Source organism: Rhinolophus sinicus, chromosome 1, assembly GCF_057876585.1.
Source record: "Rhinolophus sinicus isolate RSI-liver-muscle chromosome 1, RSI-T2T, whole genome shotgun sequence".
NCBI classification, from domain to species: Eukaryota; Metazoa; Chordata; class Mammalia; order Chiroptera; family Rhinolophidae; genus Rhinolophus; species Rhinolophus sinicus.
In genome coordinates this window covers 209893665-209964220 of record NC_142501.1, presented here as the reverse complement: position 1 = coordinate 209964220, position 70556 = coordinate 209893665, and the positions used below count along the sequence as shown (strand labels likewise).

The 70556-nt window shown below is 54.1% G+C and overlaps 2 protein-coding genes across 3 annotated transcripts in view; both read right to left on the bottom strand.

The window, feature by feature from the left end:
• The window catches only part of SLC2A9 (solute carrier family 2 member 9), a 150622-nt gene extending 143391 nt beyond the window's left edge, over positions 1-7231 (bottom strand). Inside the window, exon 1 of one of the 2 annotated variants that reach the window (XM_088792890.1) lies at positions 7002-7231. The gene's annotated coding sequence lies outside the window, so the exon portion shown is untranslated. The remainder of the gene's footprint in view (positions 1-7001) is intronic. The other variant, XM_019716591.3, reaches the window with a different exon arrangement.
• Positions 7232-16102: 8871 nt separating this feature from the next.
• Positions 16103-52241, bottom strand: WDR1 (WD repeat domain 1). The gene is made up of 15 exons (XM_088792884.1): positions 51983-52241; positions 51418-51539; positions 41587-41677; positions 38189-38336; positions 36902-37082; positions 29506-29583; positions 29050-29130; positions 28518-28751; positions 25646-25733; positions 23884-24040; positions 22436-22523; positions 20656-20766; positions 19697-19870; positions 18012-18156; positions 16103-17194 (listed from the first exon to the last, which is right to left on the bottom strand). Exons 1-15 carry the CDS (start codon positions 51996-51998, stop codon positions 17088-17090), a joined length of 1821 nt encoding a protein of 606 aa, XP_088649010.1. The 5' UTR covers positions 51999-52241; the 3' UTR covers positions 16103-17087.
• Between the last annotated feature and the right edge of the window lie 18315 nt (positions 52242-70556).

Genomic DNA, 70556 nt, shown 5'->3' with positions numbered 1-70556 from the left:
GGAGAGTGACATGTGATCTTTCCAGAGAGGTAAGTGGGACAAGAAGACGGGCCCAGCCTTGTCCCATAAGCTGGGACAAGAAGATGATTGGACTGGATCCTGTTGAGTGGTCGGATGGTGAAATGATGGAGAGGTTAAGATGCTGACACTAGCCTCCTAGGTTCAAACCCCAGCTCCCCTGCTGGCTCTGTAACCTTGAACAACTCACTTAACCTTTCTGGATCTCAGTTTCCTCCCTCTCTGTAAAGAGGGAAAAATCCCGGAACCCACCTCACAGGATCAAGTGACTTAAGACTGCATCTGCGTTTTATATCCTCCGAAAGAGCGTGGAGGGTGGAGGTGAACTGGAGTGGGGGGCTGAGCCAGACTGGCAGCAGGGAGGTGCATTTGAGAGCTCGAGATTGAGACCTTGCAAGTACCCTGGTCACATATCTCAGCGCAGGATGTTTATATGTAAAGACGATGTATTGCTTTGTTCGATGCCTGATTCCGAAGCACTGGCCATCTTCCAAGCAACGTGCCAGAGATACAGACACGGTTCTGTCCTCTTGGGTTTGGAATCTGGATGTGGGGCACAGATACGAACACCCACAAAGCAGGGTAGGCTTGCATACAGCGTGTGGGGTGATGGGGCGAAACTTGATCCTGGAGAAACCTAGACCGTCAGAGCTGCTGGTCATTGCCACCACCTGGAGAGTTTCCTAAGAAGATTTCTGGACCCCACCCAGACCCAGCGATTCTGAAAATCCGGAGGAAAGGTTTAATAAGCTATAATTTGAAGGTATTCCAGGTGATTCTGCTTATCAGCAAAATTGGCAAATGCTGCCTGATCCAACACAATGCCCTCTCTTTGCAGACAGGAAACGTGAGGTCCAGAAGAGTGCCCAAGGAGGCCCAGGCAGCGTGTAGTCAAAGCAGGGCTGGAACCCGCAGCCTGCGTTTCCCCAGATGCGTTCATTTCCCCCTCGGGCTGCATAACGAAGCACCACAAACTGGGGGGCTTAACACGACAGAAGTGTATTTTCTCACAGTTCTAGAGGCTGGAAGTCTGAGCCCAAGGTATTAATTGGCAGGGCCATGCTCTCTCAAAGGCCCCCCAGGAGAGAATCTGTTCCAGGCCTTTCTCTTAGCTTCTCGTGATTTGCTGGCAATCCTTGGTACTCCTCAGCTTGCAGCTGCATACCTCCCATCTCCGTTCCGGTTCTCACATGACCTTCTGCCAATGTGTCTGCTTCTTCTGAAGGCACCAGTCACATTGGATTAGGGCACACCCCATCCAGTGTGACTTTATCTTAACTAATTACATTTGCAACGACCCTATTTCCAAATAAAGTCACGTTCTGAGATCGTGAGGGTTAGGGTTTCAACATATCTTTTGGGGAGACACAACTCACCCTACAACACCATCCCAGGCTTGTCTGTGACTCCCGCTGACACATTAATTGTTAGGGTCCACTTACTTCCGGCAAGACTTGAAGGCACTGACCCTAACATAAAACAGATAAAACAAGACTAATAGGAGAAGAAATACTGAATAAATCATGAGTAGGAACCACAAAATGGAGGAGGGGGTGTAAGTGTAACAGACGCTTTGGTTAGAGGCATATTGCAGCCACTGAGGACTTGGTTTCACTCCGTGTCTGGGCTCCCTACCCCCACGGCACCTTCTCACACTTGGAGTTTTCTTTACAGGAATGTGGCTGTGGGGCCCGGAAAGGACCCCTGCAAGCAAAGCAAGAGTTAGTGATGTGGTGGGGGGAGTGTGTCTTCTGGGCCTCCGGGGCCTGGAGATGTTAGTCCTGAACACGCTTTCACAGGTTGGTGTGGAAAACCCATGTGTGATGCAAATTCAATAATAACTGGAACAAGTAACATTCTTGCGGACTTTGCAAGTTACAAAGCGCCTTCACATTCAGTATCAAAGAAAATCCTCCCAAGAATTTTGGGAGGTGGACTGAGTTCTACTTCATTCTGGCAATAAGACTGAAGGGCAGAGAGACAGCCCAAGGTCACACAGGGAACTGTAAATGATTCAGTCACAGCTAAGCCAGGGTTCCTGGTTCTAGTCCAGGACTCTTTCCAGCACTTCTCCCTCCACAGTGAGGTTCTTCCCATCCCAGTTTTCAGTCATCACTGTCAGACAATCCATCCATCCATCCATCCATCCATCCATCCATCCATCCATCCATCCATCAGTATTTAAGTAAGTAAATGGCTATATTTAATTAAAAATATCATTCATCCTTGTTACTACTTAATTTACATTATCTCATCTTTTTCCAACAACAACCTTGGTAAGTATCACCTCCAAGGCTGGAAGGCTGGAAACAGTCAAGAACCACCACCATCCCAGCCAAGTGGGGTTCTCCTGGATGGGACCCCGAGAAGGGATGCCAGAAGGAGCAGAGGTCCCACCTTGACCCCCCATCACAGACTTCAACCTCCCCTCTCACATGGCTTCCTTCCAGCTAAGAAAGACCACCACTTCCTGGAGAATTCTCAAGCCAGAACACATTGGATGAATTGAATCAAAAGGATCATTTTAAAGGCACTGAAGAGAGCCACCGAAATGAATTAGCTGGGTTCTGTAGCTACGCGGCAGTCTGGTACAGAAGCAAAGAAGGAAGTTAATACGTTAGGTATTGCGGTTTAAAAGGTTAAAAATAATTGCAAAAACCACAATTACTTTTGCATGAACCTAGTATATCAAGTGTGTCCTCTAATAAGCAACTGTTATTATTACGAGCCTGTCCTGTGCTAGACCCTCAAATAAACCTTGCATTTCATCCACCTAATCACCCTGCAGGAATCCGTTTGTGAGGGGAATATACTGAGACTCAGACTCAGAGAGGGTAAGTGGTCTGCCTGCTGCCACATCATTCTTCTGCATTTATGTGTAGACTTTTGCCAGGGCTGTCCCTGGGGGTGCAGATGGTCCCTTCACCCTTCAAATTCTCTGCAGTCACTAAACACGTACCTCAACCAGGCTGTGGGCACAACGGGGGCTAAGTAGGTATGGGATTCTCCAGATGTTCACAGCTGTGCCTTCTGGACAGCAAATAGAGGAGTTACTGTCTCGCAATCTGTCCTGCAAGTTACTGCCCAGGAACTACTCCTGCCGAATGCACTCTTGAACCGTGTTCCTGTACTGGGCATTTGCCTTGCCTTCCTGTCTCCTTCCTGTCCTAGAGAACCAGGCTGGATACGTTCAGAGAAGACTTACCTTCTGCACTGAACAGAGGGCTTCCCCCCAAACCCCCAGATCCCCCAGAACTGCAGCCTCTGGGCCCCTCGCTGCCCTGGGTGAACGCTGGCTCCCAGTGCAACTGACTGACATGGGCTGGCCAGCACCCTGCCTGTCTCCACCGGTCGGGCGGCGTGTCTGCCTTCCTCTTGATCATGGCCTTGACCTTCATAAAACGAGTGGCTTGTCAGTGTCCTCCAGAAGACCAGGGCCAGGTAGGCTGATGAGAACAGGAATTTGCCAGGCCCACACCTTGGGATTCTGATGTAATGAGCTGGGATGGGGCAGGACATCTGAAATGTAACACTCACCAACCCCACCACACCCTTGATCCTGAGCGCAGCCTGCAAGCAAAGCTTGAGGCTTATCAGTGTTTCTCAAACTTCAGCCTTAGCTCGCCACCTGGATGATACGGTACTTTAAGTAGAGTTTTTATATTTTTTACCCCGCTTTGCCCTAAGCCATTGGGTCTCAGCCTGGCTGTTAGTTAATGCCCCTTAGAGAGTGTTGTATAAAACCCCAAAGCCAGGCCCCTCTCTGGCCTGGAGCATATTAATAAGCTCCCTGGACAATTGGAAGGTGTGGCCCTGGGTGAGAACCACAGGCTTAAGCAATGATGTACGTGAAGTCGAATAGACATTAAAATATATGCACAAAAACTGAAGTAAGCACGTTCTTCCACAAACAACCGAAAAACATCCTGGGTTCCATGCTTTGACACACTCTGTGCCAGATGGGAAGACCCTCCCAGTCTTTTGGGTCCACATCCAGGAGATAGAATTCCTCTCATTGACTCTGTCATATGTACTAGACACGACCAGGCCACTGCACATGCGACCTCATGACCCCCCTCCCCACCCCATAACAACCCGAGGCAGGAGGTCATCGTCAGGCCTGGTTTACAGATTTGGAAACTGAGGCTTAGAGCCTCCCAAAAGCTGACTGTTCTAGAATTAGGAAGCTACTTGCAGAGAATTCAACTCTAGCTCCTCAGTTCTGCCCCACGTCAGGGGCAGAGAAGTGAGCGGCCCTCCTTCCAGTGGGGTTGGGTGGAGGGGTTACCAGTTTGTAACATCCTCTAAGGAGAGGCTTTGCAAAGGCCTGGGGTAGGGGACAAGGGTAGTCGGCCCACCCTGATTTTACCATGCTCACCCGTCATTAACTCCCTCTGGTTTCTTCTAAGATTAGAAAAAAGGAATCATGTTCCACTACTATCAGAGAAGCTAAGCTTTAATCAGCATCATAGCCATCAGATTTGTCATTATTTAGTCATTTGTGTGGCTAATAGACTGGCCCATGACCTTGAGCTCCCGGCCAAGCCTAATTTCATGAAAGCCATGTGCGGTTTGGAAACTGGCAGCATTGTTTACCGATCCCATCTAATTAGTTTCAAATTTCTCGACCCAGTAAAGAGCAACGCGCGGCACTGTGTGTTCTCTGAAGCGAGACAGAAGGCCCCTCCACTCCCAGGAAGCCCAAGACAGCTCAGAATCTACAGGCTCGCTCTCCGGGGGGGTTACAAAGCATCGTCTTAATGGGCTCAGTAGAATGCTCCAGGGCAAACCAGATGTTCAACACCCATGCACTTGAATGGATGTTTAGGTGCAATTATGGAAAGCTCTAGAAAGTGGTGTAAGGCAGAACGAGAGGCAGTATCAAGAGATTCTGACCTACACTGAAGAGTGAGAATTAACCTGATATGTGGCTGTGGGGTGGGAGTGGCATGAGAGTCCAGGCGGAAGGAGTGGGAAGGAGCTTGTGTGTGAGGGTCTGAGAAACCAGTGTGGCTGAAGCCTGCGGCCACGGGTTGAGAACAAGGTTCGGGATGTGGGGTGACTGCTAAGAGCCCTGGGAGGTATTGGAGGTTTCTAAATTTGGCAGGGAGTTGAGGGGGGTGATGTTAGCTCTTTACAAAGGCCTCTTGGGCAGCCAGGTGGAGCTGGGTTGTTAGCACCCGGGGAGACGGGAGGATGGGACAACACAGAAGCAGGAAGACCCATCTGGTCCACACCAGAGGGTGGAGGCTTAGGCCAGGAGGAAGCTGGGAACAGTGGACTTCTCATAAGGTGGTTCTCAGGACCTCAGGTGACAGCAGCACAAAGTCCTGTACACACAGCCTGGCGCTTGGGGAACAGGAGACCTGGCTCAGCTGCTGTCACTATTTAGTCCATCCCACCCTCAGACCATGCTGGAGAAGCAACCATTTTCATCTTCCTTCAACTCCCCAGTAGGTCTCTTCAGGGACGATAGTGCAGTGGAGTGGAAGATGGTATAGATAGTATAGTTCTGGTGACTTAGCTGTGTGACCCTGGGCAAGTTATGTAGCCATGCTGAGCCACGATTTCTTTTTGGAAAGGGAATTTGAATCTCTTTGCAGGTGGAGCGTTCCAATGAAATAAGATGCGTGTAGAGTCAGGCACTGTGGCGGAGTTCAGGAAACGTCCCCCAATCCTTTTTGGTAGCACCTTTGCCTCTCTGCATTTTCTCCAAGTGCCAAAGAGCTTCTGAATGGCTAACTCAATTTCCTCCTTTTGTCCTGTGCTCCATGAAAATCAAATTTCTGCTCTTAGTGGCTTATTATAACTGACTTGAGTCTGTTATGCTGCATGACATTACTGGAAGGAACTAAGGTTGTCTTGGAATAGATGGGATAAGTAAGCTAGACGCTTCGTTCCATCATCCCACCCTGTCCACCAGCCCTGCTGTCAGACACTGTCCTGGCTCTGCCTGCAGCCCGCCCACCTGCCCCGGAGACCGGCCCACCTGCCCCGGAGACCGGCCCACCTGCCCCGGAGTCCTGCCCACCTAGCTAGGGAAGGCACCCCTCCACCTCATACTCTGTGTGTATCCAGAACACCCTCCACTTCTGCTGGTATGGGTCACACTCATCTCTCAAAATCAACCTGAGCGTCACTTTTTCCAAGAAACCTTCAATATCTACCCAGAAATCGTCTGGATACAGTATTCTGTTTTAAAAATGGAGAAACTAAGTTTAAAATTCTTAGTATCCAGGCCAGGCCCTTTTGCCTGCTTTTTATCATCTTGGCACCACTTTTTATCGTCTTATTTTTATCATCTGGGCCTCACCCTCGGTAGAACTCTGCTGGCAGGTGGATTTCTGAGGTCCAAGGGCTGGCAGCACAGATAGGTGACCTGCTGAGCAGCGTCCTGGGCGTCCGGGCTGGGCTCTTTCTGTCGTGCCACCAAGACACCTGGTCTTTGAGCCCTCGGGCCAGGCACCAACTCCCTCCAGTGACTCAACTCCGGCAGACGAAGTCCTCCTTCCCACATCTGCTGCCCCCCTGCCCTGCCTTGGCCCCGTGCCCACTCTTCTTCTGGGGAAGCTGAGCTGTCAGCAGCACAGCCCTGGGTCCGTCTGTCCACAGGTGTCCCAGCCCCTTCATGCCTGGTTGCTGGGTTCTGAGTTGTTATTGCTCCTTTCTGAACCTCAGCATCTTCATCTGTGAAATGGGAATAAAAGCGGTAAACTCCACCTCATGGGCCGCTGGGGGGGAATCCCAGGGTCCCTGGAAAGGCTCAGCTGCATGACTGCCTCGTGCAGTCTACTGAGGCAACTCTGGATGAATGTTAACTGTTGCTCTTAAGCCAGACCTCACCATGAAGCCAATCCTTTCCCTTTTCACAATTTTTGTAATAAAGAAAAGAAAAACAGCATAACATTCATGAGTATGGAGAGAAAAGCTAGCAAATTTGGGGTCCCACTGCTCACAAATTGTGCTGAGGACGTCACACATACTCACTCACTCCCCAGCAGTCCTGTCAGTTACGCGTGGTGTCATCCCCTTCTCACAGGCGAGGAAACGGAGGCACAGAAGGGCAAGTTGCTGGCAAAGGGCAGAGCTGGGATTTGAACCCGGACAGCCTGGTCAGAGCCTGCACTCGTGCGTCAGGCCACCCTGTGTGTCCATCGGCCGTGAGGACTGCAGGGGACAGCAGGGGCGGCTCTGTCCTCACTCTTGTTCACTTCCCAGGCCCCTAGCGGAAGTCCCTCCTCCAAGGCAGGACTTACTTACGGAAGGAAATCTGGACTCCATGGTGTCTCCTGGGACTTAGGTTTTCAAGCCAGACACTTTGTGAGCTGGAGCCTTGCAGCGCTGCCCACGAGCCCTCCCTCTGGGATGACTACTGGTGACCTCCTTACACAGCGGCAAATGTCAACCCCAGTGCTTCCAGCCCCGGAATTTGGGGACACACTGGATGGGGCTTTTTATTAGAACTAAAACTCAAACTAATTTGTTCCAAATACAGGCCTTCTCTTTGCTTGGCTGCCAAGGTAGCCAAAAAGGAGAAAGAGGGGAATGCAAGGAAACTCAGCCAACGTAGGCCGACGGGGGAGGGAGGCCTGTAGAATTTATAGATGTCTGCAGAATTGGAATCAAAACCACTAGCAGCATGCCAGTTTCTTTTAGGCCAAGAACAGAGCCCCCCCTTCCCTTCATAAATATCTGCAGGGAAATGACTGTGTTAAACAGGCACTAGGGTTTGGAATAGGCGTGTCCACGTTTCTCAGAGGATCCAGCTGAAGGGCTTGGCAAATAAACCAATGATGATAAACCAGACAGTAAAATGTCAGAAAGGAAATATGGATAAAAACCTTTCCTGGTCGTTTCCAGGAATGTGTTTTGGTTTTGTTTCCTTCTACATTCCTAACTTTTTTCGTTTTTCTAATCCTGACAATATAATAAAGTGCAAACTAAACGTTACTGTAAAATAAAGTGCTTACAGTGATTTGTAGCTTTCAAAGCGCCTTCCAATTCTCTGTGAAGTAGCTTGTACTCTATTCATCCGACAACTGTTTAGAAACCCCACGGAGAGTTTAATTTGGTGTCACATGTTCAGATATGCTTTGTTAATATACAGTTTTAAATGTTTATGTAAATAATTCAGTTCTAAATAATGAAACATTTTATTTTAAAATGGACACACCTTTTTATGAGACAGTTATATAAAAAGAAACTGCAACTCCGTCTTTGGGCGGGAATGTATCACCAAGTCCGGCGGGGGGGGGGGGGGGTTGAGTGAAGGAAGCTCCTGGCCAGCACTGTGATGGCATCTCAGTAATGATGAAAACCGTCCCGCTGCTGGCTCCCAGACTTGTGTTTCATTTGTGGCTCGGAGGACTCTTGAGTTCATGGCTTCCATAATCATTTGTCTTTGAACTATTTCAAATAGGGAAATGGTGCTATGTCAGCATCTTCCGGCTCAAAGTGGTCCCACCTAGAACCTGCCTTGGGACCTCCATCTGAGGGACCCACCATCCCAAAGCCAGCAAGTCACCCGTCCGGGGTAGGGGACAACAACTGCATGCTTTTTTAATTCGAACAGTGTTTTTTCATACATCATTGTACATAATTTTCATAGCAACATGGTGAGCTACGAAGTTCAGGATTTATGCTGTTACGAGTTGAATTGTGTCCCCCTAGAAAAGTCCTAATCCCAGGTCCTGTGAATGTGGCCTTACTTAGAAAGGTCTTTACAGATGCAATTAAGTTCAGATGAGGTCACTAGTGTGGGCTCTAATCCCATACGACAGGTGTCCCTATAAAGAGACAGACACACACAGGGAGAAGCCACGTGACAATAGAGACAGAGAGTGGCGTGATACAAGCCAATGGATGCTACAGCTCCACAGGCACCGCTAGAAGCCGAAGGAGCAAGGAGCGTTTCTACTCAAAGTCTCTATTGAGAGGGAGCCCGGCCCTGCCAGCACTTTGATCTGACTCCAGCCTCCAGAATGTGAGAGAGTAAATTTCTGTTGTTTGCGGTGTTTTGCAATGGCAACCCTGAGGCATCCTATCAGATCAGGGCTCTTAGGACCTTATTTAACCTTAGTTATTTCCATGAAGGCCCTATGTCCACATGCAGTGACATTGGACGTTAGGGCTTCAATGTGCAAGTATTTGGGGACACAGACGGGGGGGGGGGGAATGCAAGCTGGGCTTGGTTCACGGATGCATCCGCTTGGTGTGGTTTCAGCCCCAAACAGTCTGCTGCTGATGTGCGGCCCACTCAGGCGTGGCCTGAAGCAGAGGGGTTGGAGGAAGCCCTCTGGGTGGTGCGTCTGGTCACCCACTTCTGGCCTGAGATGGAGACTCCTCACAAGCTGGCCCTGGCCTCACTCTAGCGTCGCGTTTCCTGTTACACACTCATTTCTCTGAATATTACGAGTCTTCCCCCAAGTATCCCTCTGCCGAGAAGCTTTCTCTCACTGGAGAACGTTAACCCACCCTTTAAGACTCAATTCAAATGTCCTTTCTTCACATGGCCCACCCCTTACAGAATAGGTGGGTCTCCCTCTGCTCTCCCGGTGTTTCGTACCTGGTATCAACCTTAGCTTTGTCAAGCAACACCACGGTTTATTGCAAACACTGTTCCCTGCCAGGTCACGTGTGCCTTGCACGCCGAGGCATCTGTAGGCTGGCAGCTCCAAAACGTATCGATCGAGCCAGAATCCTCCCCCACATGCGACCATGCACCTGATGTTATCACCTGCTGGCTCACAGACTCTTGCGTTTCTCCCCCACCCCCGTCCCATGACTGCCGCAGTGTCTCAGCCAGTGGCCCCGCCAGCTTCCTCCGTTAGTTAGAAACGTCAACAGCAGCCTGGGCTCCTTCTGCTTCCCTTTCAACCTCATCGATGCACCAGCGGCACTGACTGGGTCTAGATTCAAACTGTGTCTCACCTGCCTCTCTTCTCTCACTGGCTGTCACCTGGGATCTCAGCACCTCTGTGGTAGGACCGATGTCACTGGATGGCTTCCCGCTGCACTCAGAGGATGCTCTGCATTTCCCTTCGTTCCCATCCAGCCCCTGGATTGCATCCTTCTGAGTACTTGTCACTCCTCACAATCAGTCTGTTGACGGGGTGTTTGCTGTCTTCCCCAAGCAGGGACTGTCAGTCTTGTGTACCCCCAGCAGCCCGCATGGTGTTTGGCTCACAGGAAGTGCTCAGGAGAAGCTCGGTGCATTAGTACTGAAGGCGGCACTGCAGGCTGGCTGACCCATCATCCCCGGAGCGGGTTCTGGGGCAGCACTCAGATGTGGACAGCACCAGCCGGGGCCGCGGGAGTGAGGCACTTCCCCCCATGTTTCTGAGACATCATTTGATGAAGTTAAACACACCATAATGATTGCAATGCCAGAGGGCAGAGGAAGGAGTGGCAATCCGTCCCGTGAGGAGCCCTGCTGAGATGACCTTTTTGCAAGGGTCAGCTCGAAGGTGCCAGCTGGAAATCACTGACAGGCGTTTTTGTCCTGGAAATTGGAGCAGTACTGAGAGCAGAGTCCAGGCCCTCAGCCAGGAGATTGTCCTGATTTCCTCGTGCAAACTGTCCACTCTGAACCCCAGGGAGGATGTCAGGGGGCCTCGCCCATCAGCTCATCTGGCTAACGTCCGACAGCCTTTCATTGAAGATGTGGCCCTGTCCCAGGGACCTTTCCTCCCACAGTGCTTCGGATCACCCCTTTTCCTTCTCTCTTCTTCCCTTTTTCTTTTCCCATTTAAACAGTCACGTGTGAAATGGGAAGATTAGCTACCTCTTGGGGAGAACAGGTCGCAAAGGCCCCAGGGAACCACGGTTCTATGTATAAGGTCAGGTAAAAGTTCTCCCTGTCACGATGTTGGTCCTTGCTACATATCGGCGGGAGGTATAAGAAACAGAGAAACAAACAAGTAAAATAGTAGTGTCTTTACCTTGTCATCTGGTGGTAGTTTCTTCTGAATCTGATTTTTAACATTTCATTAAGAAGCCTATTTTGACCTTACGAAAGTCAAGTTCAAAAAGAATATGCTTTATTATTTAAAAAAATAGCTGCATAGACTGAAATCTGAATGGAAGCTTTTGCCAAGCAAACATCACCAGTTTTCCTTTCTGTCTTTGTAAAGAAGAAGTAGGGACACCGTGGCAGGTGAATGGGACCCATTGTCTGTGGTCACAAGGGAAGAGCTGGTTCCCGGCCAGCTGAACTCACACCCATGTGTTCCTGGCCCTAACGTGAGGGAAGGTCGGGGCTTCTGGAGTGACGGCTACATGCTGGCCACCCTGCAAAGTGTGCACCGGAGCTAACCTTGCAGAGTCCCCAGCTGCTGTGCAAGGGAACTGAAAGCCCACGTCTAAGCAAGGAAAGCTTGAGGGGATGTGCGCGTGCAAGGCCGGAGATGAGCTGAGATTTGAACTCGGACCCGTTTGGTGCCAAAGTTTGGGGGCTCTCCCCGTGTCTTTCTTTCTCCCACGCAAGTACCCAGACCCTCACATTTGCTCTGCCTGTGAAGACCCCCTGGCTGGATTTTCCAGGCCCCTTGTCAGTCAGTTCAGCTCACCTTGTCCCCGTGTGGGGGCCCAGGGTCTCAGCTCACCCTCCTCTTTCCTCTTAAAATGCAGTCGCCCCCCACCCCCAGTCCCCGGCCAACATCCACTTCTTGGGGATCCTGGGGCTTCCCAAAAGGCCCAGGCGCAAACCGTGTCCCAGGTTTGTTCTGGGGCATTTAGCACCGATCCCTACAGTGAGCAGATGTATGATTCAGAGATGGTAAAACTTTAATGACAATAACTTACTGATTACTTTGCAGGTGTTATACCTCAGAACAGCCCCAGGTGGGGAACACTATTTTTATCCACACTTTACGAGGAGAAAACTGAGGCCAAGAGCAGGTCAATGGTCCATCCAAAATGTGCTGAGCAGGGCAGGAGTGGAACAAGCGAGCAGCTCTACCTCACTGCACGGGCTGAGAACTAGAACTGTGGAGCCAGATTTAGCCTGGGTTTATAATTCAGCTGTGTGACCTTGGGCAAGTTACTTAACCTCTCTGGTTGTATATTTGTTCATCTTGCATCCGACTTGCTCCACAGGGTTGCCATGAGGATTAACTGACACCGACATGTCAAGTCCTTAGAACAATGCCTGGCACGTGGGCTTAACATGGGTCAGTTGTTACTTTTCTTATCTTTTTTAAAGAATTTTTGTTACACGAAGCATCACGAAGTCAGAATTCTAAGAGGTCAAACTGACACCTTTACCCCCACTCGCACCAGACCTCTTTTTTTCTGTAATGCCTATCTCTTCTCTTGCTTTCATCTAGAAAAGAAGGGAAGAATATAAGATGGAAGGAACATCAATGGTGAGGGGATTTTCTCCAGTCCCCTCTCATTTCTCATTATGAAGCGGGTGGTTTAGTGGATAAATATACTGAGGGAGAGGTCTGGCAGAACTGGTATTTGACTATCAGCCTTGCCATTTATAAGCAGTATGACCTTCACCAACTTATTTACGCTCATGAGCCTCAGTTTATTCATCTGTAAAATGGGGAAACTAGTGCCAGCTGCACTGGACTGATAGGAAATTAAGTCTGACAACCTATATAGAGCATTAGGCAAGGATGGAGACCCAGACAGTTTTCAGCAATCCGCCATCACAGCAGGAAGGTCCTCTGTGTCCTGTCCTGGGCCTGTGTGACAGCGTGTTCAGCTCATGTGCCCAGGAGCAGAATTAGTGGGTCTTAGATAACAAGTGTCCATAATTTGAGAAAGTTCGCACCAGAATGTTCCCCCAGCCACATCCCACCTCCGATGGGGTCAGGCCCCACACCCACATCCCCACCAATAGTATAAAAGATCATCCTTGCCAGAGAGAGAACCAGAACTCTGGCTCATGCTAGTTCTCCCCACCGAGACCCCGGAGAGTTTATCACGCTGCTCCCCATAGTTAAAACACAGCTTCAGACACAAAACACAAGACAGCGACTCATGATCTCTGGTCTCGCTGACTTGGTGCCAGAACTGCCCTTGTGAGGAGCGTAATTCAAGCCACACGTCACACCCGCTAAGTTTCCACCAGTTGGACTCCTGGTCCTAACTCCTGGTCTCTTAAGAACGTCCCTGAAGCTCCCTGACCTTTTCAGTACGAGGTCAGATGATTATGTTCATGAACTCACCCTAGAAAAAGTGCTCCCTACCTCATAGCTGAATGTCACTGTGGTCACCTTCCAAGGACTCCCCTTGGGAACCTATGCACCGATGCCAGCGCCTCGTCCGCCCTTCAAAGCAATTTTGGAACTCTTTTTCTGGAATGGCCATCAGAACTGGCGTAGTTATTACCCTTAATATCCTGAATGTCACCAAAATGTCTTCCTTTCAATATTTCCTTTATCTTCAGTAAAGAAAAGTCACTGGGGGCCAGATCGTGAGTAGGGACGGTGCTCCAATACAGTTATTTGTTTACTGGCTAAAAATTCCCTCACAGACAGTGCTGTGTGAGCTGGTGCATTGTCGTGATGCAAGAGCCATGAATTGTTGGCGAAAAGTTCAGGTCATCTAACTTTTTCACGCAGCGTTTTCAGCAGTTCCACATAGTAAACTTGGTTAACTGTTTGTCCAGTTGGTACAAATTCATGATGAATAATCCCTCTGATATCAAAAAAGATGAGCAACATCGTTGCAACAAGTTCGTAAACTTAATTGTAAGACCTCGTACACACCTCGTTCTCTTGTATGTATGTAGGAGAGGGGTTGACGGGCTGCAGGGCAGACGTGTGCTTAATTCTACGAGACAGAAACACAGTGGAAATCCGTATTTTTACGAGGAGTTTCCGCTGAGGGGGGCCTCAGAACACACTTTCAGAAACACTACTGAGCTAAAAGCCCCATTAGGTGAGGAAACCCATTCCCTTTAGTTGGTCCTTGCTTGGGCTACAAAGAGAGACTTGCTTACATTGATACCAGAGAGGTGATTTGTGGGAGACGAGATGACACATCCAACCAATACTATCCATTAGCACATCTTTGGGACAAATCCTTGCAATTTACTTCCTCTGCCCCAGAGAAGAAGCTGAGAACAGGGAAGCTTGGATGGGGGCGGGAAAGTGAGAAACCAGGTCAGAGTTGCCACCAACCAAGCCTCAGGCCAGAATAATGTCCAGGTAGAATAATGTCAAGTGATATTTGCCACATGCTGGTATAAAGGGATATGCCTGATATCCCCATGGAGAGTGACTGTCCCTTCCACTCATCTTAAACCAGCTAATTGCAAAGCAGTTTGCCCACGCTCTTAATAGAGGGTGGCTTGCAGGAGACAGAAGGGACCATTCCCCTGCTGGGCCCAGCAAGGTTGACAACAAAGGCCAGTTACTGAGGAAACTGTCGTCTTCAGCAGCCAGCTTCTCTGAGGCCAGGCCAGGAAACGGTGTCATCCGCCAGATGGAGGCTGGGAAGGAGGCCTGCCTGGTGTGCTGGCCACACTGGGCTCCTGTGGCCCCTCTGCCAGGAGCCACTGATCCTTCCCGATGCAAGTGCTTCTGGCAGGCGGGCTCGGCCTTGGCTCAGCTGTGATCACAAGCTGCTCTCTGCTGTTCTCAGCTGAGCACTACAACCAGAGCCTTCAGCAACCACTTCACAGGAGAAGGGCTTCCACGGGGGCAGGCAGGAGTGGGAGGCGGGTATCACACCCAGGATCTCATGAACCCTGGAAGGGGGGCTCTAACCCCCCGACCCCCACCCCGCAGGCTGGTCTCACGTCCCCTTCAGGCCCCACAGCTCTGAGTGTCCTCTGCCCTAACGCTATGCTGGAATCACTCGTTTTAATCCTTAGTACTCGACAAACACCGTGAAAGTGCGTCTCATCTTAGAGCTGAGTGTCCCCAAAGCTGACTGTGGCGTCTGGTTCATAGCAGATCATCAGTATTTCACACATGAACGTGTGTGTAAAATGACTGCGTTGAGTCGGAATGAGGAAAGTGAGGAAGCCAAACGACCATTTATATTTATGTTCTTTTTAAGAGAATTATGCTGTAGGATCATGGAGTTGCAAAGCTCTTCTACCTAACAGAAGTCTAGCTCTTTCAAAATGAAAACGGACTCTCTTGTCTGAATTGGCGATGCCTGACTTTTCGTTGCTACAACTGGGGCAGCGGGTGTTACTGGCATGTAATGCGTGGAGGCCACGGGCACTGACAAACGTCCTGCAGAACCTGCCACAACGAAGAACTGTCCTGTCCACACTGCTCACCAGTGCTGAGGCTGGGAGGGGCCAACTCAGAACTACGGGCTTTAATAGGGTTTTTCCATTACAGAATGTGAGTTTACCCTTTCCCCAGAAGGAAGGAGTCGAGGCAAGCACAATGACACCAAATCCTGCCTCGGGGCTTTTCCACATCACATCCTGAGTCCTGTTTGGCTCTGAGCATGCCCTCCCCAACCTTGAGGGACCAACCACCTGCCCCAATTTTCCTCCTGTGCATCTGGCCTCCTACCGGGGCACAGGGCACTGTCTGTTGTCTGTTATCATTAGCTGGGTGGCTGTCCGGCTGACTATGTGTCCATCCCCCACTGCTCGCTAACTGCCTTCTTTCATCATATCGATGGTCCATCTGACACTGCGTCTGCTGTGGGCCAAGCACGGGCTTAGGGTTTACCTGGAGCCTCGCATGCACACACCCGAGGTGCACCTCATCACCCCCGTTTTACACGTGGAAACTGATGCACTCGGGGAGACACTGCTCACAGCCCCAATATGTATCCCATCCTTTCTTTCTGTAAGTCAGCTTAGGACAGACGGGCTCTGCTGTGTTGATAATGAAACCTTAGTGGACTGATGGAATAAGGGTCCAACGCTTTCATTTACAAAGAAATTTAGGCCCAGAGAAGGCAGGTGAGGTGATCCCGGTCGCAGGGATTTGGTGGTGGGGATGGGAATGCATCCAAGAGCCTCTCTCTCACCAACAGGTGACCCAACACTCGGTTCCCCAGCCGTCTCCCTGACGCTGCAGGTGAGACACCCAGAGCCACGAGGGGCCGTGTGCCCCCACCCCACGTGCCCCCACCACACAGAGTCAGCGATCCACAATGAAGAGAAAAGATATTTAATTATCTCTCGGTCTAGTCTCGTAAAGCGCTCAAAGTGTTTTCACAAGTGCAGGGAGGGAGGGATTGCTCTCAGCCAACATTTACCAGTGATTCCGACACACGCAAAGAAACTCCAAATCACCGTGCTTTATACTTACTTTTAATTTCTGCACTGAAAAAGAAACGGCAGGTGAAAAGGATGACAGGTTACAGTGACTTCATTTTTACCTTTAAATTAATCTTTGCTTTTGGGGGCAGGAGGGGGAAAAGAAAGACGGGAAAACATCAAAGCCTGACAGTGAAATGGTGCCAAGACACACCTCAGTCGAGGGCTCTGGAATCCTGGAGACGGCGCCCTCGAACCACGCGCTTGTAAACAATGACAGGCAACAGTTAGGACACGTTTTAAAAAAAGAAACAAAAAAAAACAAAGCCTCACGAGTCCATTCTTAAAATGAAGCACAAAAACTGACAGTGAAATACAAGGTCACGTGTGTGCCTGTCTGCCGAAGGGCTTTCTGGAGGTGACCACGCGGCGTGGCACACACTCCGGGACCAGGTGACACCTGTGCACACAGAACTCCGCTGAACGCACGGCGCGCCCTCCTCCCAGCGCAGCCTCGGTCTGCAGGTGGGGGTGGGACAGTCTCCTGATGGACAGCAGGAGGCACGGGAGCGGGTCTGTGTGCTTTCGAGGCTCTGCCTCTGGAATGTTCCGCGCGCAGGCTGCACTGGGCGGGGGTGTGAGTTATGCTCCACAGTTTAAGTGCTCACCTTGTTTTTATGTGCAAACTGTCACTGTCTAAAGCTTTCAGAAGGACGTGTACAGATACGAATACCCTGCAGAGACGCGGGCTTGGGAGTTGGGGCGCCTCCCTCCTGAGTGGGGCGGGGGCGCGGGGGCATTACAGAGCTATTTAGAGAAATGACGTTCTGCGGCGGTTAGACGCTAGTCCCTGATTCGGTCCATCCGAAGGGGGGGGTCCTCAGTAGGTGATTGTCCACTCTTTGACAGAGGCGTCGTGGGAGGTCGTGACCAGCGTGTGCTCGTCCAGCCAAGCCAGGCTGCTGACATGGTGGAGCCGGTGAGCATCTAAGAAAAAAGAACACTTTGAAGGCAAAGGCCGCGTCTCTGTGCCTCCATACACCTCACACAAGGAAGACATGACCACCCGTGTCAAAATCCAACAGGGCCCCCAAGGAACCGCACTCTCTCAGGACCACAGTCTGGAGTGACAGAGGTCGGAGCAGGCGCCCTCAACGCCACACAACACTGGGGCACTGCCCTCGCCGGCGGTCACACCTGGGGCCGCGAGCCATGAGGGATGGTAGAGCCTGTGACGTGAGCTACTGTCACACGTGGACGTAGTATGTTAGATTATGTTTCTTTTTTAAACGTGGCTGCTAGAAAAACGTACAGTGCATTGAGGCTCCATTATGCTTCTCCTGGGCACTGAGGTGAAAACCTGTTAGTCCCAGGGGACGCGATGGGAAGCTTAGGTCATGACTGGGAGCAGCGCTCAGAGACTAGCGCTCCTCAGCCCTCCCACCATGTGGGGACCCCGCGAGAAGCCGGCCTCCTGATAGGGCCCTCCCCGTAACCCGACCTCGGGTTCCAGCCTCCAGAACTGGAAGCAAGTCAAATCTGCTGCTTTTGAGCCACCAGCCTTGGGATTCCGTTAAAGCAGCCTCGACAGACTGAGACAGAAAGGGATGGCAAGAGTGGCCCTGCAACTGCACGTGTCCGGCATACGGAGCCACCTGCTGTCCCCGGGCTCTGACGGAGAAGAGTGACAGGCACGGCTCTACCTGCCCTTCTGGGTGGCCTCCCCAGAAGCCCAGGACACTGGAGCCCTGGGACCAGCGGCTGGGAATGGCACTGGGGGAGCTCAGGCGGGTGCGGGAGTCACCTTGGATCTTGACCCTGGTCTCGGGGTCACTCAGGGTCCAGACGTAGACCATCATGTCCATGCCACCTGAGGCAAAATGCTCGTTGTCTGGTGACCAGGCGAGGCAGACGATCTTCGCATGGTGTCCATAGAAAACGTTGTTCTCCTAGTTGCAAGTTGAAAATAGAGGTGGTAGGTCAGGGACCAGGCGAGGGCATCATCTCACCTAACCCTCACGGTGACAGTGACGATGCGTCCTAAGTGACGGCCTCCTCGTAAGAACACGAGGTGCCTGCTACTCAGAAGTGAAGCCCAGCATCAAGAGGCAGCCACTGTCCCCGCCCCGAGGCCCCTGCACAGCCCTCAATCACAGCGCGTCTCCCACTCACCCTGGAGCCCCCAGCCCAGGGAGGAGACAGAAATGCCCATGAGGAATGTGGAGATGGAGGTGGCCACTCCGCCCTCTGCCCCGGGGCCAAGGGTGGCCTGGGCGGCCACAGGCTTTGAGCGGGCTACTTCTACAGTGAGTCTCAGCCTTGAAGCCCTGTGTCACTAGGGGTTTCTAACACTTAGGGAATGCGTTTTCTTCAAAGCGTCCCACCTAGTTCTTAGTCCTAAAAACAGTCAACTTAACCATGATTTTCTTTCTCAAGTTTGCCCACTCCAGCCTTTGTGGCTGATTCCACTCTTACGGATTACTCAGTGTCTTAAAGGAGGCCTATTACATGCGATTGAAATCACTTGAAGTGGGATCAATGTGGTGCCAGCAGAACGGCACCTGGGGGGGCACTTTGTGTTGATGGAGGTTGGGGTTACAGGTGAATGCATGCGAATTTGTCCTTTCATTCACCTCTGCCTTCCGTCATATGTACATTTTACAGCAATAGATGAACTCTAGTTAATAATAAGCCGAAGTATTTAGGGAAAAATGTGCAGATGGCCCGTAATGTACATTAAATGCACCAAAAACTAGTTTACTGAATGGGTGATAATGTGACATAGTAAAATGTTAATGGGAGTGTAGCTGGCAAATTATTTCAACTCCCTGTAGATGTGAAACCTGCCGCAGGTGTTGGGGGGTGGGGGTGGGCCCAAGGACAGGACTCCAGGTCCTGTGCTGCCTGCTGTGGTCACACCAGCGGTCTCACACCAAGCAAGGGCCTGAACCCCGCAAAGCAGTCTCGTTTGTGAACCGCCGGGAGCTGTCTAGGGCTCAGCTCTGGTGACGGAACGTGAACTCTCGCCCTCCGTCCCATCTGCATGAAGCAGAACGAGCCCCTCACCAGCCCCTCCCATTGCCCGAGTGCAAGGCAGTGTCGGGATGGTCTGCACTTGACCTCAAATGGCAACGAGAGAAGAAAAACCCCGCACCAGCCCCTCCACACACAGGAAAGAGCGCTGGAGGCCAGTAATGCATGTAAGCAGGCCTCCGGCTGAACCAGCCAGCCCATCTCCACAGCCGGCCCCGATGCCACCTGCCCAAGTCCGACTTTCTGGCCACTGTGATCTATCTCCCCAACAAGACCACAGGCTCCTGGGTGGCAGTGCCTTGTCCCACGTCACTCACGCTCTAAAAGCAATGATGCCGCCTGGTCTTGTGCACCCACCTGATCAGCGATGACAGGAGAGAAAAGCCCCGGCCCCCACTCGCCACCTGCCCTGCCCTGCCCAGTCTGGGGACGGAGACCGACAGACTGCCCACTCACCGAGTAGCCGTCGGCCACGCTGAAGACCGTGACCACCTTGCTGGCGTCGCACACCGCGAGGAAAGCACCGTCATGGGAATACGCCAAGTCCGTCACCGGGCCCTTGGCCTCCAGGAGCTTGTCCTCGTCCTTCAGCGTGGTGCCCAGGATGGAGTACAAGCGGACATTCCCGTCCTGCAGGGACCGGGCAGTGAGCCACTCTCGACACGCTCTCTCACGCGCACCCTCTCTCTCTCGGGGGGCAGTGCAGGGTCCCGGGCGTCCCCCACTCTGACTTGCGTGTCTGGGTGCTCAGAAGTCTGCATATGTTACAAATACTCCAGAAAGTTCCAGTGCAGGTACTGACAGGCCCAATCTCTGGGAAACACCTCCGTGGCACCTGCCCCCTGAACTGTCCCCCGTCCCCAGGACCCAGCAGGCTCCTTCAGACACCTGGCTCCCTCTGGTGAAACCTCCGTCTGGTGAACTCCCCATCTGTGAGCTGGCCCAGGAGCCCCTTCTCAGGGAAGGCACACCTGCTCTTTCTGCAGGCTCATGCAACTCAGCCATGGGCTGTCCCCAAGCCCCAGTTCCTAGAGTCAGGGAGGCCCACGGCCAACGTCTGCCCAGCTCTCCTCAGCCGGGCATCTATGTGGGTGGTTCCTCCTGCGCTCAGGTGGCCTAACCGGGTGGATGCACGTCAGGCACCTCGCTGGAAGGGCAGGGAGCAGCTTGGGCCTGACCCTGAGAACTGTCACACTTGCTGGGGTGGATCAGTGACGGTGGTGACGGGGAGCAATGGGATGGACCGAGAAGGGAAGGGAGTCACCCGGGGCAGGTGGTGCCCCTGCACCTGCCTGTGGCCACCACAGGAGACAAACCCAGGACCAGCCTGCCCGGCAGCCCTGCCCTCACACAGCACGTGTCACCCCCAAACTGCCTTGACATCCCCGGGCAAGGGCGTTGGGGGCGGGCCTTACCGAGCCCCCCACAGCCACCATGTCGCCACCGGGGTGCACTGCCACCACTTCGGGCTCGTAGCCGGGGTTGTCGATGGTGCAGCACTTCTTCTGACCCTTCAGCAAGACGATCTGGGGACACACACACAGGCAGCGTTAGACGGGAGACCTGGGCACGTCACTTAGCCCAGCTCTGGGCTCCATCCTGACCTTGTCGGGGGCGGGTGGGCCGGTGCCCCCGCCTCAGCCCCAGGACCCCGGGTTGTGTTCCTCCCTGTCAGTCAGTGGGGACAGTGACAGTCCCGTCACAGGATGGCAGTCCACACTGCTCTTACTCTCATCACGTCATCACTGTGTGTGCTCACTGCTCTCACCACTACTAGTACTGACTCCTTGGGAAGCCACTTGATGCCTGAACTTCAGCTCCTCCAGCTGCACATTGGGCACCATAACTGCGCTTTGTTGAACAGAGTTCTCGTGGGGTTCAAGAGGACACAAGTGACAAGGCTCTGAACCAGCCCTGATGTCCACGGAGCGCGAGCCACACCCTTTGCTGAGAATGCTGCATGAGCTACATCCCTAGGAGACGGCAGATCACCTCCTCATTGTGCAGAGGAGGTAACGGGGTACAGACAGCGCCTGCCACATGCCCAGAGCCCCGCAGCTCGGAGCAGAGCCAGAGCTCACACCTGGGCCCCGAGCCTGCTCCCATTCTCACCTGCAAAGGCCAGGTGTTCTGACACAGGCCGGGAAGAGCCCCCTCCTCGGAGAAGCACCGCCAGCTGGTCCTCCTAGAGGACGCTTCCGGTCTCTCCCCCAGCTTCACTCAGGCCTCCAAGACACTTATTCCTCTGGACCCCCACTGACCACCCAGGCTGTCTGCAGTAATTGCCTGGCAGACAGTTCGTGTTATCTAGGACACAGGGAATCCATTCTCCCTGAAGCAATTAAGTTCACAGAATGGAGGAGGGGCTATGGGTCCTGAACGGCAGCTTTCTGCAGAATTTGTCACTCGTGCCAATAGGGGCTCGGTCACACCTGCATTCTCTGATTCACGCATTGGGATGCCCAGGTCTGCTGACAGACGGCGTCTGCTACAGAGCCGTCTGTATAAAGTGGGTCAGGCTTGGGTCTCAGTCAAGGGCGCTTCGTTCCAGAAATTCCTGAAGAGAAGGCATGTGGAGACCTCACTGTCTTGAATGAGAACAAGGCTATGGAGTTGGAACAGCCAAGGCCACTGTGGCCGGGTGCCCCTGCCATCGTGTGGCCTTGGGGAAGTCACCAGATCACTCTACGCTTTAGCCTCCGTGTTAATGAAAGCAATTTCCTAAGGTGAAAGGAGCCTGACCGTCCTTTCTTATAATCCTCCCTTGTGAGCTGCTAGGGATGAGAAAACAGAAGCTCAGAGAGGGTGAGAAGTCACACAGCTCCAACGCTGCAGGGCTAGGACACGAACACTAGTGAAGACAGAGCCGCCCCTGCTGTGCCTCCCGCCGGACTCAGGGCCGATGGACACACAGGGTGGCCTGACGCGCGAGTGTAGGCTCTGACCTGGCTGCCCGGGTTCAAATCCCAGCTCTGCCCTTTGCCAACAACTTGCCCCTCTGTGCCTGTTTCCTCGCCTGTGAGAAGGGGATGACGCCGCATGTAACTGACAGGACTGCTAGGAAGTGAGTGAGCACGTGACGTCCTCAGCATAGCACAAACAGTGCTCGATAAAAATGTCTGTCAGCACCGGAGTGGAACGAGGCGGCACAGCGCACAGCTGCCCGCAGCCCGCGAACCGCGGCAGGGCCCGTACCTGGCCGATGCACACCACCACCGCGTATCCTCCAGGGCCCACAGCCACACACTTGGGTTGCACGTCCAGTTTCACGACTCCCTGTCCACTGTCAGCGAAAAGGGAAAACACGTTACTTCTCTCTCTCAGGGGTTCAGTGTAGGTATTACACACAGAGTGCAAACCCCCAACCACTCAGGTGGTTTAGAAGGAAATTCTACTGCCACCTACATAGAAGGAGCAGTTTGCTGAACATGGGAGGGGGTGAAAGACGACTCAGAGACTCTGGGAGAAGACTGGAAATCGCGATGGGTGCTGGGGCGTCAGAAGGGGGTGGCAAGAAGAAGCAAAGGGAGTCGATGCTGTTGCTACTTATTTCTGGTAAGTACCCGCCACCCTAGATGGCACCCCGTCACCACTGCTGTCCCCACTTCTGTTAGCCGAAGACCCTGGCATTTCCTGGGTGCCGGCAGCACTGAGCTCTGCTCCCCCCACACCCAGTCGTAACTAATCTGTTACTATTAATGGGTGAAATCATGTTATGTTTACTTTTGGCTAATACTACGAAACACACCCTAGAAATATTTGCACACAAAAACTTGTTGAAAATGGCAAACTGAGGAAAATTCCACGTAAGTGGGCCCAGGGTGGAGTCCCAAAGGCTCAGTGGACAGACAGGCACCTGCGACAAGGTGACCAGGCCATGGCTCTGCCCTTCGGCTCAGGCTCAGGGCAGCAGCAGGCCCCCAGCGGGAAGACAATGCCGGAGCCACCACGGGGCAGCAGAAAGAGGGCCGGGGCCTGCACACTGAGTTCTGGGGCGGCTGCTGCACTTACCCTGAGGCTGAGCTACCTCACACGCCCAGGCAGGCAGGCCGGTGAGGCCCACACAGCACGCGTTCCCTGCGGTTAGGGGTCATGCCTGGTGTGAGGGTCACCACCAGGCTGCCATCTCCGCAGGACAGTGGGTCTACGTAAGTACAGAGAGTGAGGCCGGGGAGGGCCCCCTGGAGGTGTGGGCACTGGAGGCCGAGCCTGTCCTTTCATAGGCAGGTACGTGGACCTGCCCTTTCCTTCCCCTCACCTGAAAGCTGCAGATTAATTGTTAAAGCAACTGCCCCGGCTCCAGTGACTGTCAGTCAGTGGCAGCAGAGCAAAACAAATTTGATACCGCCTTTCGCTCCCATCTCCTGGGTGCCTATCTGTCCTTGTGGAGCAGCTGCCATGTGCCAGCTGCCTCTCAGGGCCACTGGTTCCTCGGTCACCTTCCCTTACTGATGAGGCCAGCCGAGGTGGGGGTGCCGCCCAGCTTCCCAGTCTAAACCTGATGTCTCTGCACTAGTTCAGCTCCTGGCCGAGGGCTCGGTGAGGACAGTGAGGGCTCAGGGATGGAAGTGACCAGAGCAGAGAAAACCCGTCGCGAGTGGTAGCGGCTGAGGCGCCCCTGGCCCCGCCCCCCACGCACGCACCTGTAGTCCCGCAGCGTGAGGTTCGTGTACCGCACCGTGTCGTCCATGCTGCAGCTCACCAGCTGCCCGGCCTCGTCCACGGTCATCCTGGACACCTGGTTCGTGTGGCCCTTCCCAGCGAAGGAGTCGTTCTCCCCCGTCTCGGAATCCCAATAATGTGGGGCCCAGTTAAGGAAAAGCCGGACCCTCCAGGATGTGGTGTGTGTCCCCCGGGGAGCCAGGGCCAGTCCCTCGTCCCAGGCAGCACGAGGGACAGGCCAGCGAGCACTGGGCCTGAGGAGAACTCCCTGTGCCCACCCGGGTTAGCGGGTCGTGTATACCCCAACCTGCCCAGTCACACCGCCCAGCGGAGCAGATCGCAGCATGGAGGGTGTGCACACATCACAACCCAACGTGGAGCCAGTCGTGGTTGTGATGCACCCAGGCCTCCCAGAGGCTTCAGAAGGAAGTCGCTGTGTAACTGAGCCAACGCGCCATCTGCTTTCTGGAACCTGCTGTTGAGTCCATGACCCTCAGCAGGACGCTGGCTCTGCCCCACTGCCAAGCCCGTGGCCGCCCAGGTGCCACCAGGCAACGCCCAGCTGACCCACCTCGGCAGGGCCGTTTTGTGAACTGTGAGCTCCAGGTGCTTGGGTGTGAGGTGTGTTTTAAGGTATGAGATTCTGCATTTACATCAACAAATAAGAATCTCATTTCCAGTGAAGGTTACTGTGCCCTTGAGGAAACCACTGTGCATTCCACTGACGACTTCTATGATGGCAACCCAGGCGGCCACGGAAGGAAATGACATGTCGGAGGCCAGTGTCCGGGTGCACTGACACGGGGCGGGGACGAGCAGGGAGGAGAGCGGCGTGGGGCCAGCTGGTGTGAGACGGTGCGGCAGAGCAGGCCTGACCACGACTCCAAGACAGAAGTAGATTCCAGCGCCTTCTCTCTGACTATATCCTCCATCTCCTTACATTTCACAGGGCAGAGGGTGACGTACTGCCCTCCCCTCCCAGGACTGTGGGGAGACCTCCCACCCTGGACCTCGTGAAAACTGAGAAGCCCTGTAGAGACGAGGCAGGTTGGGAGGGGCGTGAGAAACGGAGTTCTTGGATAGATCCTTCCAGAAGGTTCAGCAGCACGGAGACCAGTAAACGATTCACACAAAGGCAGCTCGATGATGCTCCCACTGGGAGCCAGGCCTGGTGCCCGGGCATCCTAGATGCCTGCCCCAATGTTTAAGATGCCCTGGGAGGTGGGGTTACTAGCCCCGGGACACACATGGGGGTGTGGGGTGGGGCGCGGGGTTAAGGGCTGCGACACACGCCTCCAGGGACCGTCTCAGAGGGGCTGCAAAGGACCCAACCAGGAGAAAGGAGATTTGGGGTCCGGTCCCTGTGACCCTGGGGAAGGCACTTGAGCCATCTGAGCTGGTTCCCCATTTTTCAAACAAGAGGGGGTTCTACTAAAAGGTTCCAAGTCTTTCTGAATCTAAGACTCAATAATTGTACTGCTTGTGAAGGGACAAGGCCAGCAGTGTCACTACAGGGAGAAGCAGCAGCTCTGGGGCAGAGAAGGCCAGCAGCCACTCAAGGCTGCATAGCAAGAAGTGACCCATCAGGTAAAGAGCGTGGCCAGAGCATGGACCCAGGCACATGTCAGTGGCCGCGGCTGCTCGGACTGGCTACTGCCAGCTGGCTGGCCTCCTCTTGTGGGAACAGGAAACTCCCACCTCTCCTGCCCGTGGCTCCAGAGCCAGCTCTGAGTCAAAGGATATTAATGTGTCCGTCGTGGCTCCCAGAGTAGATGTAGGACTTGCCGCCGTTTCTATGCACTGTCAGGCACTGGATTGATTTGCTGTGACCCTGTGGAGGAGACAGACAGGGCAGGGTGAGCTGAGGACAAGCCAGCCCGCCTCTGTGACTTGCCAACTGCTCTGCTAACTATGCCGGGCGTGAGGAAGAGGCACAGCTGATGTGTGCGGAGACCCTGCAGCCTGGTGGGTCTGAATCTCCTTCACCAGCCCTCGTCAGCTTTTCCCACTGACCATCTGGGCAATCCCTCTTCATACAGTTCCTCCCGTCAAGGCACCTGACGCCCACCAGGCCAAGGACATGGGTCTAATTGGAACCCCAGCAGCTGAGCACCCCATCTGTGCAGCCTGACCCAGGCACCCTCCCACCCCAATCACTGCTCACACTCAACATGAACGAGGACCAGCCCCCTCCTGGGGCTGAGCCTCAAAGGAGAGGAAGCAGCAGAAACAGCATCAGTCTCACAAACGTGCCAGGGGACCTCCAGGCCACCTGGGGACCCACACAGACCCACATGCTTCTCACCCAGAATCACTCCTCACCACTCCAGCTTCAGCCCCAGGCTGAGGCTTCTCCTCTCCCAACCCTGCTCCCTACCCGAGCTGTCCGAGGGCTCCAGCCCCCACAGACACCCAAAGCCTCCCCAACTGACAGTGGTGTGGTGGGTGGGGAGGGGCTGGTGGGCACAGAGCTTCTCTTGTTACTGCTCCTGGGCTGGTCTAACCAGCGCCCCCCCCCCCCCCCAAGGCAGGTGGCACGCCCTGTTCTTTATCAGCAGTGCTCCACGGCCCGCGGGCACGATTCCCACACAGGGCTTCCTTCCAGGAACTGCAGTGTTCCGTGGAGTTCCATTTGTTGCCATGATGTGGTCTGTATCTTCAGAGAAAGGGTCACCCAGTTCTCAGGACTGAAGAGGCAGTGAATGTGCATAGTGGGTCATGGCCACCGCACGTCTCCTTCCGGGACAGTGACGTGCCAGCCCTGTTCCTTAGAGCGCTGGCCTCTCTGGGTCTCACTCTGCGCAGCCCGGGACTTAGATCCTGCGCTCAACGCGACGCCACGGCTGCGGCCTCCCCTGGGACCTTGTGAGACATGCGAGATGCCCCTTCTGAGTGCGGGGGATGCAGCCCAGATACCGTGTCTAACAAGCCGGCCACCAGGAGATTCTGGTGCACCTTCCAGCTCAATGAGCAGGACCACCTGGGACCGTCCTGAGAGTGACGACAGCTCAAAGCCATCTGACCGAAGCGCTCGCGGCCAGCCAGGCATCGCCCGAGTGGAAGCTCCCAGGTGACTCCCGAGCACGGGCTGAGAGCCGCTTTCTGACTCCCCCTCCTGGCTCACACGCAGCTCATACTTGGCACAAACAGCCTGGGGAGCCACGTGTGTGGCGCGGGAGTTTCTTTCCTGACAACTACAAAAGCCCACGAGCTTCCCCCAGCAGACTTGGGGAAGGAACAGGAACCCTGCCCTCAGTGCCTGTGCCATCCGTGGCAGTGACAGCAGCAGGAGCAGTCAGGCCCAGGGTGCCAACAGACACAAGACAACACGTGGGACAGACACCTGGGGCCCACTGTGGGGGTGAACAGCTCATGAGAAGCTGCTCTTCTGGGCAGAGGAAATGGACTGACAGCAATGCCTGCATCTCTCAAGCAATTGCTGTCACACCTGGAGGCCCAGCGATGTGATTGCCCCCTCCCCCCAGCTGTGTCAGGCTGTCACACTTTCATTTTATCCTCCATTTCATCCTCATCACACTGGGCTGAGAACCTGTTGAGGTCCTAATGCCCTCAGGGCCTAGTTAAGCACCCCTCGTGAGCAGATGGCACAGGGTGGCAGGAAGGCCCCATGGGGCTGTTGCACTGGGTCAGCCCTTCCTGTCACCAACGCCCCCACCTGGAGGGGATGCAGTGAGCATCCACCTAGCTGGGCCTCGGGAGCCAGTCACACAGCTGAGAGCAGCTGGGCAAGAAACACTATGGCCTGCCACCTGCAGTGGCCAAAAATGACCCTGGGGGCTTAGCTGCCAGGAGGGGGGACACATGGAGCCCGGTTTTGACCCCCCCCCCCGGAAATTGTGGTTCTGGGTCCTAGAGAGGGTCATCCAAGAACAGGCCCACCCTGCGCTCCCACATTAGATGATGACACCCCCGACCCCCCGGCAGAGGCAGGGTCTGCAGTGGGCGGCCCCAGGACGCAGGAGCTCCTGGTGTGGCCACGTTTCCTATGATGACAAAATCACCAGGGCTGACAGAGGGACAGGCATGAAGCCCAGCCAGAGGGAACACTGGGTCAGACCCCGGTGACCAGATGGCCCGAGGAAGCACTCCGGTGGCGGGTCTTCCCATGCCCCCGGCGCTCCCTGCCCAGACTCCTGGCCCAGCACTGGAGGCCCCCATACCTCAGGCGCCATCACTTCTCTAAGTTCCTTTCCCTCCACGCCCCTATCCTTCATGCCTTCCCTGCTCTAACCACACAGACCCCGAATGTCTCCTCACACTCACTCCCATGTTCAAATCCCACACGAGGTCCAGGTCCAGCTCCAAGGCCGCCGGTCTTCCTCCTCGGGCTTTCGCTGCCCCCCCACCCCCCATCTGCCGTGACGCTCTATTGACCGTCTTGGAGCTCAGTGTGTCATAGCCTGTGAGCTGGTAACTGAGGGAGGCCAATCCCCTCAGGATGGAACCACCGCTGATCTCAAGTCTCTGCTAAACTCACCCCCAAAAAGCAACGAGCGTCCTGCCGCTGTGCCACACCCTGCAGGCCCAGCCGTCAGCCCTCCCTTCTCCCAGCCGCCCCTGAAGGCAGGGCCGTCCATCCCTGGTGCGGCCTTACCTTGATCACCCGCAGGGGTTTGCTGGGGTTGTTTTTGTCCAGGTAATTGATGTACCCAGACAGGGAGACGCTGAGAAGGTGGTCCTTCTGCCACAGGCAGCCCAGCTGCTGGTCCAGGACGTTGGAGCCCATGGTAAACGTGCTGACGACCGAGTTCACGTTGACGTCCCAAATTTTAGAGGTTTTGTCTCCGGAAGCAGAAAGCAAATGGGTGCTATCAGGACTCCAACTAATCTACTCAAAAGAAACAGTGTGACCCATGTCAGAGAACTTCAGTGGGAAGGGGCCTCAGAAAGCAGCCTGTCCACAGCCCCATGTCTGAGCCGGGGGAAACCAGGAGGCGTTGGAGCACGCCAGGGCAAGAGTGGGACCAATGTCCAGGCCACGTCACCTTTTCTACGTGACCCTGCGGCTCTGTACCACCTCCCCTGCTTTAAAGCTTCTAATTGCAAAATGTGTTCAGATGACTGCAAACGCAGATATGGCCCGACCACAGCCAGAGACAAGTTATGAAGCACAAAGCCATACTCACAGCATAAATGCCTCCGTCGTGGGCCTTGCTTCCTCCCAGTGCACACACTTTCTCGCCCGTCTTCCCATCATAGACGTATATCTTTCAGAAGATAAAAATGCACGTGGATTACCTGCGCATGTGTGAATGCTCTCAGCAGCTAGCACGCTAAATGAGCCCTTTCTTATCGGTCACTGCTGTCAGAGTTCCCACTGTGACTCAAAAAAGGGGATGAATCTAAAAAGGTGCTGCCAGACTGAGTTCCAAGCTCCATTTAAGAGGAGACAGAGAGCCGTGTGTCCTGTGCTTTGGTGACAGCCCCATGACCGGGCCTCGTTCCAGGAGGTGGGAAGAAGGGAGTTTCCTAAGTTCCACACACTGAGACTGGCATAGCTAGTCTGTCTGTTCTGAGCAGTCACAGGGGACAATCGGAGGAGCCCCCACCTCAGGGACCCCCAGCCCAGCCCCAGCCCTCACCTGGCCGTCAGCGCTGGCCGTGGCAAATCTGTTTCCATCGGGAGAGAATCGCACACAGTTGACGAAGCGGCTGTGGTCCTGTGGGAAAGTGGACAGTCACCCACCTGACGACAGGAGGTTCAGGCAAGTGCTCTGAGATATACAACCTGTCGCGAACAGCTACTACTACGACTGTGAACTGCCGTCCACAGGAAGACCTCAGAGCTTAACCAAGTCCCCAGTAGCTCCTGCCTCAGCGGGGAGGCCCGGTGTGGCCGGCCTGCCTCAGCCCAGGCCCATCTCTCTGCCTGGAAGGCCCTGTGGCCTCCAGCTAAGCCTCCCTCTGCTGTGACGTGTTCCCCGAGCTGTGCAGGCAGAACCTCCCTCTTCCCTCTGGGCCGCTAAGTGGGCCTCAAGCCCCGAACCCTGAAGCTTCCTGCCTGTCAGGACCCTGAGGCCCCCTCCCTGAGTTCCCAGACCAGGCCCAGGCCCAGCACACAGCAGGTGGGCAAACTACTGAGGTTTTAAAGACATTAAGCAATGGAAATGAATTTCATGAGGAATAAGAATCTGAGTAGGTGAGAAATGACCTCCAAAGGTGATTCCCTCACCTGAATAAATAAACGAACTCACTGTTCCCTCAATCAAGAAGGGTTCGTGCCAGAGAACAGTCCTCTAGAAACCCCACATGCACAGCTGCCAGCACGCCTGGCTCCCGCCCCAGCTGCAAGCACACATGGGAGTGTGGAGGGTTAGCTGCCCCCACGGGTATGGGCACTAACCTTCAGGACAAACAGACGCAGTGCACACCCCGCCTCCACAGTCCCCTCCAGTGGGAAGCACTGACTTAATGTTAAACGGGAGATGCTCGTGTGGTAGGACCTGCACGTGTCTGTTTAATGTTATGGGTTGAACTGGGACCCGAAAAGACTGAAGTCCTGAAACCTACAAATGTGACCTTATTTGCAAACAGGGTCTTTGCAGATGTCATCAAGCTAAGATGAGGTCACTAGGGTGGGCCCTACTCCAATGAATGGCGACCTTATAAGAAGAGAGATGTGGACATGGACAGACAGGAAGCTCAGAGAGCACGGCCTCCCGGCCTCCTCCGCTGCATGGATTCCTGCTGTGCAAACTGCCCAGCTGGCAGTGCTGCCCCGGCAGCCCTAGGGAACCAGCACACGGAACAGACACTGTCTGTGATGCACAAGGGAACGGTGCCTGTGACACTGACGAGGAAGCCCAGGCCGGGAGAGAAGTCGGGTGTGAGGTCCTCTGCAGGGCGCCCCAGAGCAGGGACCAGAGGAACCATGTCCCTGCAAAGTCCAACGGGAAGGGAGGGTCAGCAAAACACATGCCGTGAGCAGGAACGGGGTTCCTCGGTGTAGGCAGTGCTCGCCCCACAGAAGCACATGGTTTAGGTGGTGGCTCAAGGCCGCCGACCTGTGGAGACCCCAGACCAGGTGCTCCCAGCACCCTCACACTGAATCCTCTCTGGCCAGAAGAGATGCGACCCCAGAGCTCAGGTACAAAGCAAGCCTGCGCTTCCCACTTGTCACCAATTAAACCACTTCCCTCAACTGACACGGTCAGAGGCAGCTGCAGCTCCATCTTGCTCTAGGCCCCCTCCTAAGGGATCACATCCACCCACGGGGGGTCAGGCCAATACCTGGCCCTACAGCAGGAGCTGGGGCACAGAGACCCCCCCCCAGCCCACTGAAGAAGACGAAAGCTTCAGAACCCCAAGGACAGGACCACCGTGACTGACCACTGCTGACTTGGCTTGTTTTCCATGCGGGCATCACCGGCACCCATGACAGGGGCCAGCCCTTTGCCACCCCCCGCCTCCCAGCATGGAGGCTTGACGAGGCGCCCCTGCGGCCCCTTGTGTCCCCGCTCAGCAGTGGGTTGCGCCTTCTGGCTTCCTGTGTCTGCACCCCGTTGGTAAGGCCGACATCCTTCTGTTGTACAGTGGACATGCCATTTCCAGCAGTTCTAGGCACGCACAGTTGGAGAACACAGCTTCCCAGCAGGTGCGATCCACCCACCTGAACCAAGCTGAAAACGAGCCAGCTTTCCATCTGGGCTCTCGGGCCCCTAACTGCTCAGCTTCTACCACGGCCACATGCCCCCCGTCCTACCACCGAGGGGCTGTGGCAGGAGACAACCAGGCCCGGAGAGGCTGGGCTGTGAGAAGCTGGCCTCTAGTTTCTCGTCCAGAGCTCTCGACTGCGCCAGCTCTGGGCTCCAGGCAGGAGGCTGGCAGGCCGGGGACTTCTGGCGGGGAGTCACCCAGAGGTCAGATCCTTAACTCCTCAGGTCTCCTGCTACCACTCTGCTGTCCACTCGGGCTGTGAAGGAGCCAGCCACCCTCCACACTTCTCTCTCAAGCCTCAGAACCACCCTGTGGGGAGCATGGGCAGGCACAGTGTCCCCCCCACCCCCACGTGGCCAGTTCTCTCGGCCAGAAGAGATGCGGCCCCAGAGCTACGGCTCCCCCGGGGACCCTGTGGCTGACCAAGTGCCAGGCAGCCCAGGGAGGAAGGGCTCCCTGAGAAATGGGGTGCCGAAAGGGCTCAGCACAGTGAGGCAGACCGCGGGGCTGACAGGGCTGCTACCCCTCTGCACGGCATCAGGAACCCGCTGTGAGCTACAGAAACACTGAACGCAGCATAAACGGCAGTTTCACTGGTTCCCTGAGAGAAGGGGAGCGTCCTCCTAAACAAGCCCGGCTCCCAGAAGGCAGGACGCCCCCCTGAAAGGCCAGCCTCACACACCCAGGCCCACGCCCGCCCATCTTGCCATGGCCGCCACCTCTCCTATCAGCGCCTGCCCTGTCTCTCTGGGACCGTTTCCTCAAGCACAGCCCTCAGCAGCCCCGATGTTACACGGACAGGGCATGTGGCATGTGCTGAGGTGTCTGGTCTGTCTCCCCACCAGGGTGCCACCGCCAGCCCTGGAACAATGCAGGCTCCTGGGAGGGGCCCTGCTGGCCAGGGGTTAGTGGAGGCTGGACAGACAGAGAGACGCCCCCCAAGTACAGGGCGCTGAGTGACTTTGGAAACTCCTGCCTGTCAGCTTTTCCTGCAATCTGAGCCAAGTCTTCAAATGAGCAGGAGACTGATGTCTGCTCCTGAAATAGCCCAGTTAAAGGGAGGGAGGATGAACAGCCCATTAACCAAAAGACGGAGGGCTAAAAATAGCCCATTCCACAGGGAGGTGATGCCAGAGGACAGAGAAGGAATGGGTCTGGGGAAGCATCACGGGGGTTCAGACTCCGGGGCTTCCTCGGGCCCCCAGCCCTGCTGCTGCCTACTGGGCTGGGCTCCCAGCACCCCAACCACCCAGCGGGGCCACACCGTCCTGCACATCCTCCCTCTGCTCTCAGGCTGTCCCGACGGGGAAGGTCCTGGATGGCTGGTCTACTCCTGCCTGCCCTTCCGTCACAGCCAACACTCACTGAAGCTCCCGAGAAGCCCCACTGTCACGACGCGCTCACCACTACCTCCCCCCCTACCATCACCTCCTCCCCGAGCACAGCACGTGGCCCTGGCATCGGGCTCTGCAATGGGCTGGCACCCTGACCTGGAATGTGCCGCCTCCCACACCTGGCTTCCTCCTCACACTGCAGTTTCCACGTACGTGCCTCGAGGGGCAGCATGGCCGAGAAGCACAGAGACGCTCTCCGCCGGCCTCTTCTGCAGCCTGGACATACCTGCCCAGTCACTTTCCCCTGGAGAAAGAGGGCCAGGTGAAGGGACAAAAGGCTTGTTCTAATCCTCGTTGGGCCACTCACCGTACTCGCTGTCCATGGGAGCGTGGCCAGGTCACTCACCTGCCCTCAGCCTCAGTTCGCTCAGGAGACAGGGAAGGCGACAAGACCAGGAGGCAGGGCCCCACCCTGCTGCCCGCGTGACCATCACTACTGCACACAATAAAGCAAGACTTTGAAAAGCAAGACCAGCAACACAAAAGGGAGGGTGGATGGTTAACGATGACGCCAGGACATTCTGTGTGCCCAGCCCAGTGCCAGGTCCAAAACGGGCACGTGATAAACACGAAAAACTGAAACTTCTGCTTTTTCTGCCCTGTGCACGGGGCAGAAGGAAACGGAAAAAACCACCACCAGAAAAGCTTGTGTATTAGAGATCAAAATTTACTGACTGTCTAAGAAAGCAACACTTCTAGTAACAGCCAAGACTGAAGTTTCTGGGGTAACTCACCTCCAACTGTTTGGAAGTGGGACACCCCATTTAGAGCCAGCTGTGATGTGTAAACGCCATACACAGGTGGCAGGTGAAAGCTTGTCGTGGAACAGCTGGCCACCGGTGCCACACACCTCAGTGGAGAGACCAGCAGGGCCACCTCCACCACAGGTGTGCTCCACCTGCTCAAGGACACTTAGGCAGATGTGGCGGGACATTCCCACTCCCAGGTCACATAGCCTCAGCCCGGACAAGCAGGCCTGGGGGGCAAACGAGACCCCTGACACTGGATGCTCTAAGCCTTTATTTCACTTGCCACAAACTATCTCACTGACCTGGGGCCTGAGCTGGGGACACAGCTCTCAGAGATGCCACAAGGCAGCCAGCTTGCTCCCCTGAGAGGAGGAAGCAGGAGGCTAGGGAGGCACAGACAGTTGCCCAAGGCCACAGTGGGCCAGGTGCGCAGACCAGGCAGGCAAAGACGCTCTGTGGGGCTGCGATTGCACACACCGTCTGTCACAGGGACATGCTCGGCGGGAAGAAATCCTCAAGGCAGAGGCAGGAGTAGGCAAGGTCCCACGTGCCTCCCTTTTGTGCTGAAAGGGGAACCTTCGCCCCCCCAAGTGCCAGTGCTGCCCAAAGAACTCCATCCCACGCTGGTCTCCCGTGATCCTGGAAGTCCCCTCCCGAGTCGCCCACCACATGTGAAATGGGGGTAGGTTTGGGGACAGGCTGGTGCTGGGGCCCACTCCAGGTGGAAGGTTCGTGCATCCCAGGTTCCTGAAGCCTCTTTAAAGCCCCTTTCAGGTTTAGGCCAGCAAGGACTGAGGCTGGCCCGAGGGCCCGAGCGGAAGCCAGCAGTCTGGCTCAAGTCGAGCCATGACTCAGCTCCAGAGGAACCAGGAGTCTACACTCTCGGTCTGCGCACAGGAGCAGCTGGTGCAAACCAGGGGACGCCGAACAGAAAGGAAACGTGCCGCGGCCCCCACTCAGGCCAGCAGGCGGCCCCACTTGAGTAACTATGGTCACTCTGCTTCACTGGAAAAACTGCCTTCACTTCCTCACAGGGTCGCACAACATCAGCTGGGTTCGCGTGGACTGAAATGCAGAACACCGCCTCTTTTCAAAGCGGCAACCTGAGCTCGACCCCTCTGTGCTCCTCACACGTCTTTATCCTGTGGCCTTAATGAACGTGGTCAAGAGGAAGGTGGCAGGAGCTGGACCCTGGATGGGCAGGCAGCCCACTGCCTGGTCCTGCATGCCACAGCTTGACTCTGGGGTTGTGAGGGCCCCGGGCACACACGCACACAAAAGTCATCAACACCATAAGAAGTCATTTCAGGAGGCTGTGGGGACCCGAGTGCAGTCCCGTCCCTTCTACACTAGGCCAGCTGAGCCCGTCAGTCTTTGCCAGTGGAAGACCCAGGAACTCCTCACGGACACTCAGCTGCCCACCAGCATCTCACGTCCTTCCCACGGGTCTGTGGGGCCAGCGGAGGGCGGCCGCCATCACCCTGTTTCCTGGGGACACCCAGAGGCACGACCAGCCTGAAGGCCACAGAGCCGGCCGGCTGCAGCACTGGCTGCCATTCATGTCCCTTGGTTCCCAGCCCCTTCTGATCTCTATACAGGATGCACGCACAATGGGCTGCACAGGAAGACCTGGAGGTAAACTGTGCGCCCACCGTGGAGACAGGTGCGGGCTGGGCAAGCTTTTCTACCCAACACTCCTGGGCTGGGCCTGGTGGGGGTGGCTCTTAGGTTAGAAAGGAGAACAGAGACAGAAAGAGTATTGCAGCCACGTGAGCACATGGAGCAGGTTGGCAGGACGTTGAGGGCACAGGCTGGAGCTGACTTTGGGCTCCAATCCTGGCTCCTGGGGCTTTTACCCACAACTGCAAAGAGGAACTCATCCCTCCAGGCAGGGAGAGGAGCCCGCCCACCCCCAGAACAGTGGAACCAAACAGACGTGTGAGGGCTCGGGGAATGGGCATGGCTCACCAGGACGGCCTCCTGTGGCCCTGGGACCTCTCATCTTCCTCCCTCCCCGCTGGGTGCAGCTGTCTGACTCAGCCTGAGTCACTGCATTGCTGGGTCCCTGTCCTGACTCAGAGAACACCGACCACGAACCACAGGCTTCAGCAAAGCCACCGACAAGGCCCCGGAGGAGGAGGGCACGTCCCACGTGGCACATGCCACTTGGGCACCAGCCAGGCCCTGCTCAGTGGCCCCAGGACGAAATGAAGCCCGCCTCATTACTAACTGGACCTGAGCCAAGATCTGTGTCTGAAAATTCTGCCCACCGTGCAAGGCCTGCCCTCTGGGGACCCGCGGAGGCAGTGCCATCGTCCTTTGCAGCAACACCCTGCCTGCTACTGATGATCTACTGCACTGTCACAAAGTTAACAGGCGTCCCCAGTGAGCCTCTTCAAGGACATTCTCTCATTTAGTCCTCGATGAGGTGGGACACGGAACCGCTCTAGACCTGTGCGCTGGTCAAATTCACGGTGAAAACGCTCTGATGCCGACGTCCCTCACACCCACATTGCAGAGGGGAAAAGTGAGGCCTAGAGAGGGTCAGGGGTTAGGCCCTGTGCCAGTCAGGAGCATGTGCAGAACTGGAACTGAGACCACAAAACCCTGACCTTCCACCAGGCACTGAGACCAGGCATCTCCGGGCGAATCATCTAATTCTTTCCATCACTTGTCACTTCACAGAGGTGCCCCTGCCCCGGCATCTCTCCCAGGAAGGCACTGGGAACAGATGTGGATGTCCCTGGAAGCTCACCTCCTCTGTGACTTTGGTGGCTCAGCAGGTCTCAAGGTGGCACACCCAGAGAGCAGACTGACGCCAGCCCTGGGCTCCCCTTTGCTAACAAGGCACCTTTTAAGGAGGATGCTTGCTGGTCACAGGCCTCAGAGAGGCTGCCTGCCCCACACCGGAGTACACAGCTCCCGGAGGGAAGCCTGCGCAGGCCCCTCCTGCTGGGACACCCACACCACCCTAACTGGAGGCCCCAGGGCTGGTGTGCTCCTCCACTTGTGTGTGGGGTCCCCCCCCCCCCCCGCGAGCCCTGCTTTCCGCCTACACACTAATGGTGTGTGCCTGCGACCTCTCTGCCACCAACATCTAACGGGTCTACACCCTCCTGGCTTCACGTGCAAACCTCAAAGTTAACCCTCAAACCACCTGACAGACAGAGTCCACTTACGCCAATTGTAAACTTGAACTTGAAAGGTGGCCCCTCAAAGAACGCGGCGCAGTTGTCGTCGCTGCCGGTCGCCAGCCGGTACGGCCGGCTCTGCTTGATGTCCACGCTGTTGATGACTTTGTTGTGTCCCGTGATCTCACCCACGGAAGAACCACTGTCCCACAGGAAGACGGCGCCAAACCTTTACCAACGAGAGGAGTCACAGGAGAGACATCAGTCCTGGGAGGCTGACGGGACTCGGGCAGCTGAGCGGCCAGTGCTCAAAGGAAGGGACTGGGCGCTGGCGCTGCAGCCCCGCTCGTGACCGAGCGCCACACACGCTCGTTCAGAGAACCGACACTGAAGTCTGTTTGGGCTCTCGGCTGTACACAGCATTTGCCGAAAGCACAGAGAGCACGAGCCTTTGGGAAGGACTGGGCGTCCATGTTTGTACGGCCGAGCGCCAACCAGCCTCCCATGTGGAAGGCGCCTTAGAAAGTGCCTGACAGAGGACCGGCCATAGGGCATCATCCGTGGGCTAATAGTCTTTACTGGGCGGGACCAGGAAACACCAGTTACCATCCCCTCCTAGAAAGGAGACGATGCCTTGCTCTAGACTGGCGTTCAGTGCAAACGTATTGTTTTGGTTACTATTTGCAACCAAATGAAAAAGGAATTAAGACCTACGGGAATGATGTGAAGTGATACCTACCAGAACCTGCGTTAAAAGGAGCCTCCCGGTAAGGGAGGTAAAGACCTGCCTGCCACGGCCCAGGGCGGGACGACAGCATGGAGGAAAGCTCACTGCATTTGGAATAAGAAAACCTGGCTTGCACCACTGACCCGCTGGTCATTAGACCCGTGGGTGCCACAGCCACCGAGGGCCGCCTACCCAGTGTCCAGCTGCCCCTTCTTCCTGAGTAAGGGTGCTGGGGTGACGTGCCCAGCTAGGCGTGGCCCTGTGGCAGCTGCTGGGAAGGACCTCCTGCAGTCTCCCTTTCCTGCTTACTGCTCCCGGGATGTGGCACGACGGCTGGAGTTCTAGGACTCTAGAGACGGAGAAAGAGGGCCTGGGCCCCGAGACCACCCCTGAGGGGCCCACCCATTGTTATGCCAAAGCCCACTCAGTGGCTCCCGCTGGTCACACCTTTGTGAAGGAGGCTGGAGGGCTCTGCACCTCTGGGGACTCATCGTACACTAGTCCCAGCTAGCACTGATGTCACTGCACACCCCAACCCACCAGGGGCACCCCGGAAAGAAAGCAAAGCAGGGGACATGGGCAGGGAGGGGCCGAGGCCAGAGACTCACTTCTCCCTTCCTTCCCCGACCACTGCGATCCTCTTACTGTCTTCTGTCCAAGCAATGTCCTTGATCTTCCCAGCGAAAGGCTGATACTCGTACTTCAGGAGGTGTTCCTTCTGCGTGGTATCCCAGATCCTCAGCTTCCCGGACACATCTGCGGACACATGGGAGGGGGTGGTGAGAGCCACGGTCACCCCTGGGCCCGGGCCACGTGGGGCCCACAGGCCTGCTGCCGTTGGCCGAGGCCGCAGCCGGGAGGGGGGCCTGATTCAGGCAGGCAGCATCTAGCCTCTTGTTAATCAGAGCCTGCCGCCTCCACGAGGACCACTGCTGGGTCAGCGCCCTCACGGGTGAGCACCACATTACAAGGCCTGCAAACCCAAGACATCAGGCTGCAGACTCACTTGATGACAGTGTTTCTCTCCCTGTAGGGGATCTAAATGGCACAGGGGCCTTGGGCACTTCCTTATCACACAGGAACTGAAGCTCTTCATTTGTACAGTGACAGTAACTAGTGACTCCCATCGCCCCTGGGCGTGCTGTAGTCCCAACAGAAACCAGGTGAAGCTGTGCAGCCCGGTACATGCAGGTACATGCAGGTGTGCACGTGGTGGCCCCCACCTGGGGTCTGCAGACCCCGCTGCCTTGCAGTCCTCTGCCTGCACCCCAGGCAACCAGCAGCCCCTCATTACAGCACAGCACACCCCACATCTCATGACTGAGGTGTGAGTAAGAGCCTTTTGGGAGACAGGTGGGTGGGCACTGGGAGGAATTGTACTACAGACAGAACTTGATGCCAGGCCTGTAGCATCTGCCTCGGATTCGTGATAAAGTAACACCCCCTTTCCCTCCCTGCCACCACCCTGTCACCAAGTTCCAAGCACCAACTCCCACCCCCCCCCTTCCCACACGAGCACTGAATTTCCCCATTAGCAGGAAAAATGGAGCACTTCACATAAACTCTTGAGGCTAAAACCCCTGGCCCAGAGCAGGCTGCTCCCAGCAGGTTAGCTGGTGCGGTGTTTCCAGGACCCCCGGCCCACGTCAGCACTCAACACAAACTCTACAGCGGTTCTGAGAACAGCTCTTGTCCTGCTCACGTGGAGCCAAGCGAGGGGAGAGGTAGAGGCTGCACCGGCTCCAGAAACATGCTGCCCGGGGGCTCCGGGGGCTCAAACACCTACAGCTGGACCGCCAGAGTCATGCAGTCAGGCCTTGACAGGTAGGTGCCCGTCTTAGCCCAGCCCTCAGTACCAGCCCTCAGTACCCCGTAGGAGTTGGTCCTAACTAGTCAGTGAGCAGACACCTGGCACCCACAGCTCAGCTGTGGGACAGACAGGACGAGATGCTAACATCCACGTGAACAGCACTGGGGGCTCCCAGGGAGCCCCTGGTCCTCTCCAGGAGAGATCCAGGAAAGCTGCCTGGCGTGTCACCCGAGGGGAGGTCCAAAGCCGACCTGGACCTCGTTAAGTGCCTTTGCTGAACCGGCCAGTGGGGAAAGGAAGGGAAGCACAGACGCCGGCAGTGGCAGAAAAGGAGCGCCGTGTGTGGGGAAGGGCGCGCACACCCAGCAAACACCAGGCCGGGGTCCTCTGTGCTCAGGCCAGCCCTGGGGGCTGCACCGAGTCATGGAAAACATGACCGAGGGCGCCCCAGCCTCTCACAGGATGAGCCCAGCTTGCCCACCTCCCGGGGCTCCGCAAGCGGCTCGCCTGTTGTTCCGGTCAGCTCAGGCGCCGTTCCCGGCCAGGCAGCACAGCAGTTTCCCCACTGCCTCCGCCCACAGACCGTCAGGCTCCTCCACTGAGCCCCGCTTGCTCACTAAGTTCTTTGCAGAAGCAGCTGGGGCCCGAAAAACCACGGGGCTGGATGAGGTGCCCAGGCCAGAGCAGAGGGCAGACCAGATGCTGAGTGCCACAAGTGCCAAGCCCCGTGCTAGGAGCTGGGGACACGGCACCTACCTGAGGTCTCCAACGGGACAGACAAGAAACACAGACATCCACTCACCCATCGGTTGACACAGGAAGAACAGCACCACAGTGCAAGGGGACAGAGTGACTGGAGAGGCTGCTGCTCACACCGGCAGTGTGGCCGGGTCTCCCTTCCACGCTCCTCACCTGAGCAACCCGCACATCCCTCTCGGGGCGCGGGGCCCCAACTCCGGAAAGCCTGCCTCTGCACAGCCGGGGGCGCTGCACCCGGACGTCACCCTGCTTGGGCACTCAGGGCACTGAGCATGGGGCACAGACACCAGCATCACAATGACCTGAGGAAGCTGCCACCAGAAAAAGGGGAATGGACCCCACCCCGAGAACCACCACACGGCACTGTGGGTCCCCAAGGAGAGCCGCACTTTCCTGTTCAGGGCCGAGGGCCCAGCATGGGCTTTCTCACGCAACAAGCCTTCTAGAAGGTTCAGTCGTTCAGCAGACGTGGACTAGTCAGACTTACAGGGACCTCAATACCCAGCAGAGGGCTGGAACCCCACCGGGGAGCGAAAAGCGAGCTTCCCGAGGTCCTGGGACCCCAGCCCCACCGCAGCCCCACCAGGTACCAGGTACCCATGAGGCAGAGAGCACATCCCCGCCCCACCACACTGTCTAGCGCAGGGCTCTCACCTCTGCAGTGACTGTTTTGCTGTCTTCGCTGTACAAAGGATCAGAGCACTAGAAATGTAAACTGTGACTTCTACCCAAGAATACTGGGACTCGCGCAGCCCAAGACGCCCTTGGTTCCCCCACCGAATTAAGAAAATGTCAAGTTAATCCTTTACTTGTGTGCACTGTGCTTTGCAAAAGTCTGCGCCAGCTTTCCTCACCGATTCTGCACGAGCACCCAAAGGCACTGATTTCTGTCTGGGTGATCACCCTGGCCTGGGGACATGGGACAGGGCAGGCCTGGACCTGCCCGTGATTCAGCAGCCGGGCTCCCGGCTCGTGGCACCAGCGCAGGTGTGCTGTGCCAAGCAGGCAGTGGGGGCCCTCACCACACATTTCTCTCCTGAGAAGATAGTTTTAAAAGGCACCAGGGCCAAATCGTGGGGCTTTAAATGAAGAGGCATTTTGCTGGCAAGCAGGGCCATGAAAAAAAATTCACAGGGCTAAAATAAATCACAGGATATAAATAAGAGCAAGTTTTACAGATGGAGTCAGAGGTCTAAACATGAAAACCAGCAAGTGCCCACTCCGATGCATCCTGAGGCAGCCACCCACAAAGGTGTCTGTCTGGCCAGTCTCCCAAGAGCACTTCTGCTGACCTGAGGCTGGAACCAGCTGGAAGGCTGCAAACCACCAACTTCTGGGATGGGGCTATCGGGTGGCTTATCCTTTCCTTGTCAGCCCCAACTGAAATGAATGACACCGCATCCACCTGCCACCCCCCAGCCCTCCACCCCCAGGTACCTCCAGAGGCGACGTAGAATCCGCTGGGCGCGTACTTGGCCACCACCACCTGATGGGCATGCTCTGTGTAGATGTCGGCGAGCGCTGGGTTCTGCAGGAAGAGACCCGAGTAAGCACAAGGGATGCAGGCGCAGTCAGACTGCTTTCCGCCCTCCCAGCTGGTGGATGTGGGGGGAACAACACACACACTAACGCAAAACCTTCATAAAGAAAACCCCGGAAGTGTAACCACCGGCCTATATACCTACTCCCTGCCTATCTTTGGATGATAGAATGCTAGGATATTTCAACTCTTTCTCTTTAGTCTATGAGGGCCGAATTCGAGGTGATGTTCTTTCCCATGTATCGGTGAAATATGCACATGACACAGACATTTCCTTAAAAGAAGAAAATCTATGGCTCTAATTTTCTTCTGCTTATGGAACTCGCCAGCTGCAGCTGTAGACTTCTTCAAATCAGCTGTCTTCCAACTCCTCCAGAGCTGGTCTCCCCTGCTCAGAAACAGCCCTGTCCCGGCTGCCACGTGGGGGATGACCCAAACAGAGCCCCTGGCTTTGAGGCCCTAGAACAGTGTGGTGGGAGCCTGTCCTTGTCAAAAGCTTCGTTTAGGAAATGTGGATTCCCCACTCCCTTTCCTCGCACAATCCCAGGTTGGCTGGACTCCGCAGCAAGAATGAGGCCCACATGTGGGACTAGAAGCATCCTTACTACTCAGAAGTAAGGTTTACTTTAACTCGGTTTCCTGAAAGTAGATCCTGGCACCTCCCGCCCGGCCCCCACACAAAACCAGGCCTCGGCACACGTGTAACACACTGAGCTGCTCTTGGTTTGTCGGGATTTGCAAGCTGAGCCTGCTTTCAGGAGGGAGAGAACCGGCCATGGAATCCCTGACGCTCGCTGTCCGCTTTCTGCGAACCACGTGCTCTCTGAAAAGAGGCAGCTTCCCACAAACGAAGTTCCAGCGAGGCCGCCCAGCTTTCCAGAAGCAGCCACTGCAGGTGCATCTAAACTGACCCCCAACTGCACCCCCACCTCTTCCGGCCACCTGGTAGTCGCCTCTCCCCCATCTCCTTAGAGGTCAAAGCCTACGCTCTTCTCAGCCTCCCGCCACAGGAGCGCCACACCCCGTCCCACCAGACGGCCACCACCAAGCTCACCCTAGATACCAGCCACCTTCTGCCAATCCTGTTAGTCCGTAAATGCTGTTCCCTCGGCCAGCAACACCGCTCCCTGCCTGCTGACACCCACTCATCTGTGCATCAGGCCTAACTGAAGGGCTGTGTCCAGGCGGTCTTCCCCTGCCCTGCGCTCCAAGCGTTCCACACACCCGGAAGCAGTCAGGCACTGGGGTCCCTCAGCTCGAGTCCTCCCCCAACTTCTCTGTGACCTGCTTCATGTGCATGTGTATCTCTTCAGGCATCACAGCAGCTAGCAAATAACAGGTGCTCAATAAGTAATTGTTTTGGGGAAAAGAAAGTTTCATAGACCTCTTTCACCCCAAGACTTGACATTTATTATGTGACATTAATATATGTGGTTCATAAATTAACTCCATGTCGGAATAAACATTTGCTAATGAAATAAAAAAGATAGCAAGTATCCAAAAAAGAGAAAAAAGATATTATGACTGTCAGATAAGCAAATGAAAAGGAGCTCAATGTCATTAGTCTTTGGGAAATGAAATTAAAACTGCAACAAGACACCACTTCACACCCACTGGAACCAGTAAACTTAAACTTAAAACACTGATGCCACCAAATGTTGGCAGACACACACACACACACACACAGAAATGTTCAGGTATTGCTGGTGGGAATCCAAAACAGGCCGAAGACAGTCAGGCTGGTTATTTCTGATTAAAGATACCATACAAAAACCTAGCAATTCAACTCCTCGGTAATTACCCAAGAGAAGTAAATGCACAAGTCCACAGAAAGTCACGTGCATGGTCAGAGACGCTTTATCCGTAACAGCCCCACCTGGAAACCACCCAGAGGTGTCCCGACTGGAGATGGAAAACTGCTGCGTCCATCCAGTGGGATCCGGGTCGGCAATGAAGAGGCCCAGCTACTCCCAACAGCAGCAGCAGCGATTCCCAAAAGCACTACGCCAAGTAAAAAAGCCAACACAATGTACGACTCCTTTTGTATGAAATTCTAGAAAAGGCAACCCTCAAGTGACAGGAAGCAGACGGGTCATTACTAGGGGCTGGGAGTGGAGCCGACTGATCGCAAGGGGCTGAGGGGGCTTAGTGGAATGTCTGGAATGTTCTAGATTATGGTTATGGTGGTGGTTCCAGGACTATATATATCTCAAAATTGTATGTACTTCAAAGGAAGGGATTTTCTTACACCTTAATTCCACCTCCATAAACTCAGATGCCTGGTATCCACGAAATGTCTGCCGAATCCAAACCGCTCCTGCCCAGGTTAGCCCTTCAGAGTCTCACGCTGTGACTGTGACAAGTCCCCTCACAAAAAAGCTGGCTAAAGCGGGCTGTGCACAAGCCACCATATCAAGGCCCTTGACCTAGGGGTCTTACCCCCCACACCGCGGGCCCCATCAACCCACTTACAGAGGAGAAAGCCAGCCAGAGGGCAATTACCCGCCCACACTGGCACTCACAGCTAGGTGACCTTGTCCCCACCCTGCACTGCCATTAAAAGGGTGGGCTCCACGGGTGCCCTGGAGGAGGCATGGAAGACAGTAGGCAATGGCCCTGGGAGGAAACTCTGCCCTAAAAATTCCTTCCCCTAAATGGGCAGGGCATCTGCAAGGGCAGGCCATATGAAACCCCAAGGTTGTCCCTAGCAGGCTCGGCACCAGAGTCCTGGGCTGGAGGAGACATCATCCCTCTCGACTGTCTTCCAAACACAGCTGGGCCCGCGGGGCAAGGAGGCTGCACAGCAGTGCCTGAGTCAGCGGCTGCCCCTCCCCACGGCTGCTACTAGAGGTAGAGAGGACACCTCCCTGTCCCAGGGCCTGCGCACTCCACGTCAGCCAGGCCTGGGTGGCACCACGCCTTGACCTGATGCCCACTCCCAAGTCTCGCGGGGGCCAGCAGATCTCCCCACCCCACCTCCTGTCTCAGGGAAGGAAAGCAGGATTTGGGGGTAGCAGCTGATTTGGGGAAGGGCTGTGAACCAGGGAAACTAGTCAGGGAGGGAAGGAAGCCAATTCTGGGAGCATTACTGCTGTGGCAGGGGCTCCCCTCCCTTGGGCCCCGGGGGACCTTCAGAACAGGGCTCCAGATGTCCCACGGGGCGCCCAGTCTGGGGAGCCCCTCTTCTGGGACGTCCTTCCTGTGACGCCACAGGCGACACTAGCTCTTGCAGACAGAGGACAAGACACTGCAGGCAGGAGCAGCCCTGGCAATGGCGGCCCTGTGGGCACCAGGCACATGTGGGCAGAGGCTAACAGAGCCCACGAAACCTCCTGCGGCCTTGCCTGCTGCCCCAGCCCTGCCCCCCACTCTCCACCACAGGCTGCCCTGCCCTGCCCCCACCCCTCCACCACAGGCTGCCCTGCCCTGCCCCCCCCCTCCACCACAGGCTGCCCTGCCCTGCCCTGCCCTGCCCTGCCTTCCCAACAGCTCCCAAACCCACCTCGGCCAGATTCCATCCAGCTCTTCCTATGCCTCCTGGGGCCGTGATGTTATGATCTCTTCCCAATTGCTCTCTACCTTCCATCAATCCACCAGTCCTTAGGTCCCAGCTCTGATCACCCATCACTTCCTTGAAATCCTTCCCTCAGGAGATGCAGGACCTGACCCCTCTGCCTCCCTGCTTCCCAGACCCCCCATGGCCGTTGACCCAGCCAAGGCCCCTTCCTTCCCAGGGCCCACCTCATGGTGAGAACAGGACCTGCCCCCATACCACGTCCCACAAGGTGCTCCCTGCTGAGCTCAGGGCCCAGCACAGGGCCTGGCGGGGCGCTGGGTGACTTAGTTGAGGGAGGGGCAGAGCTCAGGGCTCTGAGACTCTGGGAGTAGCTCCAAAATGCTGCCCTCACACCTGGGAGGCCGGAGAGCCACCCAGATAGGGAAGACGTGAGCGTGCTTCAGCCTCACTGTTGGGGGTGGGTTCAAGGCCCAGCAGTGCAGGAGCCGTGGCCACGCCTGCCTCCCACGCGAGTGCTGAGGCCCCTCCTCAGGACCAGCAAACCACACTCCCCAGCACCTGCCCGCAGCACAGAAGGGGGAATTCCTTAAACACTGTGTCCCTGGCAGGTCTAACTGAGCCACGCCTACGCTCCCCAAGGTTTTCACACTCCTTTTGTCCTCAGTCTCCGTGCTGAGGGGTCAGACGCCACCTCACCATTTGATAGGGAAGGTTCAGTGATGGCCCAGGTCACAGGGTAGGGCAGCTTTTTCCTCGGTTCCTGGCCCACCGTGACCCGATGGGCACGTGAGGAGGCGGGAAGGCCTCCAGAGCCAACCAGCGTGGAAGCTGTGCGACAGCACTGCAGGGACCTCTGCGCTTCGGTAGCTGCTGGGGCCCTAAGACCGCCTGGGGAGTCCTCTGACCAAGGAGAGTGAGCATGACCTTGCAGGACTGTTTCCTGGCTTTCTAAATACCCCTGGTTCTGCAAGCACTCACTGCTAACTGGACCTGTGTAGTAACGATTTGTAAATCTGCAGGGCCCTCTGTCCATTGGCGACGAAAGGCCAGCTACCCAGCTCCGAAGCGGCTCCACAAACCTGTGCTTTCAGACTGGCGGGTCTGAGCCCCGGGCCACACTGCCTCAAAAGACAGCAAGACTGCACCCAGTATGGTCCCTTCACTCCCCCAAAGACCTCCCACATCTCTGGGCTGGCCCTGGATCCAGCAGTAAATGAAGGACTTTACATAAATGGTGCCCAGCCTACGAAGGAACCAGTGAGCACCAACCACCCCGCCCCACCACCACCCAGAGGAACGGAGACCTAACTTAGGATCCCAAGTCCTCATCTCTCCTCCATCAAATCACTACGTTGTGACACTCTTCCCTTTATCTGACTTGGTCTGGAATGTCTTCCCTCCTACCCAATTCCCAGTGACATTGAATTAGCTCTTAACACCCAGGCAAAGGCCACCTCCTCCAAGAAGCCCTCTCCCTGATGCTCCAAGCAGGCAATCATCTCTCCCAGCCCTGAAAGCCTTTTCTTTCCTGTCAGCTCAGTGCCTTCCCAATAAAGCAAAGCACGCCTTGGCACAGGCGCCTCGAGGGCTGCCTGCATGGCCCTGGGCAGACCAGTAGCACACTGGACGCTGCCACCTCCCTTCCTGTCTTCCACTTTCCCTCTGCCTGCCCAGGGCCGTCTGACGAGTCAAGAGAGAAGACGGGGGTGGGGGGGGGGGTGTTGCTGCTCCCCGGTTCACGTCCCAGCACCTCCCAGGACTTCGGTGTTCTCGTCTCTAAATAGACAGTGTAGTATCACCCAACAGGGAGGGTGTGACGACGAAGGCAGATCATGCACTTGTCACAGTCCAGGCAACCCTATAGGGATACTTGTGAATTAACTCAGTTAAATCTCACCCTGACCCCACGATAACATTATTCTTACAGATGTGGGAACTGAGTTGAATGAGACAAGAGCCCGGCCACTGCTGGCCCAAAATGTGCCCATCAGAGACCAGCTGGGATGCGAGGAGCAGCTCAGGGTCACATGCAGGACGGGAACCAGCCAGTGGTCCCAAAGATCAGGGGCGGGCCTGGAGTGCACACGATGGGCTGTTCAGATCGAGTCCATGGTAGGGGACTCGCCTTTTCTGGCTAAGCGCCCGGGAAGCAGAGGGAGGGCCTGTGCAGACCTAGAAGCCAGCCGAGCAAAGCTTGGGATCCAGGTGATTCTAAGGCCACATCACCACAAAGCTGGGAGATTCCACCACTGAGACTGCAGAAGTAAAGAGGCCCTTTCCACTGCAAGGTCTACAAGTCATCCGTAATAAGCCCACATTCCAAAGCTCAGGACTGACGGGGATCTCAGTGGGCATCGCCAACCATTCCAACTTCCACGAACCATCCAGAAATATGACCACTTCTCTGCTGGCCTCAAGCATGAGGATGCAACCTTTTTTTCACCTCAAAGGCTTTGATAGCTCTCCACACCTCCATCAACAAGGTATGAAATGTACCAAAACCACCTTGCAGGAGTCCATTAACAGTGCTCAGAGGACACAAGTCAAACTTCTTCCAACCTCAGTGCACGCGGTTCTGTCTAGATTCTCCCCATCTCTGCCGTCTGTCTCAGTCCTCTTCCGGGGGAACTCTTACTCATCCTCCAAAACCCAACGCAAATGTGCCCTAGCGCCAGAAGCCTTCCCTGATACTCGGTGGCAGGGATGGTTCTTCCCTCTTGTTCCCAATTCAGTCAGGACACTCTTCTATTCAAGTGCTTAACCAAGTGCATTAGAATGTTACGTATCAGGGTTCTTCAATCGCTACTGACGTTCTGGGGTGGATTGCTGCTGTAGGACAGTCCTGTGCATTGTAGGATGTTTGGCACCAGCACACTAGGCAGCAGTAGCACAAAAGTGTCCTCAGACATTGCCAAGTATGCCTCAAGAGTGGTGGCAAAACTGCCTGTCCCTGAGAACCACTGATTTCAACCTTGGTCACTGTGGCTACAGGCAGAGCTCAGCAGGACGGGGGCTGAATGTGTGTGCAGAACATCCAGAAGCCAGGACGGGTTGTACCTGCCCACGAGCACTTGCCGAATGATGCGCTGATCCCTGAGCAGCTTCCTAATTGGTCATCCTGCCTCAAATCTAAGATGCACAATTGTCTGTCTACCATAGATTTGATCGTACCTTTTTCCCAAAAACAAGACCTAGCCGGACAATCAGCTCTCATGCGTCTTTTGGAGCAAAAATTAATAGAAGACCGGGCCTTATATAGTAAGATATAAGACTGGGTCTTCCATTAATTTTTGCTCCGAAAGATGCATTAGAGCTGATTGGCTGGTTAGGTCTTGTTTTTGGGGAAACACGGTATCATTGGCTGCCTCACCTCTGAATGGTGCTGGTGCCCACTGCACCAGGCCTGGGATCTGCAGTAGGGCTGCCTGACCACCTACGAGCCCTGCACACCTGTGCTGCCTGGCCCCCTCACACTGTGTTCCAGCCCCGACCATCTCTCCAGCCCCTGAAACTCTGCGGCACCCTCTTGCCACCCGCACTTCACCTGACTGGCACCAATGACCCTCCAGGGCCCTTCCCCGAGCCTGCAGGCACGCAGAGCCTCCTGTGGTGAGTGCCCACAGCACCTCTGCTTCCTCTGTGCCAGTCCTGACAGGTTCCTGAGCGGTTTTGTCCGCTAGACTGCAAGCACCATCAGGACAGGCTCTTACAAACTTTGCCTGGAGCTGAGTGTGAGGTGTGAGCCAGATGGCGAGGCCCACCCGCCACAGTGAGGGACAGGAAAAGGAGCAATGGGCTCCTGTTTTCATGTGACCAGGCCAGTGTGGTGCCAAGAACAGACTGGAGCAGCCAGGGTGCAAGCAGGGAGACCACTGTGGGCTGTTTGCTTGGGTTTTTTGTTTTTGTTTTTTACAATCCAGGATGGTAGCTTGAATGAGCGTGGAAGCAGAGAAGTAGTGAAAACTTGTCAGACTTTCAAGTTACTTTGAATGTAGAGTCAACAAGATTCCGTGAAGAATTAAACATGGCATGGAAGAGAAGCAGGGAGACAAGTCCAAGGTCTGGGGCCTGAACAGCTGGAGATATTGCATTGCTGTTGTTGGGGGACACATGGAAACCCCGATGTGCACTGGGCATGTGAAGTGAGATGCCAACGAGACATCTGCTGGACATTCCACGGCCGGGTCCCACCTCCCTTTCCTGTCCGCTTCTCTCTCCCTGGGCCTGTACTCGAACCCACCATCTTCTTTCCTAGCCCCTGACTGTTGAGGACCCTTGTCTGTGTCACTGGAGTACTCGGCCCTAAAATCAACCCTACCACCTTTACTGGAGTCCCAACAACCCCGCAATCCAACAGGAGCCCACTGCCCGATTTGCATCAGAACAGGGAGGGTTGCTCCAGCAGCACCGCAGGCTGTCCGGCCCTGCAGACACTTACAAATAGGTGGGAAGGGGAAGCAGACATGCTCTCAAAAGAGAATGGGAGACTCTGGGGTTCTGGTAAGAATAAAGCCCTCAGAAGAACGAGCAGTATGGGTTTCACAAGTCAGGGACCGCCTCCTGCAGAGGGGTGCTTGTCAGCGGCCACAAATAGCTTTTCCACTGGAACCAGCTCATTATTAGCTGCCTTCACCTCACTGAGCCTCACGCCCCTTCAGAGGGATGGGCTGTAGTGAGAACCGTGTTTCATAGAACCAGACACAGTAGGTACTTCACGAGGGCTGTATCTGGAAGTGAAGGTAAACGGCCACCACACGTGCCTGCCTTCGAGTGGTCCAGTCTGCATCCCTGAGACGCCGCTGTGCATTTTATGTGCCCAACTACAAGTGAGTACCTACTTAGGGCCATCCCAACTGTTCTCCCACTTTCAGCCCCCCCCCCCCAACACCCCTGGATCTTTACGGTCTCAGTCCTTGGTGGTGCTTCCCTCACTCCTAGTGAGGCCGAATCAGCTTTCTAGGGATCCGTGAGACTAGCAGAGCAGCTGTTAGCACCTTCAAAGCACATTCACACCCACCCACTTCCTCAGCTGAGGTGCCCCGCAAGCCTCGGCGGGGCAGAAACTGCCCGAGCTCCATCTTCCAGCACAGGAACAACAGCACTGGCTGGCTGCACCAGAGAGATGGAGGCAGAGCCAGCAGCACCTCAGACCCTGCACAGGCCTCTCTTGTTACAGACACGGGAGCCGAGGCCCACACAGCCCCTTTATTCCCTCAGCGAGTTGCAAGGTCCTGAGGGCAAGCACGTCTGATCAATGACAATCCCAACCACCAAGCTAGTCACAACAGATGTGAATTTAAGGGGACTTCCTTGGGGAGCATCACCAAGCAAAATCATCCACCTACACACTATGCATAAGGTGAAACCCCAAGCCCCGTTCAAGGCAACCCCCTACCCCAATGGTCCTACTGGCACCTCCAGTTTCCATGCCCCATTCCATCACTCAGGTCGAGAAAGGAAAAGAAAGATTTCAGCACACGATCCTGGCAGGGGGGAGACTGACAAGCAGACCGTGTCACTTCAATAATCACAAAAGAGTAACAGGAATTTGCAAGGATTTCCTAAGGAATTGGCTCTAGAAGCATTCTCAGCCTGGGTACAGGAGGCCTGTTCCACTGATTCATGGGAATTAACTGGTTCCTGGTTTTGCACGGGGCGCAGCTCTGCAGGAGGAAGTGAGTCTGGAGTGTAGAGGTCTAGGTCTGAGTCGGGGCTCAGCCACACTAGGAGACCCTGGGTTAATGATTAAACATAAACACCATTTACCAAGCGCTGGGTGTGTGCCAGGCACGCTAGGCTGGAGGGATGCATCATCTCACTCAGTGGGCAGGGCTGCCAGGGGAAGTGGGGGGAGCCTCTCATCTCATCATCTCCATTTTAGAGATGAGGAAACTAGGGCTCAGAGGCCCAAGTCACCCACCGCCCCAAGGTCAAGCTGCAGCTGACCCCGTCTGATCTCCCAAATCCAGAGCCTTTACGCTTACGAACTGAATCAATCTGAGCCTCAGTTTCCCCATGAAGAAAAAGAGTCGGGCTCAGATAAACTTGAAACAGTCTTTCTGGGCTTTGAGGTGTGATTCCCCAGGCTGAGGGGGCGTGGCGTCCTCGCCCTCCCCAAGCCACAGGGCCAGAAATGAACCGGGGGAAGGGGAATGAACCTAAGATGCGCAGGGGCCGAACCGGCGCCTCGTGGTGGCAAGGGGATACTCACGTCGATGTTCCTTAGGATGACGCACTTTCCATTGGTGTAAAGAAAATTATTGCCCTTGGGGTCGCCGCCGATGATTTTGGAGACGCCCCTCTCCACCTGGGGGAGGCTGGCGAACACCTTCTCTGCGGAGACACAAACGCGACGAGGCATGTTAGGGGTGGCCCCCACCTCGGTCCCCGGCTGGGCTGAGGAAGGAGGGGAGGGAGGCGAGCAGAGGCCCAGGACCGGTCTCAGCCGGTCACCTGTTGCCTCCACCCGGAGGGGTGGCCGCCACTCTGAAGGAGCGCAGGGGACCGCACGACTTCCTGGTCCACGATCCCGGCCGGGCCCTTCGGGGACGCAGAAGCTGCAGCGGGCCCGGCCCGAAACGCCAACTTTGCTTCCCTCCACGGGGCTGGATCGCCGCCGGTAGCCCCCGAGGGCGGCGGGGCGCTCACCGACCTGCGCCCGTAGCCCCCCAGCCCCCGCGCCCCGAGACTCCGGCGAGCCGCCCACGCCCCGACGATGGCCGAAGGGTCCAGCAGCGCGGGCGCCCACCCCGGGGGCACCGGGGCGCGGCACTTACTGATCTCGTACGGCATCCTCGCCCACTTGTTACCGCGCCGCGCTCTCCGAGACCCTCCGGGGCCGCCCGCGCCGCAAACCACACGGGCCGAGACCGAGCCGGGGACAGGGACCGAAAGGCGGCGCCGGGCGTGCCGGGCGCGGAGGGGGCGGTCCGAGGCTGGGGCTCCGAGGTCCGCTCGCGCCCTGCCCTGCGCGTTGCCGCTGCGGACGCACCGAACCCGGAAGCGCGGCCCCGCGCGCGGCTCGCCCCCAGCTTTGACCATATATAGTCAAGCGCTCAGCTCGGCGCTGCGGCCCTGGCGAGCCTGCGCGGACCTGGCCGCGCCCCTCCCCCACGCGGGTCCCGCCCGCGCGCCCCGCCTCCGGAAGTGGCGTCTCCACGCGGCCCTGTGAAAGGACGGCGTGGGCGGCGCCTGGCCTGCGAGTGGCCCCAGGGGCGGGTGGGCGAGGGGCATATAAGCGTGGCGGGGTGGCAGCGGCGTGGGCTCGCCAGCGGCCTCTTCCTGAAGTTTCGGGTGCGCAGCGAGCACCAGCGCGCTGTGCTGGGGGTGGCGGGGAGGCCTTTTTCGTGCCTGTGTTTGCGTAGCGGGCGTCCCCTGCCCATAGCTTCTGGCCTTGTGGGCGCCGGGTGTGCAGGAGCTGCGAGGCGGCCGCTCGGGATTTGCAAACACAAGTGCTTTTTCTTTCTCTTTCTCTTTCTTTTTGTAAAAGCATGAAAAAGCTTTTTGGAAAAGCGCTAAGTGGGAGTCGCTTTTCCGCTGACACAACTGCTGGCAGCGGGAACTTTGCGGGTGTGTCTTGCTGGGCTCGAGCTCTCAAAACTGTTAGAAAGTAAGGGGCCAAGAAGAGCCAGGGCAGCAGCTGTGGGTCCTGAGACCAGGGCTGACTTCCTGCTCAAGAAAGCAGAAGGAAAAAGGGAACTTTTGTAATACCGAGGTAGGGGCTCAGAGAGAGGGGAAAAACGGGCTCCAAAGTGTTAGTTTGCGTTTCACCTTTCCGTGGGGGTCTCGCTATCTTTCTCTCTAACTTGGCAGGGGAACGGTGAATGGGAGAATGCGTAAAGCACCTATGGGCACGTCAGGGTTTTCTAGCTTGGCCTTCAAACGTTTGAGTGTTTCTTGACTTTCTAAGCTAATAGGAAATTCTGTTGGCTCTGTTTCTCGAAACGTATCCAGGTTAATAATTTGCCTCCTTGGCTATTCCTCTTGCAGAACCGAGCCGAGAAGGTTCACTTGGGTTATTGCAAGTGTTTCCTATCTGGCTTCTTGGTTCGTGCTCCTCCCCTGCCCCACCTGCGTCTCTATTTTCCATACTGCAGCCTGTGTTTCTTGTAGATTGAAAATCAAATCTCACTGTTCCTCAGCTTGAAACCTATAGGAACTCCAAGCCTCTCAAAGTAAACGCTAAAGTCCCTGAAATGGGTTCCACAAGACTCCATCTACACTATTCTGCCCTCAGCTGTCCCCTCCCTTACTTTGACCTTGAAGCTCCAGGAAGCACCCTCGTTGCTCCTACCTGGAGGCCTCTGACATCTGTCTTCTACCTGAAATTAGTGATATCCAAAAGTACTGAAATGTTCCAAGTGTCAATTTCTTGATGAGCGACACCTATCCTGACTATCTTATTTTAAATTGCAACCTTCCAGCCCTTGCAAATACTTCTGATACTCCCTTCCCTGACCTATCTAATGAGAGTGTATCCCTGGCACATGGTAGATGCTCAAATGGCTGCCCCAGCACCCCAAATGCAGTCTCAATCAAGATTCAATAGATATGAAAGTAGTTTTGTGAACTGGGAGACTCTAGAAATGTTTTTGTGCAAAATGGGGCGATTCCTAAAGCAGAAATGCAAAACACCAGTGGTCTACAAGTGGGCACTGTAACTATTCTGAGAAGCTAGGATTTAATGATCAGGCCTTAATGGACGGGCTAAGAGCAGCTGTGCCAACTTAAGTTCACCCTTCGGGCACTTATGTGATGGAAAAACTGGTGTGAAAGTAAAACGAAGGCACCAACCTCAAGCTCTTGCAAGCTGGTAACATGTATGCATGTGCATAGTCTTGTGGGATTCAATGCAAACTTGGGTAAACCGTCCCCAAACCCCTGGCAGGCTGCTAGGCTCTGCGGCTTACTTTTGGCTTAAGAGGAAGTTATATGTTGGTCTGGGGACTTAAGCTTGGGATGGGGATGCTGTTTGTGATAAAAATCATAAGTATGTCTACAGACAACATGACTTGGCAGGCAGTTGCTGGGGTTGAAAGGAAGAAGAGGGGTACCAGGGCGTTATTCCTATTTGTGGGGTGAGCTGTGTTTGGTTGTCTCAGCTGTAAGCGCTCAGTAACACCTGAGTGGGGCCAGCTGTACCTAGCGTGGTTCCAGAACTTTTCCTTGGGTTTTCCTATTCCCCAGCTATACCTTCCGTAATACAACCTCATCTAAGTGTGCCTCCTGTCTCTGGTGGGGACCCTGTAAGTTCTCTACCCCAGTGGCTCATTGCTCTAGCCCAGCCACTTAGCACCTCACTTCTGTAATCAACTGCCTCCTGGGCACCTCTGTGGGAATGTTGAAGGCCAGTCCCTTCAACTGAATCCTCAAACTACTGAAGTAGTGTTTGTTACGTATTCACTCCTATGCCTGCTGGATTAATAGGTCTGCACACACACACACACACACACACACACACGCCCCTCCCCCCGCCCCTTGGTAACTAAGCATCATGGGAATGGGGTTTCCAACACTTAGCGAAATGCCCACCAAGTGAGACAAATCAAGCTGCTGATCTGCGTCCTAGAGGCAATGAGTAATGACAGCATCACCTGAATTGGTATTGAAATCCCAAGCGTAAATTAGTCTCTCAAAAACATACTGCTCAGCGCAATGCTGTAAAGAAATCTTCCTGAGGAAAAGTCCTAGGCTGGCTTTGGGTCAACTGGTTGCAGTTACTTGGGTTGGGTGACTTGGGCCAAACCCTTAGATTGGCTTTAGGTCTGTGTACCAGGCCTTCTGGTTTCCCCTTGAAGGAGGGAACGGGGTTCAGGTCAGTTCTGCCAAAAGCTTTCTAGTGAGATGAGGGCTAAGGCTACCTGGCTCTATAGGAATCCACCTCACCCTGAGTGTGCTTAGTCTCAGCCCTTGTTTCATCTTCCATAAACGGGAATGTACGTGAGGCTCCTGCTCTCAGGAGCTTCTGGGAGGAGCAGAGAAAGATAAAACAAGGAGGTGTGAACTTCTCCCCAAGGCCCACAAACCTACTTGCTCACTTGTAACCCTCATGTCCAAGCTCAGAGGAAAGGGATCTCCTTCCTGTTTGTTCAAGTGTGTCAGGCACCTGCCAGGGGCTCTGTGCCAGGAGCAAGGTGGGCACTGTCTCTCCGGGAGCTCCCGGTTGGATTAGTCGATGTCCTGGATTGGATGTCTGCCGTGGGGAACCTTTCCTGTCGCTGGCCCTGTCCCCTCTGGGAATCTTAGTCTGTTTTCTGGGCCCTTCCCTGTAGCTTGTAAACACGTTCAGCTAAGCCACATTAAGAACCATCTTTAAAGTGTTCCTGGAATAGATCACCTCCATCGCTACTACCTTGAGCCAGCCTTCCTACCATCACCTCCAATTTGCACCAGGAGCAGCCTCCCACTTCCAAATTCCCAGAGAATCTATCCCAGTTGGGTCATCCACCGTTCACCTATGAAGTGGGGGTGGGGAGGAGGTTGCATGGGGCAGACTTAGCTACCAGGTACCCGCCTGGTGACCCTGGAAATCTGGGCTGGGGCTTGGGGCTTTCCTACTAAAAGGGAGAACTGAGGTCTGGGCCATCCCCCCAAAGCTCTCTACTGCTTTTGTCCTTTGTGCCTTTGTCAAAGAGGATTGATAATGCAAAACCCTGACCTGCCTTTGTTACCCTATACAAAGTATTCACCTCTGCTGTGTAAATTCTTCCAAGGCAAGCGCAAGTGAATCACCTCCGAGTGCACGCTGTTGCTGGGCCCCTCCATGGGCTGCTTAATTGAGAACAGGTGTATTTAATGGGCCAATGGGGCCCTGCACTTTGCAAACGGGAATATCTAACACCTGTACCCAGTGCTTGAAGTTTTCAGACCCTTGCAAGCTGTGGGACAGTGTGCATAAGTTACTTTCCCATTTGAGGTTCTCTCCAGCAGATGTACCTCTGTCATGCGGGGAGTCATGGGGAGTCATGCGGGGTCTCTGGTCCTGCTCCCCACATAAGAACGCAGGACATGGTGAGGCCAAAAAGGAACACCCATGGAGCCATAAGTAGGGGAGTTATATCACTATATTCTCGCTGGCGGCTGGGTTGGAGAAACAGGAAACAGGAACCACACAATTCTCAACCCTCATTGTGCCGCTTGCAGGCTCAGCCACCATCTTCTTGCTAGCCCCCATTTTGCTGCTAGCGTAGCCATAGCAGTTATATTAGTGACCAATGGCTCACTGGTTACAGCTGACGGCTAACTAGCCACAGCTGATGGCCATGCAATCACAGTTGATGGCCATTTACTACCTGAGCCAGCGGCTTTCTATGTGAGGCCGAGAGCCTGGAAACTGCTTTCTGGGGCTCTGTCCCCACAACCGCCCAGAGGAAAACTATGTAGCTCTGCATAGCTTCAGGCCAGTTGTAATCTGGATCAGGGAACACATCTACTCAAATTACTGGCCTATTTGTTTAAACCGTGGCATCACAGGCAGCTAGACCTGCACTATCTGAGCCTTGGAAGGTCCGGGTGACGGTTAATTGGCTGGAGCCAGCAAACCTGCTTTGAGACCCGGCCCTAAGCCTGTGTGCGGGGCTGCGATACTCCTCCCCCCACAGAACGGTCTCCTGCCCTTTTCATTTTGCACAAAACTTCAGTGAGGGAAACCATACGGTTTTGTCCTTTTCCATGTGACTTACTCCACTTAGCATAATACCCTCAGGATCCAACCATGTTGTTAGAAATAACAAATGAAGAAAAAAACAATCTCCTGTATATGTAGATGACAACAGTGGTTAGCAGAGGGAAAGGGAGACGGAGGGAGAGTTAGTTGGGTTAAAGGGCTCAATTATATGGTAACAGAAGGAAACTAGACTTTATATAATTTTACACTTTATTAACCAGTGTTACCTCAGTACATTTTTCAAGTCTCAAAACCTCCCGTGAGCTATAAAACGAACGCAGTGCTTCTCCTGCTTTTCCTAGCTGCTGGTGAAGTGGCGGCCTGAGGACGGGAAGGGGCCTTCATCTCAGCCTCCCCGAGAAGAGAGGTTCTCTCTAGAACAGCAGACCTTTCAGCTGTTGCACTTGGGAGAACTTGGTGAGAGGCATTGGCTTCCGTGCTCTCCCTTGGGTCAGATGATGACTTGCTCCAGTTCACAAGTCGGGGTGCGGCCAGGCTTCAGGCTCGGATCTGCCTTCCGAGCCCGAGCTGCTGTCCTGAACACGTGAGGAAGGGCCGAACCTTTGCAAGCCGTAGAGTAAGCTGCCTTTCTGAGAACACTCTCGTTCTAGTAAGTGCCATGTTTCCCTGAAAATAAGACCAGGTCTTATATTAATTTTTGCTTCAAAAGACATTAGGGCGTCTGTTCAGGGGATGTCTCATTTTTTCATGTACAACAACCTACATTTATTCAAATACAGTCATGTCATCTCCCTGGGACACTGTCATGACATCCTAAATGCGTCCATCTGGCTGACGATCTTAAGTGGGGCTTATTGTCGGGGTAGGTCTTACTTTCGGGGAAACACGGTGGTAGAATTCAGTAGCTCTTCAGGCAAGCTCAGGGCTGTTCGTCACTCCAGTTGAAAAGCTCTGTCCCTTGGACATTCAGGATCATCGTGCTCCCGCGTGCCCTTCTCCTGACTCCATCCCAGGACACGATCTGGCATCTCGGGCTCACTGCGTCTCTGCTGGGCTCAGCCCTGACCTGGGCTGGTCGCAACTGTGAAGCACCTGCTCGGTTACGTGATCCCCTGGCACCCTCCAGTGGGGTCAGGTCTGAGGGTCACCTGGTGCCCTTGCTGATGACCTGGAGCCTTGGGTCAAGAGTGCTCTGCTTTCTGCAGAAAGCTTCCTAGGACAACCCCAGGCCTGCCTTGCTCTCTGGTCTGGTTCGCAACTGGGTCCTTTGCCCCAGCCGTTGCAGGCATGGAGAAACCTGGATTTCCACACACCTGAGTCCACGGTGTGTTCAAGTCCCAGTTCTGTGGAATTGGCTCCAATCCCTTTCCCGAGTAACTCAGGATCTCAGGGAGTGTGGAAGCATTCTGGAAATCCAGCCTGGCTTCTGCCACCACTACCTACCTCAGACCACTGCCTCCGACTCAGTCACGCTGCCTGTTTCCAAGCCCTCTTCTCGCTAGTGGGCTTCTCTAATCCACTTACCTAAGATGGGAACAGAGACCCAGCTCCTCTGCCTCAAGCACAGAAAACATGAGGCAGGTGTATTTGGCTGAGGGCTCTGGCCTGTTTGCTTCCATGGAGAGAGGGGGGCAACGGTGATCTGAACCCCTGTTTCCCCATCCTCTCCGTGGGGGAGGCGTGACCAGGGAACTGGCCGGGCATAGCTGGGCCCTCAGGGTCTGCCTGTGTGCCAAGTACAGGTGCCCTGCTCCCTCCAACTGGTCGCATGTTTCCATGTAGACACCCCCACCCCAAAGTGCCCAGGCCTGCACGTGGCTGGCTGTCGCCATGCTGCAGCCTACCCGTCTGTCCCCTCGTACCTGCACCTGAAGAAAGGAGAGTCTGTGAGACTGATCCTTTCAGGGACTGTGCTTCACCTTTGTGCTTGCACCTCATGTCTCCCTGTTTGGCCCCAAAAGATGGCTGGTCAGCCAATGACGAGTAAGATTCCCCACGGGGGAGGGAAAACCCAAGCCAGACACAACCATGTGGGGACCATCTGGGGAACTCTCGGGGTTCGTAGGTGTGAGCACAGCCCCCACCTTCCCCTGGCTAAGGAGAGCCTCTGCCTCTGCGGCTGCATTCCTTCCCACAACCTGCAGGGGAAGAGATTCAATGGTGTGCTCTCCATCTATTCATATGCATTAAAGGTTTTGTCCCTTGGGGAAATACACACACACACACACACACACACACACCCTGAGACTTAGGGTTCTGCTGCCTGCAGGCAAGGGTGATTGGCTTGAATCAGTTTCCTATAATAATGTATGAGATTCACAGATCTTGAGATTGACAAGCTGTATCTCATTAACCTCCTCACCTAACTAATAAAAGCTTTGTGTTGGCCAGATTTGGGGCTCAGCCCTTGAGTCTGGAGTCCCTTGGCCCCGCTAGCTCTCTATTCTTGGCTATTGTCTTTCTTAACCCTGCGCCGCCCTCCTTGCTCCCCACAACTTTTGTCGTGCATGACGCAACAGCTGGAAAGATGTATTTGCTAGGGCTGCTGTAACTAAGGACCACAGCTGAGCGGATTGAACAACAGACTTGGTCTCAGTCTGGAGGTTGGAAGTCTGAGCTCACGGTGTCAGCAGGGTTGGTGTGTTCCTGCAGGTTGTGAGGCGTTAGCTCCACGTCTCCCAGCTCCTGGGGGCTTGTTGGCACTCTGGCTGAGGGAAGCATCACCCCATCTCTGCCCATGTTCACAGAATGTTCTTCCTGGGTGTCTGTGAACCAAATTCCTTTTCGGAAAGACACCAGCCATATTGGATTGGAGCCCGCCCTACTCCAGGATAACCTCATCTTAGCTAATTACATCTGCAATGGCCCTGTTTCTAATAAGGTCCCATTCTGAGATAGTGTTCATTGGAACTTGAATGTATAATTGTGGGGGACACAATTCAACCCATAATAGTAGGTAAGAAAGGGCTTGCCTGTCATACCTCCCTGTCATGCTCCCAGCCAGAGCCCCAACCCATGGCCTCTGAGCCCCTTGGAGAGAAACAGAACAAAACATTTCCGTTTGCAGACTGTAGGTTTGCCACCCATTCTGGGGTAACTGCCCTTGGGAAAACCCCCAACCAGGGTACCAAATGAGAAGGTGTCCTACCAAAGGGTCACCAAAGAAGTGACTATAACAGTTACTCCCCGTTGTACCCCAAGATTTGGCTTCTGTTCTAAAATGTTCAAATACAGCAGCTTAGAATAAATAGCCTTTAAAATAGCCACTGGATGATGTCAGAGGGGTAGTAGATGGGGGGTTGTCACTGTGTGAGGGATATAAATGATAAATGTCTAACTATTACATTGTTTTGTACACCTGAAACTAACAAAAATTACAAAAAAAATATGAAGAAAAAAAAACAAGCCTAAGAATGGATGTATGCAGCTGTTATAGGTCAAGTTTAAAAAAAATAAATAACTGGGAATGGCAAATACTCACAAAATAGTTCGAACTAAATAAAGCAGGGTGAAAAACTGGCAGTACTGCTTGCTGCCAATTGTATATAAAAATATGTAGATTCTGGGAGAAAATACATTAATGCTAATGATGGTTACCTCTGGGTGTGGGGGGTGTGTGAGGATTATGGGTGATTGTTATTTATTTTGTTTTCATGTATTTTCCAGTTGTCTGCAGTGAACATGTATTGCTTATAAAATTGGAAAGAAAACAATAAATGTCATTAAAAAACCACTGGAACATTTTGGTCATATTTGGGTCTACTTGGCTCTGGTGCTGCCCATGGGAGCTCAATTTCTCAGCCCTACTGGCATGAAATACTTCTGGTCCAAGTTCAGCTGGAGGGTGGCAGAGGCTGCAGACTGCCAGGGGCTGCTCTGCCTTGATGCCCCAGCTTCAGTCTGGGCCTGGAGAAGCGCCAGGCTCCTGCTCCTGGCTGGGTGGGCTCTAGTGTCCTGCCAATGGCACTGTTGGGACTGGATAGTAAGGGCTTCTATATGCAGACAGCTTGAGTTGCATGTGATTACTTTTCAAGTTGATAGTGCACAGGAGATGGCAGCTGGGGGCTGGAGATGAATGAGCTCAAACTCGCATGTCAAAGGTAATGGATCAGGCAGCACCATTAACATACATTTGAGGAGAGTTGGCATCTGGTTTTAATTGGAAACAAGGTTCGCAGTCTTATCTGGGCATGTCTGTCCCACTGAAGCCCTAAAGGTCTTTGAGCTGTGGCTGTTCGCAGGAAGTTGGCACATTTGTGTCCTATTAAGGGATCCTGAAAACTGGGGGATGCTGCCATCACTGCAGCACTAGAAATCCACAGGAAAAGGTTAATTCCAAGAGTGGTGGAAGCAAGATGAGCAATGTTCAATGGTGTTCCTTGTAACATCTAAAGTTTGGAAATGGCAAGTGCTTGATTGTACCCAGAGCTGATGTTGGATGTTAGTTTGTGTATTACAGTACTTCAGTATTGGTTCACAAAAAGCTTATTTCCACCCTCTGGGCTGTCTCCCTGAACTACCCCACGGTCTACTACCACAATACTTTGAGTATCATCCTTGACCATGAAGAAATTAAGCCAACATATCAGGATATTCAGTTATGTGGATTGTCACCTCATAGGATTATATTAGGTAGGATAACTATTAGATGACAAAAGATTATGTACACAGGCCGGCCCGGGGGCTCAGGCGGTTGGAGCTCTGTGCTCCTAACGCGGAAAGCTGCCGGTTCGATTCCCACATGGGCCAGTGGGCTCTCAACCACAAGGTTGCCGGTTCAACTCCTCGAGTCCCGCAAAGGATGGTGGGCTCCGCCCCCTGCAACTAAGATTGAACATGGCACCTTGAGCTGAGCTGCCGCTGAGCTTCCCAGATGGCTCAGTTGGTTGGAGCGCGAGCTCTCAACCACACGGTTGCCTCTTTGACTCCCTCAAGGGATGGTGGGCTGCGCCCCCTGCAACTAGCAATGGCAACTGCACCTGGAGCTGAGCTGCGCCCTCCACAACTAAGATTGAGGGGACAACAACTTGACTTAGAAAAAATCTTGGAAGTACACACTGTTCCCCAATAAAGTCCTGTTCCCCTTCCCCAATAAAAAAAATTAAAAAATTAAAAAAATAAATGAAGTTTGAAATCCAAAAAAAACCAAAAAACAAGAGTATGTACATACCCATTGCGGGCATGACTTGTACGGGCATGACTCGTACATTGACGGGATAGACACATGGAAAATATCGTGGATCCAACCCCTTTCCCAAGTGACTCAGGATCTCGGAGTGTTGAAGCATTCTGGAAATCCAGCCTGGCTTCTATTGTTCTAAAATTGAGTGCATGGTAGGAAAGAAGCATAATCTTACCAAGACAGTTGTATGGGAAGCAAATTTCCGTGAAGACTGAGCAGTAGCTCACGGGCCAGGTGCCACGCCAAGGAGCTGGAGCTGCCATGGAGATGGGGGCCATGTTTGCCTCACTTTTGTAAGAAGGTCGGGTTATGTCCTGCAACTCAAATTGAAACTTGAAGGAAGTGTGGTGTGTGTGATGGCATAGAAGTATTTGTGTCCAGAAATGTTGCGTCCTGCACAACACAAGCAGTGGGGAAAGCGAGGGAGGCGGCAAGGGCTAAATTCTATTATAGAAATAAAGAGACCAGAGACACTGAATGGAGAGAAACCACAGAGGACCAAGGGACTCACAGCCTCAAGGGACTGGAGCCCTGAGTCGGGTCGTCGTGGGTATTTATTGTTTTTTCACAATAGGCATCACATGATTCTGGGCAGGGTCTGCAAGACTCTCACACCACTGATACAATTAGCATGTTCCCAATATCCAATCATATTGTCCCAAAGCAGCCTGTGCATGCTGTCCCCACATGATCAAGGTGCGGTGTGTACAACCCCTGGGGGAGTAGGTTTCTCAGAGCAATTACCTCATGAGCTAAGCGGGAAGCGAGATAAGTTCGCTCAGTTAACGTTCCTTAGCACAATAGGGTGCGGACATCAGAAGCATGCGTCAGCAGCTTCCAGAAAGCATTGGAGGAGGGGCATCCCTCCTAGTTTCACATTAGCTCATGGGGGTCCCTGGGGTCCCGTCTGGCTTAAGTCGTCCCTCCCTTGAGGCAACTTACTCGTCTTTGACCGCAGACCCAGCATACTGGGACCAAGAGAGGAAACCTATAAGACTCAACCCCTAAGAGGGACAACCCCGCAACCCTCTTTCCTTAAGGACAGGATGGTAGGGACAAACGGTTAGGGTGCTGTGTGACAACACAGAAATAAACTTTGGGCTGAAACGTGGCAGCTATGTCAGCTGGCTCAGCGGGCGAGCACTCCCGGGCCATGTAGGTCTCCTGTCAGAGGCCGAGCTTCCCTTCCTGGGAGGTTGTTGCTGATGTACTTCTGCTTTTTTCTGAATCAAAAGTTTGGTGGGCGTGGGGCGTTGTCATCCCACTCACTGTCTATAGCTTTAATCTCTTCTTCCTCACTCTTCACTCTCCCGTGGGTTCCATTGCTTTACACTCCAGCCTGGCTTAGTCACAAGTGCCCAGATCTTAGGTTGTGGCAGCTTGCGTCCTCCTAGTTTGGGAAAGTGACAAACTTAAGATTTCCAGCCTGTCTTGCTCCCCAGCTCAACCATCAAATCCTGATGCCAGCAGAGCTGTATACATTCCAACATCTTTTTCTCATTTCAGTTTTTCTGATTTTCTGACCCCGGCTTCTGCCTTGAATAGGACATTGGTGGCCAGCTGAACTGCCCAGAAGAGGGGCCAGCCCGCAGCTGTGGCCATGTGCTTCCCTTTCTGGCTGCAGCGTGCAATGCATAATTCCTCAAATGCTAAGGCCAGTTGGCATTCTAGTGGTGCCTGCCCCATGCTCATGTGGCAGCCCACATGTCTCCAACACACACCACCCCTCCTCACATAGATTGGATGGCCAAACCGGGATGTCCCCTGCAGAGGCCTATCCCAAGGCCCATTTAGTCTTCTCTCTGGCTTGCCAAATGTTCATACACGCAGACCCAGGGAAAGGTCCCGGGACCGAAAATCTGCCTCTGTAGGGAGAAGGCGGAGAAAGACGAGAATGAGACAGGCCAGTCCAGTCTGGTAATTAACAGAGTTTAAGGGAAACTTACATACGAGCTACATCGTGGGTGGCTGCAAGGTGACATGAAGCCCAGCACCGCTTGGCAGGCATCAAAGAAGTACATAGAGTAAAAGGGACTCATCATCGGTACCAGTACGTGAGTGGTATGAGGCACAGGAAATGGCATGCTGGCCAGGTCAGGAGAACAGCCTGTTCCAGGAACCAGCACTTAGTGGGAGGCCAGGGAGGGGGTGCTGATTTGTCAGAGTGAACAGATTCCAATCAGACGCTAAGCGGGCAGACGTAGTAAGCAATTTCCATTCCAGCCCGCGTCCGCTGCACTCACGTTATAGAACAGCCTCTTCTCTACAAGTCCGTCCTGTCTTGCATTGTCCTTACTTGATACAAACACTGGGGTTTAGAATGCACAGCAGACTCTCTAACCCCCTCAATCTGGACAGAAAACTGTCTTAAACACGACTGTCATGCAGGGACTCAGCTCTTGGTCCCCGCGCAAGAACGCAGGGCATGGTGAGGCCAGAAAGGAACACCAATGGAGCCATAGATGGGGGAGTCATGCCACTATATTCTCGCTGGTGGCTGTTTGAGACACGAAAGCAAACATCTACCAGTACCCCAACGAGGGGTCTTCCTGTACCCCAGCCTCCCTGGTGGCCCGGCAAGATACAGGGAGTAGGATCCATACGATCCACAATGTAATCCACTTGCTAACGGCACTTGCTAGCGTAGCCACGGCAGTTATATACAAAACAATAGTGGCTAATGGCTACCTGGTTACAGCTGACGGCCATCTACACCTGAGCCAGCACCTTTACACTAGAGGTCAAGAGCCTGGAAAGTGCTGTCTGGGACTCCGTCCCCACACTCCACCGCTCCAGGGTCTCACCTCACATTCCACGCAACCAGTGTCCTTCGTGAGGGGCGTTGTGCAAGGAACCCAGCCCACGAGAAAAAAGTTTTAGTTCAGCTTAAATAATGTCCCAGGGGGGTGTCCTCCGATGTCTACTTACACAGCTGTTGCCACCTGGAGTGGTGAATTTTCCGCGGCAACCTGGGGCTGAACTAACGGGCAGTTGCATGCCGATCTGACAAGATGACTGATTCACCACATCAGTAAAAGTGTGGGCCCAATCCACTATTGTATTAGCCCATAGGCATGTATGGGTGGAAAGAAACAGGAGTCATAGGAACCAACAATGGCAAATCCCTTCCATGTGGGAGGTTACATGCTAGCTTTTTGTCCTGGGAAAGGAGAGTCGCTGTTACCAGCACCTTTCCCGGTTTGTGGTAGCAGATTTTATGGCAGTGCTTGGGGTCCCTTGTGTAGTTTCAACATGTAGCAACCCCCTCAACCTGGACAGAAAGAACAGGGGACCCCATAATAGGCCATAGTGAGAGCACATAGGTTCCCCGCAAAATCGTCCCTGCGTCACGACCTCTGTATACCACAGTCATTTGCGGTGGCCACTCGGCCACAACCCCTGGCGTCACTTGCAAATCATGACTCAAACCAGCCCCCCATGGGGCTATCAGGCCCAACCACTAACAGTGGGGGCTTTTGACCTGCCAGGGCCAAGTCCATTGCTGCCGTTCCCCTGCTTTCAAGAATGTGGGTGCTGGCAACAAAATATTTCCATTTCTGTCATAGCTTGGCTTTAACAGTCTCATTTGTGGTAACATATAACTGAACGGCAGTGGCCATTCGATGTAGCGGAGCTTCTACTGGTGCAGGCCCTCCCTTTCATGGTCTGTCACTCAGGACTCTCAGGACGTCCCACAGATGAGAGGCCCAGTCATGCATCGTGGGAGGGTGTTTTGACACCCGGAGGCCTTGCTTCAAAAGGCCATTTTAGCGTTCAATCATGCCAGCTGCTTGTGCATTGTACGGAGTATGAAACAACCATTGCACGTCCATCCTGGCAGCCCAGCCTTGCACTTCTTGCCCCGTAAAATGGGTACCCCTGTCACTTTCAATGACTTGGGGGCGCCCATAGAGGGCGCACAGCCGTGTAAGAGCGACCACTGTATGCCGCTGATCTGCAGCCGGACACGGCCAAGCAAACATCAACCCCGAGGCAGTGTCCACTGCTGTGAACGCATACATCGCATTGCGGACCTTAGGCAGGGGTCCAACGTAATCCCCTTCCAGTGAGTGAGGGGCTCCCTCCCTCGCAAAATCTGTGTCTCCCAGGGGAGCTTCTGCCGTTGGGGGCTGTCCTGGGCACAGACGGCACAGTTATAGCAGGCATCTACTATCTCCTGCCATTTCAAAGGCAGACCCCAGCGTCTGCTCACCTGCCACATGGTTCGGCTTCCAGCGTGCTGCAATTTCCTATGCAGCCAATGGGCCACATTAGTGGGAGGAGCCTGTTCTAACCGTCAGACCCGTGCTAGGGCATCTACTTTATCATTACCTGGGGACACTAAGAGAGAGTGACCTGTGACATGCATTAGGGTCACTACCTTTCTCTGCCCTAGGTCCCAGAGGTCCTGCCACATGGCTTGACCCCTCAGTGGACAGTGTCCTACCAACCAGTTTTGGTGTTTCCACTTAGGGAGCCACAATGTTAGGCCCCGGAACACCGCCCAGCTGTTGGTACAAATAACTAGGGGCCCTGGCTCGTGGCTGATTATCATCCACACAGCCCGTAGCTCAGCCCACTGGCTACTCTGGCCCGTCCCATTGTCAAACCAAATGGTGTCTGTTATGGGCTGCACACCAATAGCCGTCCAAACGGCTGCAGCCCCTCGGCTAGAACCATCGGTAAACCAGGCATCCTCAGGTACTGGGGGCTGTCCTCTGTAGGGCAAGGGCTCCAAGTCCTCCCCTCTAGGCAGATTGCTTGGCTCAGCCTGGCCTACAAGCTCCACAGGCCCCAGGACCTGTTGTAGCTCTGTGCTAAAAGGGCTTGAAGTAAGGGTGCTACGTTGCTCCAAGTAGACACCCCACTTGGCGAGGGTGGTGGTCTGTGCCACCCCCGTTTCAGGTCCCTGGGTTCACGTATGGACCCACCCCTGGACAGGATAGGTTGTTCGAACCAACATGCGTGCCGTTCTTGTGATGGCTTCTGTGGCCACTAGGGCTGCATACACAGCAGCCAGCTGTTTCTCTATTAGAGAGTAGCGGACCTCTGCTCCGTTCCATAATTGGGACCAAAATCCCACTGGCAACCGGAGATGCTCCTGTCGTTGCCAGAGGCCCCAACCGTACCCCTCTTGGGTTACGTGAACATCAAGTTCAAACGGCAGCCAGGATCTACTACTTGCAGAGCCTGTGGCTGCTGCACTGCCCATTTTGTGGCAACAAAACTTGCTCTATAGCCTCTGTCCAATCCCATGAGGCCCCCTTCTTCACCATGGACTACAAGGGCCTTGCTATTTGTGCTAAATGGGGTACAAACGCCCGCCAATACCCAGCAGATCCAAATACGTCTGCAGTTGGGACACCTTGGTCGGCCAGGGAAAGGCTTGTATTTTATCAGTAACCACCTCAGGTATGACCTTTGTCTTACCTGATCACACAACACCCAAAACTTGACAGATAAGCCAGGGCCTTGGACCTTTTCCTCATTCACCGCCCAGCCATGTGACTTCAGGTGGTGGAGAAGAGAGGGAGCTGCTTGCTCTATATCAGAAAGAGAATCAAATGTTAGTAAAACATCAACTAGTGAAAAAGGACCACAGAGGACGGGCGATCCCATTGTGCCAAGTCCTGGGCCACGAGCCCGTGGCAGATAGTGGGGCTGTGCAAGTATCCTTGCGGAAGGACTTGAAAAGTCCACTGCCACCCGTCCCAGGTGAAAGCAAACTGCTCTTGACACTCGGGTGCAATGTCAATGGAGAAAAAAGCATTGGCCAAGCCCACTACATAGTGATATGTCCCCAGGCGGACAGTCAGACGATCCATCAAATCGTGAATTGAAGGCACTGCAGCGTGCAAGGGTGGCGTCACCTTATTTAACTCCTATAGTCCACAGTCATTCACCAGATCCCATCTGGCTTCTTGACAGGCCATACTGGGGAGTTAAAGGGCCTGTAGTAGAATGGAAAGAAAATAATAAAAATGAATGAACCAATCAGAAACAGTCTCACAGACACAGAGGAAAAGCTGAGGGTTGCTAGATGGGAGGGGGCAGGGACAAGGGGGAAGGTGAGGGGATTAGAAAGCACAGTCGGTAACCACAAGATGGCCACAGGGTACAAAAGTCAATTTGGGGAATGTAATCAATCATGTTGTAAAGATTTTGTAGGGTATCTGATGGACACATGTCTCATTAGGGAGACCACCTCAGGGATGATGTAGATGCCTGATCACTGCACTGTACACCTGAAGCTGAAGAATAATGTCAACTACAACTTTCTCTCTCTCTCTCTCTCTCTCTCTCTCTCTCTCTCTCTCTCTCTATATATATATATATATATATATATATATATATATATATATATATATATATATATATATATATATAGAATGTATGTGTGTGTGCGTGTATGTGTATCTATATGTACATACACACACACAAAAAAGCGGAGTACAGCATTAGGAATAGAGACAGTGGAAATGTAATGGCTGTGTGTGATGTCAGAGGGGTAGTGGATGGGGTAGGGGGATTGTCTCTGTGTGAGTGGTAGAAACGATAAATGTCTAACTATTAAATTGTTTTGTACACATGAAACTAATTTTAAAAAGTTTAAAAAAACACAAAGATTGAATGGAATTTAAAAATCCAACCAAATGCTGTTATGAGAGACACAGTTAAAACTTAAGAAATAAGAAGCATGAAAATAAAAGCACAGAAAAATATATGCCAGACAAATTTTGAGCAAAAGAATATTAGTGCAGTGATTGGTATGTTGTCACAGATAAAATATATCAAAAAGCAATAAGCATTACTATAGGTAAAGATATTCACTGAATAATAAAAATGTTCAATTCATCAGAAAGACAGAACAATTATAAATATGTATATACTTAATGTGGCCCAAAAGTATTTAGAGAAAAAAATTGACAGAAGTTCAAAGAGAAATGGACGAATCCACAATCATAGTAAATGGTATAATTTAACACACTTCCCTCAGTAATTGGTAAAATAGGCAAAAAAAAAAAAAAGTCAAGGATGTAGATTTGGAAAACAATCACCTAACTTGATTCAATGTAACGTATGCTTAAATAGTCTGTATTTTTTAAATAGAAAAGAGCTAGCGCTATAATATGGGAGGAAATATTTACTACACATAAATTAATAAATAATTAATTATTTAAAGAACTTCTACAAAAATTTTTTTAGAGAAAGATAATACAATAGAAAAAGATAGGCCAACGCCTTGAAGAATTGCCTTACAAAAGTGGTATTTGCAATGGTGTCTTCACAGAAGCAATTCTAATATCTGCTATGGGCATTGCTTCTGTTGACAGACTCCAATCCAGGTTCTCTGGCCGCCCTGAAGATTCTATGAATCTAATGTTCTCTAATAAATTCCTTTTGTGCTTAAACTGGAAAAAAAAAAAAAAAAAAGTCTGTGCATCGGCCTCACAATATGTGCCTTCTCCAATTCCAATACTGTACAACCAATCTCCTCCTGTCCTCCTGGCAGGCGGTACGGTCACACTGTAACCACGCGCCAGGGCTGTGGCAATACCTGAGGAGGGTGGTGAGCATGCCCGCGTGTCACTGCTTTCACCACCCGGATCCAGACACGGAACTCTCCTACCGACGTCTGTAAGCTGAGGCCATGTATCACGTCCACCCCTAGAATATACTCTGGAACGGGGGAGACATAAACCTTGTAGGTACGAGGGGGAAGCCTTCCGATACCCAGTCGTAAGGAAACGGCTTTCACAGTCACAGTTTTTCCCCCGTAGCCATCAATGCAGATTGCGGTCCAGGGAACAGTTCTGGGTTCCCATAAACAAGACTGCAGTCGGCGCCAGTGTCAACTAGAGCCAAAACCCTCTGCACATTAGAAGGGGACCAATGTATGGACAGTTCCACGTGGGGCCTCCGGTCTCTGCTCGTCCCCTCTGACCGGGTACCTTGGCCCAACCCCTAATCAAGCTGGAAGGAGTTGACCTCAAGCGGCTGCATGAAGTCCTGGAGGGACACGGGTCACGCTTTCCCAGACTTCTCCTTTAGGCTTCTCCGGAATTGTTCTGGACGCATCTGTTTCCAAAGTTCCAACAAGAGTGCATTGGGTTGTTGGTCTATTTTTTTCCTGATCAAATCCCGCTGCCACGAGATCATGTCACACCTGCGTGCGTGTTACTCTGAGGCCTGTGACCTCTCCCCCTTACTTTTGACTTGGGCTTCCAGGTCTTCTTGGACCTCCTGTCTTAACTTCCCTTGCCACTGGCTTTCCCCATCCCCCATGGTGGCCATGGCAGTTGTAACTTCATGGATCCGCTGCCCCACATAGGGAGTAAGAATGGCAACCAGGGATCCAAAAGCACTCGCAGGTGCAGTATCCACAACCAGATCTCTCATGCTGGCTGTAAAATGCTTGTCACCCAGCCCCCGCATATTAGGGTTGAACAGAGCATGTCTCATACCCATTTCATGGATGATTTGAGTAAGTTCCGCATATGACTGCCATTGACTCACAGTGGCAGCTCACCAGCCTGTCCCC

What these genes read in the sequence shown, in the direction of transcription:
- WDR1 (XM_088792884.1), bottom strand. An exon ending in AGTTCAAGTTTACAATTGGC is followed by an intron (nt 29,584 to 36,901) that starts GTAAGTGGACTC and finishes ACTTTCCCACAG; the next exon opens with GACCACAGCCGCTTCGTCAA. An exon ending in CTCACGCTGCGGGACTACAG is followed by an intron (nt 22,524 to 23,883) that starts GTGCGTGCGTGG and finishes TTTCGCTGACAG; the next exon opens with TGGACAGGGAGTCGTGAAAC.